Source organism: Chiloscyllium punctatum, unplaced genomic scaffold (assembly GCF_047496795.1).
Source record: "Chiloscyllium punctatum isolate Juve2018m unplaced genomic scaffold, sChiPun1.3 scaffold_90, whole genome shotgun sequence".
Lineage (NCBI taxonomy): Eukaryota > Metazoa > Chordata > Chondrichthyes > Orectolobiformes > Hemiscylliidae > Chiloscyllium > Chiloscyllium punctatum.
Genome location: NW_027309824.1, coordinates 1,051,660 through 1,123,748, shown reverse-complemented (window position 1 = coordinate 1,123,748; position 72,089 = coordinate 1,051,660).

Below are 72,089 nucleotides of genomic sequence, written 5' to 3'. Positions count from 1 at the left end.
TTTTCTATAATACAGGAGGAAGCAGCGACGCTGCTCCAGCTCCTTTATTTTCTATAATATAGGAGGAAGAAGTGACGCTGCTGCAGCTCCTTTATTTTCTATAATACAGGAGGAAGCAGTGACGCTGCTACAGCTCCTTTATTTTCTATAATACAGGAGGAAGCAGTGACGCTGCTCCAGCTCCTTTATTTTCTATAATACAGGAGGAAGCAGTGACGCTGCTCCAGCTCCTTTATTTTCTATTTTATAGGAGGAAGAAGTGACGCTGCTACAGCTCCTTTATTTTCTATAATACAGGAGGAAGCAGTGACGCTGCTACAGCTCCTTTATTTTCTATAATACAGGAGGAAGCAGTGACGCTGCTCCAGCTCCTTTATTTTCTATAATACAGGAGGAAGCAGTGACGCTGCTCCAGCTCCTTTATTTTCTATAATACCGAAGGAAGCAGTGACGCTGCTCCAGCTCCTTTATTTTCCATAATACAGGAGGAAGTAGTGACCCTGCTCCAGCTCCTTTACTTTCTATAATACAGGATGAAGCAGAGACGCTGCTCCAGCTCCTCTATTTTCTATGATTCAGGAGGAAGCAGTGACACTGATCCAGCTCCTTTTTTTTCTATAATACAGGAGGAAGCTGTGACACTGTTCCAGCTCCTTTATTTTCTATAATACAGGAGGAAGCAGTGACGCTGCTCCAGCTCCTTTATTTTCTATAATACAGGAGGAAGCAGTGACGCTGCTCCAGCTCCTTTATTTTCTATAATACAGGAGGAAGCAGTGACGCTGCTCCAGCTCCTTTATTTTCTATAATACAGGAGGAAGCTGTGACACTGTTCCAGCTCCTTTATTTTCTATAATACAGGAGGAAGCAGTGACGCTGCTCCAGCTCCTTTATTTTCTATAATACAGGAGGAAGCAGTGACGCTGCTCCAGCTCCTTTATTTTCTATAATACATGAGGAAGCAGAGACGCTGCTCAAGCTCCTTTATTTTCTATAATACAGGAGGAATCAGAGACGCTACTCCAGCTCGTTTATTTTCTATAATACAGGAAGAAGCGGTGACGCTGCTCCAGCTCCTGTATTTTCTATAATACAGGAGGAAGCAGTGACGCTGCTCCAGCTCCTTTATTTTCTGTAATACAGGAGGAAGCAGTGACGCTGCTCCAGCTCCTTTATTTTCTATAATACAGGAGGAAGCAGTGACGCTGCTCCAGCTCCTTTATTTTCTATAATACAGGAGGAAGCAGTGACGCTGCTCCAGCTCCTTTATTTTCTATAATACAGGAGGAAGCAGTGACGCTGCTCCAGCTCCTTCATTTTCTATAATACCGGAGGAAGCAGTGACGCTGCTCCAGCTCCTTTTTTTTTCTATAATACAGGAGGAAGCAGTGACGCTGCTCCAGCTCCTTTATTTTCTCTGATTCAGGAGAAAGCAGTGACGCTGCTCCAGCTCCTTTATTTTCTATAATACAGGAGGAAGCAGTGACGCTGCTCCAGCTCCTTTATTTTCTATAATACAGGAGGAAGCAGTGACTCTGCTCCAGCTCCTTTATTTTCTATAAAACAGGAGTAAGTAGTGACGCTGCTCCAGCTCCTTTATTTTCTATAATACAGGAGGAAGCAGTGACGCTGCTCCAGCTCCTTTATTTTCTATAATACAGGAGGAAGCAGTGACGGTGCTCCAGCTCCTTTATTTTCTATAATAAAGGGGGAGGTAGTGACGCTGCTCCAGCTCCTTTATTTTCTATAATACAGAAGGAAGCAGAGACGCTGCTCCAGCTCCTTTATTTTCTATAATAAAGGGGGAGGTAGTGACGCTGCTCCAGCTCCTTTATTTTCTATAATACAGAAGGAAGCAGAGACGCTGCTCCAGCTCCTTTATTTTCTATAATAAAGGGGGAGGTAGTGACGCTGTTCCAGCTCCTTTATTTTCTATAATACTGGAGGAAGCAGTGACGTTGCTCCAGCTCCTGTATTTTCTATAATAAAGGGGGAGGTAGTGACGCTGCTCCAGCTCCTTTATTTTCTATAATACAGAAGGAAGCAGAGACGCTGCTCCAGCACCTTTATTTTCTATAATACAGGAGGAAGCAGTGACGCTGCTCCAGTTCCTTTATTTTCTATAATACAGGAGGAAGCAGTGACGCTGCTCCAGCTCCTTTATTTTCTATAATACAGGAGGTAGCAGAGACGCTGCTCCAGCTCCTTTATTTTCTATAATACAGGAGGAAGCAGTGACGCTGCTCCAGCTCCTTTATTTTCTATAATACAGGAGGAAGCAGTGACGCTGCTCCAGCTCCTTTATTTTCTATAATACAGGAGGAAGCAGTGACGCTGCTCCAGCTCCTTTATTTTCTATAATACAGGAGGAAGCAGTGACGCTGCTCCAGCTCCTTTATTTTCTATAATACAGGAGGAAGCAGAGACGCTGCTCCAGCTCCTTTATTTTCCATAATACAGGAGGAAGCAGTGACGCTGCTCCAGCTCCTTTATTTTCTATAATACAGCAGGAAGCAGTGACGCTGCTCCAGCTCCTTTATTTTCTATAATACAGGAGGAAGCAGAGACGCTGCTCCAGCTCCTTTATTTTCTATAATACAGGAGGAAGCAGTGACGCTGCTCCAAATCCTTTATTTTCTATAATACAGAAGGAAGCAGTGACGCTGCTCCAGCTCCTTTATTTTCTATAATACAGAAGGAAGCAGTGACGCTGCTCCAGTTCCTTTATTTTCTATAATACATGAGGAAGCAGAGACGCTGCTCAAGCTCCTTTGTTTTCTATAATACAGGAGGAATCAGAGACGCTACTGCAGCTCGTTTATTTTCTATAATACAGGAGGAAGCGGTGACGCTGCTCCAGCTCCTGTATTTTACATAATACAGGAGGAAGCAGTGACGCTGCTCCAGCTCCTTTATTTTCTGTAATACAGGAGGAAGCAGTGACGCTGCTCCTGCTCCTTTATTTTCTATAATACAGGAGGAAGCAGTGACGCTGCTCCAGCTCCTTTATTTTCTATAATACAGGAGGAAGCAGTGACTTTGCTCTAGCTCCTTTATTTTCTATAATACAGGAGGAAGCAGTGACGCTGCTCCAGCTCCTTCATTTTCTATAATACAGGAGGAAGCAGTGACGCTGCTCCAGCTCCTTTATTTTCTATAATACAGGAGGAAGCAGTGACGCTGCTCCCGTTCGTTTATTTTCTGTAATACAGGAGGAAGCAGTGACGCTGCTCCAGCTCCTTTATTTTCTATAATACAGGAGGAAGCAGTGACGCAGCTCCAGCTCCTTTATTTTCTATGATACAGGAGGAAGCAGTGACGCTGCTCCAGCTCCTTTATTTTCTATAATACAGGAGGAAGCAGTGACGCTGCTCCAGCTCCTTTATTTTCTATGATTCAGGAGAAAGCAGTGACGCTGCTCCAGCTCCTTTATTTTCTATAATACAGGAGGAAGCAGTGACGCTGCTCCAGCTCCTTTATTTTCTATAATGCAGGAGGAAGCAGTGACTCTGCTCCAGCTCCTTTATTTTCTATAACACAGGAAGAAGTAGTGACGCTGCTCCAGCTCCTTTATTTTCTATAATACAGGAGGAAGCAGTGACGCTGCTCCAGCTCCTTTATTTTCTATAATACAGGAGGAAGCAGTGACGCTGCTCCAGCTCCTTTATTTTCTATAATAAACGGGGAGGTAGTGACGCTGCTCCAGCTCCTTTATTTTCTATAATACAGAAGGAAGCAGAGACGCTGCTCCAGCTCCTTTATTTTCTATAATAAAGGGGGAGGTAGTGACGCTGCTCCAGCTCCTTTATTTTCTATAATACAGAAGGAAGCAGAGACGCTGCTCCAGCTCCTTTATTTTCTATAATAAAGGGGGAGGTAGTGACGCTGTTCCAGCTCCTTTATTTTCTATAATACAGGAGGAAGCAGTGACGTTGCTCCAGCTCCTTTATTTTCTATAATAAAGGGGGAGGTAGTGACGCTGCTCCAGCTCCTTTATTTTCTATAATACAGAAGGAAGCAGTGACGCTGCTCCAGCTCCTTTATTTTCTATGATTCAGGAGAAAGCAGTGACGCTGCTCCAGCTCCTGTATTTTCTATAATACAGGAGGAAGCAGTGACGCTGCTCCAGCACCTTTATTTTCTATAATACAGGAGGAAGCAGTGACGCTGCTCCAGCTCCTTTATTTTCTATAATACAGGAGGAAGCAGTGACGCTGCTCCAGCTCCTTTATTTTCTATAATACAGGAGGAAGCAGTGACGCTGCTCCAGCACCTTTATTTTCTATAATACGGGAGGAAGCAGTGACTCTGCTCCAGCTCCTTTATTTTCTATAAAACAGAAGGAACCAGTGACGCTGCTCCAGCTCCTGTATTTAATATAATACAGTAGGAAGCAGTGACCCTGCTCCAGTTCCTTTATTTTCTATAATACAGAAGTAAGCAGTGACGCTGCTCCAGCTCCTTTATTTTCTATAATACAGGGTGAAGCAGAGACGCTGCTCCAGCTCCTTTATTTTCTATAATACAGGAGGAAGCAGTGACGCTGCTCCAGCTCCTGTATTTTCTATAATACAGGAGGAAGCAGTGACGCCGCTCCAGCTCCTTTATTTTCTTTAACACAGGAGGAAGCAGTGACGCTGCTCTAGCTCCTTTATTTTCTATAATACAGGGTGAAGCAGAGACGCTGCTCCAGCTCCTTTATTTTCTATAATACAGGAGGAAGCAGAGACGCTGCTCCAGCTCCTTTATTTTCTATAATACAGGAGGAAGCAGAGACGCTGCTGCAGCTCCTGTATTTTCTATAATACAGGAGGAAGCAGAGACGCTGCTCCAGCTCCTTTATTTTCTATAATACCGGAGGAAGCAGTGACGCTGCACCAGCTCCTTTATTTTCTATAATACAGGGTGAAGCAGAGACGCTGCTCCAGCTCCTTTATTTTCTATAATACAGGAGGAAGCAGAGACGCTGCTCCAGCTCCTTTATTTTCTATAATACAGGAGGAAGCAGAGACGCTGCTGCAGCTCCTGTATTTTCTATAATACAGGAGGAAGCAGAGACGCTGCTCCAGCTCCTTTATTTTCTATAATACAAGACGAAGCAGAGACACTGCTCCAGCTCCTTTATTTTCTATAATAGAGGAGTAAGCAGTGACGCTGCTCCAGCTCCTTTATTTTCAATCATACAGGAGGAAGCAGAGACGCTGCTCCATCTCCTTTATTTTCTATAATACAGGAGGAAGCAGTGACGCTGCTCCAGCTCCTTTATTTTCTATAATACAGGAGGAAGCAGAGACGCTGCTCCAGCTCCTTTATTTTCTATAATACAAGACGAAGCAGAGACACTGCTCCAGCTCCTTTATTTTCTATAATAGAGGAGTAAGCAGTGACGCTGCTCCAGCTCCTTTATTTTCAATCATACAGGAGGAAGCAGAGACGCTGCTCCATCTCCTTTATTTTCTATAATACAGGAGGAAGCAGTGACGCTGCTCCAGCTCCTTTATTTTCTATAATACAGGAGGAAGCAGTGACGCTGCTCCAGCTCCTTTATTTTCTATAATACAGAAGGAAGCAGTGACGCTGCTCCAGCTCCTTTATTTTCTATAATACAGGAGGAAGCAGTGACTCTGCTCCAGCTCCTTTATTTTCTAGAATACAGGAGGAAGCAGAGACGCTGCTCCAGCTCCTTTATTTTCTATAATACAGGAGGAAGCAGTGACGCTGCTCCAGCTCCTTTATTTTCTATAATACAGGAGGAAGCAGTGACGCTGCTCCAGCTCCTTTATTTTCTATAATACAGGAGGAAGCAGTGACGCTGCTCCAGCTCCTTTATTTTCTATAGTACAGGAAGAAGCAGTGACGTTGCTCCAGCTCCTTTATTTTCTATAATACAGGAGGAAGCAGTGACTCTGCTCCAGCTCCTTTATTTTCTATAACACATGAGGAAGTAGTGACGCTGCTCCAGCTCCTTTATTTTCTATAATACAGGAGGAAGCAGTGACGCTGCTCCAGCTCCTTTATTTTCTATAATACAGGAGGAAGCAGTGACGCTGCTCCAGCTCCTTTATTTTCTATAATAAACGGGGAGGTAGTGACGCTGCTCCAGCTCCTTTATTTTCTATAAAACAGAAGGAAGCAGAGACGCTGCTCCAGCTCCTTTATTTTCTATAATAAAGGGGGAGGTAGTGACGCTGCTCCAGCTCCTTTATTTTCTATAATACAGAAGGAAGCAGAGACGCTGCTCCAGCTCCTTTATTTTCTATAATAAAGGGGGAGATAGTGACGCTGTTCCAGCTCCTTTATTTTCTATAATACAGGAGGAAGCAGTGACGTTGCTCCAGCTCGTTTATTTTCTATAATAAAGGGGGAGGTCGTGACGCTGCTCCAGCTCCTTTATTTTCTATAATACAGAAGGAAGCAGTGACGCTGCTCCAGCTCCTTTATTTTCTATAATACCGGGTGAAGCAGAGACGCTGCTCCAGCTCCTTTATTTTCTATAATACAGGAGGAAGCAGTGACGCTGCTCCAGCTCCTGTATTTTCTATAATACAGGAGGAAGCAGTGACGCCGCTCCAGCTCCTTTATTTTCTTTAACACAGGAGGAAGCAGTGACGCTGCTCTAGCTCCTTTATTTTCTATAATACAGGAGGAAACAGTGACGCTGCTCCAGCTCCTTTATTTTCTATAATACAGGGTGAAGCAGAGACGCTGCTCCAGCTCCTTTATTTTCTATAACACAGGAGGAAGCAGAGACGCTGCTCCAGCTCCTTTATTTTCTATAATACAGGAGGAAGCAGAGACGCTGCTGCAGCTCCTGTATTTTCTATAATACAAGACGAAGCAGAGACACTGCTCCAGCTCCTTTATTTTCTATAATACAGGAGGAAGCAGTGACGCTGCTCCAGCTCCTTTATTTTCAATCATACAGGAGGAAGCAGAGACGCTGCTCCATCTCCTTTATTTTCTATAATACAGGAGGAAGCAGTGACGCTGCTCCAGCTCCTTTATTTTCTATAATACAGGAGGAAGCAGAGACGCTGCTCCAGCTCCTTTATTTTCTATAAGAGAGGAGTAAGCAGTGACGCTGCTCCAGCTCCTTTATTTTCAATCATACAGGTGGAAGCAGAGACGCTGCTCCATCTCCTTTATTTTCTATAATACAGGAGGAAGCAGTGACGCTGCTCCAGCTCCTTTATTTTCTATAATAGAGGAGGAAGCAGTGACGCTGCTCCAGCTCCTTTATTTTCTATAATACAGAAGGAAGCAGTGACGCTGCTCCAGCTCCTTTATTTTCTATAATACAGGAGGAAGCAGTGACTCTGCTCCAGCTCCTTTATTTTCTATAGTACAGGAGGAAGCAGAGACGCTGCTCCAGCTCCTTTATTTTCTATAATACAGGAGGAAGCAGTGACGCTGCTCCAGCTCCTTTATTTTCTATAATACAGGAGGAAGCAGTGACGCTGCTCCAGCTCCTTTATTTTCTATAATACAGGAGGAAGCAGTGACGCTGCTCCAGCTCCTTTATTTTCTATAGTACAGGAAGAAGCAGTGACGTTGCTCCAGCTCCTTTATTTTCTATAATACAGGAGGAAGCAGTGACTCTGCTCCAGCTCCTTTATTTTCTATAACACAGGAGGAAGTAGTGACGCTGCTCCAGCTCCTTTATTTTCTATAATGCAGGAGGAAGCAGTGACGCTGCTCCAGCTCCTTTATTTTCTATAATACAGGAGGAAGCAGTGACGCTGCTCCAGCTCCTTTATTTTCGATAATAAACGGGGAGGTAGTGACGCTGCTCCAGCTCCTTTATTTTCTATAATACAGAAGGAAGCAGAGACGCTGCTCCAGATCCTTTATTTTCTATAATAAAGGGGGAGGTAGTGACGCTGCTCCAGCTCCTTTATTTTCTATAATACAGAAGGAAGCAGAGACGCTGCTCCAGCTCCTTTATTTTCTATAATAAAGGGGGAGATAGTGACGCTGTTCCAGCTCCTTTATTTTCTATAATACAGGAGGAAGCAGTGACGTTGCTCCAGCTCGTTTATTTTCTATAATAAAGGGGGAGGTCGTGACGCTGCGCCAGCTCCTTTATTTTCTATAATACAGAAGGAAGCAGAGACGCTGCTCCAGCTCCTTTATTTTCTATAATACAGGAGGAAGCAGTGACGCTGCTCCAGTTCCTTTATTTTCTATAATACAGGAGGAAGCAGTGACGCTGCTCCAGCTCCTTTATTTTCTATAATACAGGAGGTAGCAGAGACGCTGTTCCAGCTCCTTTATTTTCTATAATACAGGAGGAAGCAGTGACGCTGCTCCAGCTCCTTTATTTTCTATAATACAGGAGGAAGCAGTGACGCTGCTCCAGCTCCTTTATTTTCTATAATACAGGAGGAAGCAGTGACGCTGCTCCAGCTCCTTTATTTTCTATAATACAGGAGGAAGCAGTGACGCTGCTCCAGCTCCTTTATTTTCTATAATACCGGAGGAAGCAGAGACGCTGCTCCAGCTCCTTTATTTTCTATAATACAGGAGGAAGCAGTGACGCTGCTCCAGCTCCTTTATTTTCTATAATAGAGGAGGAAGCAGTGACGCTGCTCCAGCTCCTTTATTTTCTATAATACAGAAGGAAGCAGTGACGCTGCTCCAGTTCCTTTATTTTCTATAATACAGGAGGAAGCAGTGACGCTGCTCCAGCTCCTTTATTTTCTATAATACAGAAGGAAGCAGTGACGCTGCTCCAGCTCCTTTATTTTCTATAATACAGGAAGAAGCAGAGACTCTGCTCCACCTCCTTTATTTTCTATAATACAAGAGAAAGCAGTGACTCTGCTCCAGCTCCTTTATTTTCTTTAATACAGGAGGAAGCAGTGACGCTGCTCCAGCTCCTTTATTTTCTATAATACAGGAGGAAGCAGTGACGCTGCTCCAGCTCCTTTATATTCTATAATACAGGAGGAAGCAGTGACGCTGCTCCAGCTCCTTTATTTTCTATAATACATGAGGAAGCAGAGACGCTGCTCCACCTCCTTTATTTTCTATAATACAGGAGGAAGCAGTGACGCTGCTCCAGCTCCTTTATTTTCTATAATACATGAGGAAGCAGAGACGCTGCTCATGCTCCTTTATTTTCTATAATACAGGAGGAAGCAGAGACGCTGCTCCAGCTCCTTTATTTTCTATAATACAGGAGGAAGCAGTGACGCTGCTCCAGCTCCTTTATTTTCTATAATACAGGAGGAAGCAGTGACGCTGCTCCAGCTCCTTTATTTTCTATAATACAGAAGGAAGCAGTGACGCTGCTCCAGTTCCTTTATTTTCTATAATACAGGAGGAAGCAGTGACGCTGCTCCAGCTCCTTTATTTTCTATAATACAGAAGGAAGCAGTGACGCTGCTCCAGCTCCTTTATTTTCTATAATACAGGAAGAAGCAGAGACTCTGCTCCACCTCCTTTATTTTCTATAATACAGGAGGAAGCAGTGACTCTGCTCCAGCTCCTTTATTTTCTTAAATACAGGAGGAAGCAGTGACGCTGCTCCAGCTCCTTTATTTTCTATAATACAGGAGGAAGCAGTGACGCTGCTCCAGCTCCTTTATATTCTATAATACAGGAGGAAGCAGTGACGCTGCTCCAGCTCCTTTATTTTCTATAATACAGGAGGAAGCAGTGACGCTGCTCCAGCTCCTTTATTTTCTATAATACAGGAGGAAGCAGTGACGCTGCTCCAGCTCCTTTATTTTCTATAATACAGGAGGAAGCAGTGACGCTGCTCCAGCTCCTTTATTTTCTATAATACAGGAGGAAGCAGTGACGCTGCTCCAGCTCCTTTATTTTCTATAATAAAGGGGGAGGTAGTGACGCTGCTCCAGCTCCTTTATTTTCTATAATACAGAAGGAAGCAGAGACGCTGCTCCAGCTCCTTTATTTTCTATAATAAAGGGGGAGGTAGTGACGCTGCTCCAGCTCCTTTATTTTCTATAATACAGAAGGAAGCAGAGACGCTGCTCCAGCTCCTTTATTTTCTATAATAAAGGGGGAGGTAGTGACGCTGTTCCAGCTCCTTTATTTTCTATAATACAGGAGGAAGCAGTGACGTTGCTCCAGCTCCTTTATTTTCTATTATAAAGGGGGAGGTAGTGACGCTGCTCCAGCTCCTTTATTTTCTATAATACAGAAGGAAGCAGAGACGCTGCTCCAGCTCCTTTATTTTCTATAATACAGGAGGAAGCAGTGACGCTGCTCCAGTTCCTTTATTTTCTATAATACAGGAGGAAGCAGTGACGCTGCTCCAGCTCCTTTATTTTCTATAATACAGGAGGTAGCAGAGACGCTGCTCCAGCTCCTTTATTTTCTATAATACAGGAGGAAGCAGTGACGCTGCTCCAGCTCCTTTATTTTCTATAATACAGGAGGAAGCAGTGACGCTGCTCCAGCTCCTTTATTTTATATAATACAGGAGGAAGCAGTGACGCTGCTCCAGCTCCTTTATTTACTATAATACAGGAGGAAGCAGTGACGCTGCTCCAGCTCCTTTATTTTCTATAATACAGGAGGAAGCAGAGTCGCTGCTCCAGCTCCTTTATTTTCTATAATACAGGAGGAAGCAGTGACGCTGCTCCAGCTCCTTTATTTTCTATAATAGAGGAGGAAGCAGTGACGCTGCTCCAGCTCCTTTATTTTCTATAATACAGAAGGAAGCAGTGACGCTGTTCCAGTTCCTTTATTTTCTATAATACAGGAGGAAGCAGTGACGCTGCTCCAGCTCCTTTATTTTCTATAATACAGAAGGAAGCAGTGACGCTGCTCCAGCTCCTTTATTTTCTATAATACAGGAAGAAACAGAGACTCTGCTCCTCCTCCTTTATTTTCTATAATACAGGAGGAAGCAGTGACTCTGCTCCAGCTCCTTTATTTTCTTTAATACAGGAGGAAGCAGTGACGCTGCTCCAGCTCCTTTATTTTCTATAATACAGGAGGAAGCAGTGACGCTGCTCCAGCTCCTTTATATTCTATAATACAGGAGGAAGCAGTGACGCTGCTCCAGCTCCTTTATTTTCTATAATACAGGAGGAAGCAGTGACGCTGCTCCAGCTCCTTTATTTTCTATAATACAGGAGGAAGCAGTGACGCTGCTCCAGCTCCTTTATTTTCTATAATACAGGAGGAAGCAGTGACGCTGCTCCAGCTCCTTTATTTTCTATAATAATGGAGGAAGCAGTGACGCTACTCCAGCTCGTTTATTTTCTATAATACAGGAGGAAGCGGTGACGCTGCTCCAGCTCCTGTATTTTCTATAATACTGGAGGAAGCAGAGTCGCTGCTCCAGCTCCTTTATTTTCTATAATACAGGAGGAAGCAGTGACGCTGCTCCAGCTCCTTTATTTTCTATAATACAGGAGGAAGCAGAGTCGCTGCTCCAGCTCCTTTATTTTCTATAATACAGGAGGAAGCAGTGACGCTGCTCCAGCTCCTTTATTTTCTATAATAGAGGAGGAAGCAGTGACGCTGCTCCAGCTCCTTTATTTTCTATAATACAGAAGGAAGCAGTGACGCTGTTCCAGTTCCTTTATTTTCTATAATACAGGAGGAAGCAGTGACGCTGTTCCAGCTCCTTTATTTTCTATAATACAGAAGGAAGCAGTGACGCTGCTCCAGCTCCTTTATTTTCTATAATACAGGAAGAAACAGAGACTCTGCTCCTCCTCCTTTATTTTCTATAATACAGGAGGAAGCAGTGACTCTGCTCCAGCTCCTTTATTTTCTTTAATACAGGAGGAAGCAGTGACGCTGCTCCAGCTCCTTTATTTTCTATAATACAGGAGGAAGCAGTGACGCTGCTCCAGCTCCTTTATATTCTATAATACAGGAGGAAGCAGTGACGCTGCTCCAGCACCTTTATTTTCTATAATACAGGAGGAAGCAGTGACGCTGCTCCAGCTCCTTTATTTTCTATAATACAGGAGGAAGCAGTGACGCTGCTCCAGCTCCTTTATTTTCTATAATACAGGAGGAAGCAGTGACGCTGCTCCAGCTCCTTTATTTTCTATAATAATGGAGGAAGCAGTGACGCTACTCCAGCTCGTTTATTTTCTATAATACAGGAGGAAGCGGTGACGCTGCTCCAGCTCCTGTATTTTCTATAATACTGGAGGAAGCAGCGACGCTGCTCCAGCTCCTTTATTTTCTGTAATACAGGAGGAAGCAGTGACGCTGCTCCTGCTCCTTTATTTTCTATAATACAGGAGGAAGCAGTGACGCTGCTCCAGCTCCTTTATTTTCTATAATACAGGAGGAAGCAGTGACTTTGCTCTAGCTCCTTTATTTTCTATAATACAGGAGGAAGCAGTGACGCTGATCCAGCTCCTTCATTTTCTATAATACAGGAGGAAGCAGTGACGCTGCTCCAGCTCCTTTATTTTCTATAATACAGGAGGAAGCAGTGACGCTGCTCCCGTTCGTTTATTTTCTATAATACAGGAGGAAGCAGGGACACTGCTCCAGCTCCTTTATTTTCTATAATACAGGAGGAAGCAGTGACGCTGCTACAGCTCCTTTATTTTCTATAATACAGGAGGAAGCAGTGACGCAGCTCCAGCTCCTTTATTTTCTATAATACAGGAGGAAGCAGTGACGCTGCTCCAGCTCCTTTATTTTCAATAATACAGGAGGAAGCAGTGACGCTGCTCCAGCTCCTTTATTTTCTATGATACAAGAGGAAGCAGTGACGCTGCTCCAGCTCCTTTATTTTCTATAATACAGGAGGAAGCAGTGACGCTGCTCCAGCTCCTTTATTTTCTATGATACAGGAGGAAGCAGTGACGCTGCTCCAGCTCCTTTATTTTCTATAATACAGGAGGAAGCAGTGACGCAGCTCCAGCTCCTTTATTTTCTATGATACAGGAGGAAGCAGTGACGCTGCTCCAGCTCCTTTATTTTCTATAATACAGGAGGAAGCAGTGATGCAGCTCCAGCTCCTTTATTTTCTATGATACAGGAGGAAGCAGTGACGCTGCTCCAGCTCCTTTATTTTCTATGATTCAGGAGAAAGCAGTGACGCTGCTCCAGCTCCTTTATTTTCTATAATACAGGAGGAAGCAGTGACGCAGCTCCAGCTCCTTTATTTTCTATGATACAGGAGGAAGCAGTGACGCTGCTCCAGCTCCTTTATTTTTTATGATTCAGGAGAAAGCAGTGACGCTGCTCCAGCTCCTTTATTTTCTTTAATACAGGAGGAAGCAGTGACGCTGCTCCAGCTCCTTTATTTTCTATAATGCAGGAGGAAGCAGTGACTCTGCTCCAGCTCCTTTGTTTTCTATAACACAGGAGGAAGTAGTGACGCTGCTCCAGCTCCTTTATTTTCTATAATACAGGAGGAAGCAGTGACGCTGCTCCAGCTCCTTTATTTTCTATAATAAACGGGGAGGTAGTGACGCTGCTCCAGCTCCTTTATTTTCTATAACACAGAAGGAAGCAGAGACGCTGCTCCAGCTCCTTTATTTTCTATAATAAAGGGGGAGGTAGTGACGCTGCTCCAGCTCCTTTATTTTCTATAATACAGAAGGAAGCAGAGACGCTGCTCCAGCTCCTTTATTTTCTATAATAAAGGGGGAGGTAGTGACGCTGTTCCAGCTCCTTTATTTTCTATAATACAGGAGGAAGCAGTGACGTTGCTCCAGCTCCTTTATTTTCTATAATAAAGGGGGAGGTAGTGACGCTGCTCCAGCTCCTTTATTTTCTATAATACAGAAGGAAGCAGTGACGCTGCTCCAGCTCCTTTATTTTCTATGATTCAGGAGAAAGCAGTGACGCTGCTCCAGCTCCTGTATTTTCTATAATACAGGAGGAAGCAGTGACGCTGCTTCAGCTCCTTTATTTTCTATAATACAGGAGGAAGCAGTGACGCTGCTCCAGCTCCTTTATTTTCTATAATACAGGAGGAAGCAGTGACGCTGCTCCAGCTCCTTTATTTTCTATAATACGGGAGGAAGCAGTGACTCTGCTCCAGCTCCTTTATTTTCTATAAAACAGAAGGAACCAGTGACGCTGCTCCAGATCCTTTATTTTCTATAATACAGTAGGAAGCAGTGACCCTGCTCCAGTTCCTTTATTTTCTATAATACAGAAGTAAGCAGTGACGCTGCTCCAGCTCCTTTATTTTCTATAATACAGGGTGAAGCAGAGACGCTGCTCCAGCTCCTTTATTTTCTATAATACAGGAGGAAGCAGTGACGCTGCTCCAGCTCCTGTATTTTCTATAATACAGGAGGAAGCAGTGACGCTGCTCCAGCTCCTGTATTTTCTATAATACAGGAGGAAGCAGTGACGCTGCTCCAGCTCCTTTATTTACTATAATACAGGAGGAAGCAGTGACGCTGCTCCAGCTCCTTTATTTTCTATAATACAGGAGGAAGCAGAGTCGCTGCTCCAGCTCCTTTATTTTCTATAATACAGGAGGAAGCAGTGACGCTGCTCCAGCTCCTTTATTTTCTATAATAGAGGAGGAAGCAGTGACGCTGCTCCAGCTCCTTTATTTTCTTTAATACAGAAGGAAGCAGTGACGCTGTTCCAGTTCCTTTATTTTCTATAATACAGGAGGAAGCAGTGACGCTGCTCCAGCTCCTTTATTTTCTATAATACAGAAGGAAGCAGTGACGCTGCTCCAGCTCCTTTATTTTCTATCATACAGGAAGAAACAGAAGACTCTGCTCCACCTCCTTTATTTTCTATAATACAGGAGGAAGCAGTGACTCTGCTCCAGCTCCTTTATTTTCTTTAATACAGGAGGAAGCAGTGACGCTGCTCCAGCTCCTTTATTTTCTATAATACAGGAGGAAGCAGTGACGCTGCTCCAGCTCCTTTATATTCTATAATACAGGAGGAAGCAGTGACGCTGCTCCAGCTCCTTTATTTTCTATAATACAGGAGGAAGCAGTGACGCTGCTCCAGCTCCTTTATTTTCTATAATACAGGAGGAAGCAGTGACGCTGCTCCAGCTCCTTTATTTTCTATAATAGAGGAGGAAGCAGTGACGCTGCTCCAGCTCCTTTATTTTCTATAATAATGGAGGAAGCAGTGACGCTACTCCAGCTCGTTTATTTTCTATAATACAGGAGGAAGCGGTGACGCTGCTCCAGCTCCTTTATTTTCTATAATACTGGAGGAAGCAGCGACGCTGCTCCAGCTCCTTTATTTTCTGTAATACAGGAGGAAGCAGTGACGCTGCTCCTGCTCCTTTATTTTCTATAATACAGGAGGAAGCAGTGACGCTGCTCCAGCTCCTTTATTTTCTATAATACAGGAGGAAGCAGTGACGCTGCTCCAGCTCCTTTATTTTCTATAATACAGGAGGAAGCAGTGACGCTGCTCCAGCTCCTTTATTTTCTATGATACAGGAGGAAGCAGTGACTTTGCTCTAGCTCCTTTATTTTCTATAATACAGGAGGAAGCAGTGACGCTGATCCAGCTCCTTCATTTTCTATAATACAGGAGGAAGCAGTGACGCTGCTCCAGCTCCTTTATTTTCTATAATACAGGAGGAAGCAGTGACGCTGCTCCCGTTCGTTTATTTTCTGTAATACAGGAGGAAGCAGTGACGCTGCTCCAGCTCCTTTATTTTCTATGATACAGGAGGAAGCAGTGACGCTGCTCCAGCTCCTTTATTTTCTATAATACAGGAGGAAGCAGTGACGCTGCTCCAGCTCCTTTATTTTCTATGATACAAGAGGAAGCAGTGACGCTGCTCCAGCTCCTTTATTTTCTATAATACAGGAGGAAGCAGTGACGCTGCTCCAGCTCCTTTATTTTCTATAATACAGGAGGAAGCTGTGACGCTGCTCCAGCTCCTTTATTTTCTATAATACAGGAGGAAGCAGTGACGCTGCTCCAGCTCCTTTATTTTCTATAATACAGGAGGAAGCAGTGACGCAGCTCCAGCTCCTTTATTTTCTATGATACAGGAGGAAGCAGTGACGCTGCTCCAGCTCCTTTATTTTCTATAATACAGGAGGAAGCAGTGACGCAGCTCCAGCTCCTTTATTTTCTATGATACAGGAGGAAGCAGTGACGCTGCTCCAGCTCCTTTATTTTCTATTATTCAGGAGAAAGCAGTGACGCTGCTCCAGCTCCTTTATTTTCTATAATACAGGAGGAAGCAGTGACGCAGCTCCAGCTCCTTTATTTTCTATGATACAGGAGGAAGCAGTGACGCTGCTCCAGCTCCTTTATTTTTTATGATTCAGGAGAAAGCAGTGACGCTGCTCCAGCTCCTTTATTTTCTATAATACAGGAGGAAGCAGTGACGCTGCTCCAGCTCCTTTATTTTCTATAATGCAGGAGGAAGCAGTGACTCTGCTCCAGCTCCTTTATTTTCTATAACACAGGAGGAAGTAGTGACGCTGCTCCAGCTCCTTTATTTTCTATAATACAGGAGGAAGCAGTGACGCTGCTCCAGCTCCTTTATTTTCTATAATACAGGAGGAAGCAGTGACGCTGCTCCAGCTCCTTTATTTTCTATAATAAACGGGGAGGTAGTGACGCTGCTCCAGCTCCTTTATTTTCTATAACACAGAAGGAAGCAGAGACGCTGCTCCAGCTCCTTTATTTTCTATAATAAAGGGGGAGGTAGTGACGCTGCTCCAGCTCCTTTATTTTCTATAATACAGAAGGAAGCAGAGACGCTGCTCCAGCTCCTTTATTTTCTATAATAAAGGGGGAGGTAGTGACGCTGCTCCAGCTCCTTTATTTTCTATAATACAGGAGGAAGCAGTGACGTTGCTCCAGCTCCTTTATTTTCTATAATAAAGGGGGAGGTAGTGACGCTGCTCCAGCTCCTTTATTTTCTATAATACAGAAGGAAGCAGTGACGTTGCTCCAGCTCCTTTATTTTCTATGATTCAGGAGAAAGCAGTGACGCTGCTCCAGCTCCTGTATTTTCTATAATACAGGAGGAAGCAGTGACGCTGCTTCAGCTCCTTTATTTTCTATAATACAGTAGGAAGCAGTGACGCTGCTCCAGCTCCTTTATTTTCTATAATACAGGAGGAAGCAGTGACGCTGCTCCAGCTCCTTTATTTTCTATAATACGGGAGGAAGCAGTGACTCTGCTCCAGCTCCTTTATTTTCTATAAAACAGAAGGAACCAGTGACGCTGCTCCAGATCCTTTATTTTCTATAATACAGAAGGAAGCAGTGACCCTGCTCCAGTTCCTTTATTTTCTATAATACAGAAGTAAGCAGTGACGCTGCTCCAGCTCCTTTATTTTCTATAATACAGGGTGAAGCAGAGACGCTGCTCCAGCTCCTTTATTTTCTATAATACAGGAGGAAGCAGTGACGCTGCTCCAGCTCCTGTATTTTCTATAATACAGGAGGAAGCAGTGACGCTGCTCCAGCTCCTGTATTTTCTATAATACAGGAGGAAGCAGTGACGCTGCTCCAGCTCCTTTATTTTCTATAATACAGGAGGAAGCAGTGACGCTGCTCGAGCTCCTTTATTTTCTATAATACAGTAGGAAGCAGTGACGCTGCTCCAGCTCCTTTATTTTCTATAATACAGGAGGAAACAGTGACGCTGCTCCAGCTCCTTTATTTTCTATAATACAGGGTGAAGCAGAGACGCTGCTCCAGCTCCTTTATTTTCTATAATTCAGGAGGAATCAGAGACGCTGCTCCAGCTCCTTTATTTTCTATAATACATGAGGAAGCAGAGACGCTGCTGCAGCTCCTGTATTTTCTATAATACAGGAGGAAGCAGAGACGCTGCTCCAGCTCCTTTATTTTCTATAATACAAGACGAAGCAGAGACGCTGCTCCAGCTCCTTTATTTTCTATAATACATGAGGAAGCAGAGACGCTGCTGCAGCTCCTGTATTTTCTATAATACAGGAGGAAGCAGTGACGCTGCTCCAGCTCCTTTATTTTCTATAATACAGAAGGAAGCAGTGACGCTGCTCCAGGTCCTTTATTTTCTATAATACAGGAAGAAACAGAGACTCTGCTCCACCTCCTTTATTTTCTATAATACAGGAGGAAGCAGTGACTCTGCTCCAGCTCCTTTATTTTCTTTAATACAGGAGGAAGCAGTGACGCTGCTCCAGCTCCTTTATTTTCTATAATACACGAGGAAGCAGTGACGCTGCTCCAGCTCCTTTATAATCTATAATACAGGAGGAAGCAGTGACGCTGCTCCAGCTCCTTTATTTTCTATAATACAGGAGGAAGCAGTGACGCTGCTCCAGCTCCTTTATTTTCTATAATACAGGAGGAAGCAGTGACGCTGCTCCAGCTCCATTATTTTCTATAATACAGGAGGAAGCAGTGACGCTGCTCCAGCTCCTTTATTTTCTATAATAATGGAGGAAGCAGTGACGCTACTCCAGCTCGTTTATTTTCTATAATACAGGAGGAAGCGGAGACGCTGCTCCAGCTCCTGTATTTTCTATAATACAGGAGGAAGCAGCGACGCTGCTCCAGCTCCTTTATTTTCTGTAATACAGGAGGAAGCAGAGACGCTGCTCCTGCTCCTTTATTTTCTATAATACAGGAGGAAGCAGTGACGCTGCTCCTGCTCCTTTATTTTCTATAATACAGAAGGAAGCAGTGACGCTGCTCCAGCTCCTTTATTTTCTATAATACAGGAGGAAGCAGTGACTTTGCTCTAGCTCCTTTATTTTCTATAATACAGGAGGAAGCAGTGACGCTGATCCAGCTCCTTCATTTTCTATAATACAGGAGGAAGCAGTGACGCTGCTCCAGCTCCTTTATTTTCTATAATAAAGGAGGAAGCAGTGACGCTGCTCCCGTTCGTTTATTTTCTGTAATACAGGAGGAAGCAGTGACGCTGCTCCAGCTCCTTTATTTTCTATAATACAGGAGGAAGCAGTGACGCAGCTCCAGCTCCTTTATTTTCTATGATACAGGAGGAAGCAGTGACGCAGCTCCAGCTCCTTTATTTTCTATGATACAGGAGATAGCAGTGACGCTGCTCCAGCTCCTTTATTTTCTATAATACAGTAGGAAGCAGTGACGCTGCTCCAGCTCCTTTATTTTCTATGATTCAGGAGAAAGCAGTGACGCTGCTCCAGCTCCTTTATTTTCTTTAATACAGGAGGAAGCAGTGACGCTGGTCCAGCTCCTTTATTTTCTATAATGCAGGAGGAAGCAGTGACTCTGCTCCAGCTCCTTTATTTTCTATAACACAGGAGGAAGTAGTGACGCTGCACCAGCTCCTTTATTTTCTATAATACAGGAGGAAGCAGTGACGCTGCTCCAGCTCCTTTATTTTCTATAATACAGGAGGAAGCAGTGACGCTGCTCCAGCTCCTTTATTTTCTATAATAAACGGGGAGGTAGTGACGCTGCTCCAGCTCCTTTATTTTCTATAACACAGAAGGAAGCAGAGACGCTGCTCCAGCTCCTTTATTTTTTATAATAAAGGGGGAGGTAGTGACGCTGCTCCAGCTCCTTTATTTTCTATAATACAGAAGGAAGCAGAGACGCTGCTCCAGCTCCTTTATTTTCTATAATAAAGGGGGAGGTAGTGACGCTGTCCCAGCTCCTTTATTTTCTATAATACAGGAGGAAGCAGTGACGTTGCTCCAGCTCCTTTATTTTCTATAATAAAGGGGGAGGTAGTGACGCTGCTCCAGCTCCTTTATTTTCTATAATACAGAAGGAAGCAGTGACGCTGCTCCAGCTCCTTTATTTTCTATGATTCAGGAGAAAGCAGTGACGCTGCTCCAGCTCCTGTATTTTCTATAATACAGGAGGAAGCAGTGACGCTGCTCCAGCTCCTTTATTTTCTATAATACAGGAGGAAGCAGTGACGCTGCTCCAGCTCCTTTATTTTCTATGATTCAGGAGGAAGCAGTGACTCTGCACCAGCTCCTTTATTTTCTATAAAACAGAAGGAAACAGTGACGCTGCTCCAGATCCTTTATTTTCTATAATACAGTAGGAAGCAGTGACCCTGCTCCAATTCCTTTATTTTCTATAATACAGAAGTAAGCAGTGACGCTGCTCCAGCTCCTTTATTTTCTATAATACAGGGTGAAGCAGAGACGCTGCTCCAGCTCCTTTATTTTCTATAATACAGGAGGAAGCAGTGACGCTGCTCCAGCTCCTGTATTTTCTATAATACAGGAGGAAGCAGTGACGCTGCTCCAGCTCCTTTATTTTCTATAATACAGTAGGAAGCAGTGACGCTGCTCCAGCTCCTTTATTTTCTATAATACAGGAGGAAACAGTGACGCTGCTCCAGCTCCTTTATTTTCTATAATACAGGGTGAAGCAGAGACGCTGCTCCAGCTCCTTTATTTTCTATAATACAGGAGGAAGCAGTGACGCTGCTCCAGCTCCTGTATTTTCTATAATACAGGAGGAAGCAGTGACGCTGCTCCAGCTCCTTTATTTTCTATAATACAGTAGGAAGCAGTGACGCTGCTCTAGCTCCTTTATTTTCTATAATCCAGGAGGAAGCAGTGACGCTGCTCCAGCTCCTGTATTTTCTATAATACAGGAGGAAGCAGTGACGCTGCTCCAGCTCCTTTATTTTCTATAATACAGTAGGAAGCAGTGACGCTGCTCCAGCTCCTTTATTTTCTATAATACAGGAGGAAACAGTGACGCTGCTCCAGCTCCTTTATTTTCTATAATACAGGGTGAAGCAGAGACGCTGCTCCAGCTCCTTTATTTTCTATAATACAGGAGGAAGCAGAGACGCTGCTCCAGCTCCTTTATTTTCTATAATACATGAGGAAGCAGAGACGCTGCTGCAGAACCTCTATGTTCTATAATACAGGAGGAAGCAGAGACGCTGCTCCAGCTCCTTTATTTTCTATAATACAAGACGAAGCAGAGACACTGCTCCAGCTCCTTTATTTTCTATAATAGAGGAGTAAGCAGTGACGCTGCTCCAGCTCCTTTATTTTCAATCATACAGGAGGAAGCAGTGACGCTGCTCCAGCTCCTTTATTTTCTATAATACAGGTGGAAGCGGTAACGCTGCTCCAGCTCCTTTATTTTCTATAATACAGGAGGAAGCAGTGACGCTGCTACAGCTCCTTTATTTTCTATAATACAGGAGGAAGCAGTGACGCTGCTCCAGCTCCTTTATTTTCTAGAATACAGGAGGAAGCAGAGACGCTGCTCCAGCTCCTTTATTTTCTATAATACAGGAGGAAGCAGTGACGCTGCTCCAGCTCAGTTATTTTCTATAATACAGGAGGAAGCAGTGACGCTGCTCCAGCTCCTTTATTTTCTATAATACAGGAGGAAGCAGTGACGCTGCTCCAGCTCCTTTATTTTCTATAGTACAGGAAGAAGCAGTGACGTTGCTCCAGCTCCTTTATTTTCTATAATACAGGAGGAAGCAGTGAGTCTGCTCCAGCTCCTTTATTTTCTATAACACAGGAGGAAGTAGTGACGCTGCTCCAGCTCCTTTATTTTCTATAATACAGAAGGAAGCAGTGACGCTGCTCCAGCTCCTTTAATTTCTATAATACAGGAGGAAGCAGTGACTCTGCTCCAGCTCCTTTATTTTCTATAATACAGGAGGAAGCAGAGACGCTGCTCCAGCTCCTTTATTTTCTATAATACAGGAGGAAGCAGTGACGCTGCTCCAGCTCCTTTATTTTCTATAATACAGGAGGAAGCAGTGACGCTGCTCCAGCTCCTTTATTTTCTATAATACAGGAGGAAGCAGTGACGCTGCTCCAGTTCCTTTATTTTCTATAATACAGGAGGAAGCAGTGACGCTGGTCCAGCTCCTTTATTTTCTATAATGCAGGAGGAAGCAGTGACGATGCTCCAGCTCCTTTATTTTTTATAATGCAGGAGGAAGCAGTGACGCTGCTCCAGCTCCTTTATTTTCTATAGTACAGGAAGAAGCAGTGACGCTGCTCCAGCTCCTTTATTTTCTATAATACAAGAGGAAGCAGTGCCGCTGCTCCAGCTCCTTTATTTTCTATAAAACAGAAGGAAGCAGTGACGCTGCTCCAGCTCCTTTATTTTCTATAGTACAGGATGAAGCAGTGACGCTGCTCCAGCTCCTTTATTTTCTATAATACAAGAGGAAGCAGTGCCGCTGCACCAGCTCCTTAATTTTCTATAATACAGGAGGAAGCAGTAACGCTGCTCCTGCTCCTTTATTTTCTATAATACAGGAGGAAGCAAAGACGCTGCTACAGCTCCTTTATTTTCTATAACACAGCAGGAAGCAGAGACACTGCTCCAGCTCCTTTATTTTCTATAATACATGAGGAAGCAGTGACGCTGCTCCAGCTCCTTTATTTTCTATAATACAGGAGGAAGCAATGACGCTGCTCCAGCTCCTTTATTTTCTATAACACAGCAGGAAGCAGAGACACTGCTCCAGCTCCTTTATTTTCTATAATACAGGAGGAAGCAGTGACGCTGCTCCAGCTCCTTTATTCTCTATAATACAGGAGGAAGCAGTGACGCTGCTCCAGCTCCTTTATTTTCTATAATACAGGAGGAAGCAGTGACGCTGCTCCTGCTCCTTTATTTTCTATAATACAGAAGGAAGCAGTGACACTGCTCCAGCTCCTTTATTTTCTAAAATACAGGAGGAAGCAGTGACGCTGCTCCAGCTCCTTTATTTTCTATAATACAGGAGGAAGCAGTGACACTGCTCCAGCTCCTTTATTTTCTATAATACAGGAGGAAGCAGTGACGCTGCTCCAGCTGCTTTATTTTCTATAATACAGGAGGAAACAGTGAAACTGCTCCAGCTCCTTTATTTTCTATCATACAGGAGGAGGCAGTGACGCTGCTCCAGCTCCTTTATTTTCCATAATAAAGGAGGAAGCAGTGACGCTGCTCCAGCTCCTTTATTTTACATAATACAGGAGGAAGCAGTGACGCTGCTCCGGCTCCTTTATTTTCTATAATACAGGAGTAAGCAGTGACGCTGCTCCAGCTCCTTTATTTTCTATAATAGAGGAGGAAGCAGAGACGCTGCTCCAGCTCCTTTATTTTCTATAATACAGGAGGAAGCAGTGACGCTGCTCCAGCTCCTTTATTTTCTATAATACAGGAGGAAGCAGTGACGCTGCTCCAGCTCCTTTATTTTCTATAATACAGGAGGAAGCAGTGACGCTGCTCCAGCTCCTTTATTTTCTATAATAAAGGAGGAAGCAGTGACGCTGCTCCAGCTCCTTTATTTTCTATAATAGAGTAGGAAGCAGTGACGCTGCTCCAGCTCCTTTATTTTCTATAATACAGGGTGAAGCAGAGACGCTGCTCCAGCTCCTTTATTTTATATAATACAGGAGGAAGCAGTGACGCTGCTCCAGCTCCTTTATTTTCTATAATACAGGAGGAAGCAGTGACGCTGCTCCAGCTCCTTTATTTTCTGTAATACAGGAGGAGGCAGTGACGCTGCTCCAGCTCCTTTATTTTCTATAATACAGGAGGAAGGAGAGACGCTGCTCCAGCTCCTTTATTTTCTATAATACAGGAGGAAGCAGTGTCTCTGCTCCAGCTCCTTTATTTTCTATAATACAGGAGAAAGCAGTGACGCTGCTCCAGCTCCTTTATTTTCTATAACACAGGTGGAGGCAGTGACGCTGCTCCAGCTCCTTTATTTTCTATAATACAGGAGGAAGCAGTGACGCTGCTCTAGCTCCTTTAGTTTCTACAATACAGGAGGAAGCAGTGACGCTGCTCCAGCTCCTTTATTTTCTACAATTCAGGAGGAAGCAGAGACGCTGCTCCAGCTCCTTTATTTTCTATAATACAGGAGGAAGCAGTGACGCTGCTCCAGCTCCTTTATTTTCTTTAATACAGGAGGAAGCAGTGACGCTGCTCCAGCTCCTTTATTTTCTATAATACAGGAGGAAGGAGAGACGCTGCTCCAGCTCCTTTATTTTCTATAATACAGGAGGAAGCAGTGTCTCTGCTCCAGCTCCTTTATTTTCTATAATACAGGAGAAAGCAGTGACGCTGCTCCAGCTCCTTTATTTTCTATAACACAGGAGGAAGCAGTGACGCTGCTCTAGCTCCTTTATTTTCTACAATACAGGAGGAAGCAGTGACGCTGCTCCAGCTCCTTTATTTTCTACAATACAGGAGGAAGCAGTGACGCTGCTCCAGCTCCTTTATTTTCTATATAACAGGAGGAAGAAGTGACGCTACTCCAGCTCCCTTATTTTCTATAATACAGGAGGAAGCAGGGACGCTGCTCCAGCTCCTTTATTTTCTATAATACAGGAGGAAGCAGTGACGCTGCTCCAGCTCCTTTATTTTCTATAATACAGGAGGAAGCAGTGACGCTGCTCCAGTTCCGTTATTTTCTATAATACAGCAGGAAGCAGTGACGCTGCTCCTGCTACTTTATTTTCTATAATACAGGGAGAAGATGTGACGCTGCTCCAGCTCCTTTATTTTCTATAATACAGGAGGAAGCAGTGACGCTGCTCCAGCTCCTTTATTTTCTATAATAAAGGAGGAAGCAGTGACGCTGCTCCAGCTCCTTTATTTTCTATAATAGAGGAGGAAGCAGTGACACTGCTCCAGCTCCTTTATTTTCTATAATACAGGAGGAAGCAGTGACGCTGCTCCAGCTCCTTTATTTTCTTTAATACAGGAGGAAGCAGTGACGCTGCTCCAGCTCCTTTATTTTCTATAATACAGGAGGAAGCAGTGACGCTGCTCCAGCTCCTTTATTTTCTGTAATACAGGAGGAGGCAGTGACGCTGCTCCAGCTCCTTTATTTTCTATAATACAGGAGGAAGGAGAGACGCTGCTCCAGCTCCTTTATTTTCTATAATACAGGAGGAAGCAGTGTCTCTGCTCCAGCTCCTTTATTATCTATAATACAGGAGAAAGCAGTGACACTGCTCCAGCTCCTTTATTTTCTATAATACAGGTGGAGGCAGTGACGCTGCTCCAGCTCCTTTATTTTCTATAATACAGGAGGAAGCAGTGACGCTGCTCTAGCTCCTTTATTTTCTACAATACAGGAGGAAGCAGTGACGCTGCTCCAGCTCCTTTATTTTCTACAATACTGGAGGAGGCAGAGACACTGCTCCAGCACCTTTATTTTCTATAATACAGGAGGAAGCAGAGACGCTGCTCCTGCTCCTTTATTTTCTATAATCGAGGAGGAAGCAGTGACGCTGCTCCAGCTCCTTTATTTTCTGTAATACAGGAGGAAGCAGTGACGCTGCTCCAGCTCCTTTATTTTCCATATAACAGGAGGAAGAAGTGACGCTACTCCAGCTCCTTTATTTTCTATAATACAGGAGGAAGCAGGGACGCTGCTCCAGCTCCTTTATTTTCTATAATTCAGGAGGAAGCAGTGACGCTGATCTAGCTCCTTTATTTTCTGAAATACAGGAGGAAGCAGTGACTCTGCTCCAGCTCCTTTATTTTCTATAATACAGGAGGAAGCAGGGACGCTGCTCCAGCTCCTTTATTTTCTATAATACAGGAGGAAGCAGTGACGCTGCTCCAGTTCCGTTATTTTCTATAATACAGCAGGAAGCAGTGACGCTGCTCCAGCTCCTTTATTTTCTATAATACAGGGGGAAGCAGTGACGCTGCTCCAGCTCCTTTATTTTCTATAATACAGGAGGAAGCAGTGACGCTTCTCCAGCTCCTGTATTTTCTATAATACAGGAGGAAGCAGTGACGCTGCTCCAGCTCCTTTATTTTCAATAATACATGAGGAAGCAGAGACGCTGCTCCAGCTCCCTTATTTTCTATAATACAGGAGGAAGCAGAGACGCTACTCCAGATCGTTTATTTTCTATAATACAGGAGGAAGCAGTGACTCTGCTCCAGCTCCTTTATTTTCTATAATACAGGAGGAAGCAGTGACGCTGCTCCAGCTCCTTTATTTTCTATAATACAGGAGGAAGCACTGACGCTGCTCCAGCTACTTTATTTTCTATAATACAGGAGGAAGCAGTGACGCTGCTCCAGCTCCTTTATTTTCTATAATACAGGAGGAAGCAGTGACGCTGCTCCAGCCCCTTTATTTTCTATAATACAGGAGGAAGCAGTGACGCTGCTCCAGTTCCTTTATTTTCTATAATACAGCAGGAAGCAGTGACGCTGCTCCAGCTCCTTTATTTTCTATAATACAGGGGGAAGCAGTGACGCTGCTCCAGCTCCTTTATTTTCTATAATACAGGAGGAAGCAGTGACGCTGCTCCAGTTCCTTTATTTTCTATAAGACAGGAGGAAGCAGAGACACTGCTCCAGCTCCTTTATTTTCTATAATACACGAGGAAGCAGTGACGCTGCTCCAGCCCCTTTATTTTCTATAATACAGGAGGAAGCAGTGACGCTGCTCCAGCTCCTTTATTTTCTATAATGCAGGAGGAAGCAGTGACGCTGCTCCAGCTCCTTTATTTTTTATAATGCAGGAGGAAGCAGTGACGCTGCTCCAGCTCCTTTATTTTCTATAGTACAGGAAGAAGCAGTGACGCTGCTCCAGCTCCTTTATTTTCTATAATACAAGAGGAAGCAGTGCCGCTGCTCCAGCTCCTTTATTTTCTATAAAACAGAAGGAAGCAGTGACGCTGCTCCAGCTCCTTTATTTTCTATAGTACAGGAAGAAGCAGTGACGCTGCTCCAGCTCCTTTATTTTCTATAATACAAGAGGAAGCAGTGCCGCTGCTCCAGCTCCTTTATTTTCTATAATACAGGAGGAAGCAGAGACGCTGCCCCAGCTCCTTTATTTTCTATAATACAGGAGGAGGCAGTGACGCTGCTCCAGCTCCTTTATTTTCTATAATACAGGAGGAAGGAGAGACGCTGCTCCAGCTCCTTTATTTTCTATAATACAGGAGGAAGCAGTGTCTCTGCTCCAGCTCCTTTATTATCTATAATACAGGAGAAAGCAGTGACGCTGCTCCAGCTCCTTTATTTTCTATAATACAGGAGGAAGCAGAGACGCTGCCCCAGCTCCTTTATTTTCTATAATACAGGAGGAGGCAGTGACGCTGCTCCAGCTCCTTTATTTTCTATAATACAGGAGGAAGGAGAGACGCTGCTCCAGCTCCTTTATTTTCTATAATACAGGAGGAAGCAGTGTCTCTGCTCCAGCTCCTTTATTATCTATAATACAGGAGAAAGCAGTGACGCTGCTCCAGCTCCTTTATTTTCTATAACACAGGTGGAGGCAGTGACGCTGCTCCAGCTCGTTTATTTTCTATAATACAGGAGGAAGCAGTGACGCTGCTCCAGCTCCTTTATTTTCTGTAATACAGGAGGAAGCAGTGACGCTGCTCTAGCTCCTTTATTTTCTACAATACAGGAGGAAGCAGTGACGCTGCTCCAGCTCCTTTATTTTCTACAATACAGGAGGAGGCAGAGACACTGCTCCAGCACCTTTATTTTCTATAATACACGAGGAAGCAGTGACGCTGCTCCAGCCCCTTTATTTTCTATAATACAGGAGGAAGCAGTGACGCTGCTCCAGCTCCTTTATTTTCTATAATGCAGGAGGAAGCAGTGACGCTGCTCCAGCTCCTTTATTTTTTATAATGCAGGAGGAAGCAGTGACGCTGCTCCAGCTCCTTTATTTTCTATAGTACAGGAAGAAGCAGTGACGCTGCTCCAGCTCCTTTATTTTCTATAATACAAGAGGAAGCAGTGCCGCTGCTCCAGCTCCTTTATTTTCTATAAAACAGAAGGAAGCAGTGACGCTGCTCCAGCTCCTTTATTTTCTATAGTACAGGAAGAAGCAGTGACGCTGCTCCAGCTCCTTTATTTTCTATAATACAAGAGGAAGCAGTGCCGCTGCTCCAGCTCCTTTATTTTCTATAATACAGGAGGAAGCAGAGACGCTGCCCCAGCTCCTTTATTTTCTATAATACAGGAGGAGGCAGTGACGCTGCTCCAGCTCCTTTATTTTCTATAATACAGGAGGAAGGAGAGACGCTGCTCCAGCTCCTTTATTTTCTATAATACAGGAGGAAGCAGTGTCTCTGCTCCAGCTCCTTTATTATCTATAATACAGGAGAAAGCAGTGACGCTGCTCCAGCTCCTTTATTTTCTATAATACAGGAGGAAGCAGAGACGCTGCCCCAGCTCCTTTATTTTCTATAATACAGGAGGAGGCAGTGACGCTGCTCCAGCTCCTTTATTTTCTATAATACAGGAGGAAGGAGAGACGCTGCTCCAGCTCCTTTATTTTCTATAATACAGGAGGAAGCAGTGTCTCTGCTCCAGCTCCTTTATTATCTATAATACAGGAGAAAGCAGTGACGCTGCTCCAGCTCCTTTATTTTCTATAACACAGGTGGAGGCAGTGACGCTGCTCCAGCTCCTTTATTTTCTATAATACAGGAGGAAGCAGTGACGCTGCTCCAGCTCCTTTATTTTCTGTAATACAGGAGGAAGCAGTGACGCTGCTCTAGCTCCTTTATTTTCTACAATACAGGAGGAAGCAGTGACGCTGCTCCAGCTCCTTTATTTTCTACAATACAGGAGGAGGCAGAGACACTGCTCCAGCACCTTTATTTTCTATAATACAGGAGGAAGCAGAGACGCTGCTCCTGCTCCTTTATTTTCTATAATCGAGGAGGAAGCAGTGACGCTGCTCCAGCTCCTTTATTTTCTGTAATACAGGAGGAAGCAGTGACGCTGCTCCAGCTCCTTTATTTTCTATATAACAGGAGGAAGAAGTGACGCTACTCCAGCTCCTTTATTTTCTATAATACAGGAGGAAGCAGGGACGCTGCTCCAGCTCCTTTATTTTCTATAATACAGGAGGAAGCAGTGACGCTGATCTAGCTCCTTTATTTTCTGAAATACAGGAGGAAGCAGTGACTCTGCTCCAGCTCCTTTATTTTCTATAATACAGGAGGAAGCAGGGACGCTGCTCCAGCTCCTTTATTTTCTATAATACAGGAGGAAGCAGTGACGCTGCTCCAGTTCCGTTATTTTCTATAATACAGCAGGAAGCAGTGACGCTGCTCCAGCTCCTTTATTTTCTATAATACAGGGGGAAGCAGTGACGCTGCTCCAGCTCCTTTATTTTCTATAATACAGGAGGAAGCAGTGACGCTTCTCCAGCTCCTGTATTTTCTATAATACAGGAGGAAGCAGTGACGCTGCTCCAGCTCCTTTATTTTCAATAATACATGAGGAAGCAGAGACGCTGCTCCAGCTCCCTTATTTTCTATAATACAGGAGGAAGCAGAGACGCTACTCCAGATCGTTTATTTTCTATAATACAGGAGGAAGCAGTGACTCTGCTCCAGCTCCTTTATTTTCTATAATACAGGAGGAAGCAGTGACGCTGCTCCAGCTCCTTTATTTTCTATAATACAGGAGGAAGCACTGACGCTGCTCCAGCTACTTTATTTTCTATAATACAGGAGGAAGCAGTGACGCTGCTCCAGCTCCTTTATTTTCTATAATACAGGAGGAAGCAGTGACGCTGCTCCAGCTCCTTTATTTTCTATAATACAGGAGGAAGCAGTGACGCTGCTCCAGTTCCTTTATTTTCTATAATACAGCAGGAAGCAGTGACGCTGCTCCAGCTCCTTTATTTTCTATAATACAGGGGGAAGCAGTGACGCTGCTCCAGCTCCTTTATTTTCTATAATACAGGAGGAAGCAGTGACGCTGCTCCAGTTCCTTTATTTTCTATAAGACAGGAGGAAGCAGAGACACTGCTCCAGCTCCTTTATTTTCTATAATACACGAGGAAGCAGTGACGCTGCTCCAGCCCCTTTATTTTCTATAATACAGGAGGAAGCAGTGACGCTGCTCCAGCTCCTTTATTTTCTATAATGCAGGAGGAAGCAGTGACGCTGCTCCAGCTCCTTTATTTTTTATAATGCAGGAGGAAGCAGTGACGCTGCTCCAGCTCCTTTATTTTCTATAGTACAGGAAGAAGCAGTGACGCTGCTCCAGCTCCTTTATTTTCTATAATACAAGAGGAAGCAGTGCCGCTGCTCCAGCTGCTTTATTTTCTATAAAACAGAAGGAAGCAGTGACGCTGCTCCAGCTCCTTTATTTTCTATAGTACAGGAAGAAGCAGTGACGCTGCTCCAGCTCCTTTATTTTCTATAATACAAGAGGAAGCAGTGCCGCTGCTCCAGCTCCTTTATTTTCTATAATACAGGAGGAAGCAGAGACGCTGCCCCAGCTCCTTTATTTTCTATAATACAGGAGGAGGCAGTGACGCTGCTCCAGCTCCTTTATTTTCTATAATACAGGAGGAAGGAGAGACGCTGCTCCAGCTCCTTTATTTTCTATAATACAGGAGGAAGCAGTGTCTCTGCTCCAGCTCCTTTATTATCTATAATACAGGAGAAAGCAGTGACGCTGCTCCAGCTCCTTTATTTTCTATAACACAGGTGGAGGCAGTGACGCTGCTCCAGCTCCTTTATTTTCTATAATACAGGAGGAAGCAGTGACGCTGCTCCAGCTCCTTTATTTTCTGTAATACAGGAGGAAGCAGTGACGCTGCTCCAGCTCCTTTATTTTCTATATAACAGGAGGAAGAAGTGACGCTACTCCAGCTCCTTTATTTTCTATAATACAGGAGGAAGCAGGGACGCTGCTCCAGCTCCTTTATTTTCTATAATACAGGAGGAAGCAGTGACGCTGATCTAGCTCCTTTATTTTCTGAAATACAGGAGGAAGCAGTGACTCTGCTCCAGCTCCTTTATTTTCTATAATACAGGAGGAAGCAGGGACGCTGCTCCAGCTCCTTTATTTTCTATAATACAGGGGGAAGCAGTGACGCTGCTCCAGCTCCTTTATTTTCTATAATACAGGAGGAAGCAGTGACGCTTCTCCAGCTCCTTTATTTTCAATAATACAGGAGGAAGCAGAGACGCTACTCCAGATCGTTTATTTTCTATAATACAGGAGGAAGCAGTGACTCTGCTCCAGCTCCTTTATTTTCTATAATACAGGAGGAAGCAGTGACGCTGCTCCAGCTCATTTATTTTCAATAATACAGGGGGAAGCAGTGACGCTGCTCCAGCTCCTTTATTTTCTATAATACAGGAGGAAGCAGTGACGCTTCTCCAGCTCCTTTATTTTCTATAATACAGGAGGAAGCAGTGACGCTGCTCCAGCTCCTTTATTTTCAATAATACATGAGGAAGCAGAGACGCTGCTCCAGCTCCTTTATTTTCTATAATACAGGAGGAAGCAGAGACGCTACTCCAGATCGTTTATTTTCTATAATACAGGAGGAAGCAGTGACTCTGCTCCAGCTCCTTTATTTTCTATAATACAGGAGGAAGCAGTGACGCTGCTCCAGCTCCTTTATTTTCTATAATACAGGAGGAAGCAGTGACGCTGCTCCAGCTACTTTATTTTCTGTAATACAGGAGGAAGCAGTGACGCTGCTCCAGCTCCTTTATTTTCTATAATACAGGAGGAAGCAGTGACGCTGCTCCAGCTCCTTTATTTTCTATAATACAGGGGGAAGCAGTGACGCTGCTCCAGCTCCTTTATTTTCTATAATACAGGAGGAAGCAGTGACGCTGCTCCAGTTCCTTTATTTTCTATAAGACAGGAGGAAGCAGAGACACTGCTCCAGCTCCTATATTTTCTATAATACAGGAGGAAGCAGAGACGCTGCTCCAGCTCCTTTATTTTCTATAATACAGGAGGAAGCAGTGACGCTGCTACAGCTCCTTTATTTTCTATAATACACGAGGAAGCAGTGACGCTGCTCCAGCCCCTTTATTTTGTATAATACAGGAGGAAGCAGTGACGCTGCTCCAGCTCCTTTATTTTCTATAATGCAGGAGGAAGCAGTGACGCTGCTCCAGTTCCTTTATTTTCTATAAGACAGGAGGAAGCAGAGACACTGCTCCAGCTCCTTTATTTTCTATAATACAGGAGGAAGCAGTGACGCTGCTCCAGCTCTTTTATTTTCTATAATACAGGAGGAAGCAGTTACGCTGCTACAGCTCCTTTATTTTCTATAATACACGAGGAAGCCGTGACGCTGCTCCAGCCCCTTTATTTTCTATAATACAGGAGGAAGCAGTGACGCTGCTCCAGCTCCTTTATTTTCTATAATGCAGGAGGAAGCAGTGACGCTGCTCCAGCTCCTTTATTTTTTATAATGCAGGAGGAAGCAGTGACGCTGCTCCAGCTCCTTTATTTTCTATAGTACAGGAAGAAGCAGTGACGCTGCTCCAGCTCCTTTATTTTCTATAATACAAGAGGAAGCAGTGCCGCTGCTCCAGCTCCTTTATTTTCTATAAAACAGAAGGAAGCAGTGACGCTGCTCCAGCTCCTTTATTTTCTATAGTACAGGAAGAAGCAGTGACGCTGCTCCAGCTCCTTTATTTTCTATAATACAAGAGTAAGCAGTGCCGCTGCTCCAGCTCCTTTATTTTCTATAATACAGGAGGATGCAGTAACGCTGCTCCAGCTCCTTTATTTTCTATAATACAGGAGGAAGCAAAGACGCTGCTACAGCTCCTTTATTTTCTATAACACAGCAGGACGCAGAGACACTGCTCCAGCTCCTTTATTTTCTATAATACATGAGGAAGCAGTGACGCTGCTCCAGCTCCTTTATTTTCTATAATACAGGAGGAAGCAATGACGCTGCTCCGGCTCCTTTATTCTCTATAATACAGGAGGAAGCAGTGACGCTGCTCCAGCTCCTTTATTTTCTATAATACAGGAGGAAGCAGTGACGCTGCTCCTGCTCCTTTATTTTCTATAATACAGAAGGAAGCAGTGACACTGCTCCAGCTCCTTTATTTTCTAAAATACAGGAGGAAGCAGTGACGCTGCTCCAGCTCCTTTATTTTCTATAATACAGGAGGAAGCAGTGACACTGCTCCAGCTCCTTTATTTTCTATAATACAGGAGGAAGCAGTGACGCTGCTCCAGCTGCTTTATTTTCTATAATACAGGAGGAAACAGTGAAACTGCTCCAGCTCCTTTATTTTCTATAATACAGGAGGAAGCAGTGACACTGCTCCAGCTCCTTTATTTTCTATAATACAGGAGGAGGCAGTGACGCTGCTCCAGCTCCTTTATTTTCCATAATAAAGGAGGAAGCAGTGACGCTGCTCTAGCTCCTTTATTTTCCATAATACAGGAGGAAGCAGTGACGCTGCTCCGGCTCCTTTATTTTCTATATTACAGGAGTAAGCAGTGACGCTGCTCCAGCTCCTTTATTTTCTATAATACAGGAGGAAGCAGAGACGCTGCTCCAGCTCCTTTATTTTCTATAATACAGGAGGAAGCAGTGACGCTGCTCCAGCTCCTTTATTTTCTATAATGCAGGAGGAAGCAGTGACGCTGCTCCAGCTCCTTTATTTTCTATAATACAGGAGGAAGCAGTGACGCTGCTCCAGCTCCTTTATTTTCTATAATACAGGAGGAAGCAGTGACGCTGCTCCAGCTCCTTTATTTTCTATAATAGAGGAGGAAGCAGTGACACTGCTCCAGCTCCTTTATTTTCTATAATACAGGAGGAAGCAGTGACGCTGCTCCAGCACCTTTATTTTCTATAATACAGGAGGAAGCAGTGACGCTGCTCCAGCTCCTTTATTTTCTATAAGACAGGAGGAAGCAGAGACACTGCTCCAGCTCCTTTATTTTCTATAATACACGAGGAAGCAGTGACGCTGCTCCAGCCCCTTTATTTTCTATAATACAGGAGGAAGCAGTGACGCTGCTCCAGCTCCTTTATTTTCTATAATGCAGGAGGAAGCAGTGACGCTGCTCCAGCTCCTTTATTTTTTATAATGCAGGAGGAAGCAGTGACGCTGCTCCAGCTCCTTTATTTTCTATAGTACAGGAAGAAGCAGTGACGCTGCTCCAGCTCCTTTATTTTCTATAATACAAGAGGAAGCAGTGCCGCTGCTCCAGCTCCTTTATTTTCTATAAAACAGAAGGAAGCAGTGACGCTGCTCCAGCTCCTTTATTTTCTATAGTACAGGAAGAAGCAGTGACGCTGCTCCAGCTCCTTTATTTTCTATAATACAAGAGGAAGCAGTGCCGCTGCTCCAGCTCCTTTATTTTCTATAATACAGGAGGAAGCAGAGACGCTGCCCCAGCTCCTTTATTTTCTATAATACAGGAGGAGGCAGTGACGCTGCTCCAGCTCCTTTATTTTCTATAATACAGGAGGAAGGAGAGACGCTGCTCCAGCTCCTTTATTTTCTATAATACAGGAGGAAGCAGTGTCTCTGCTCCAGCTCCTTTATTATCTATAATACAGGAGAAAGCAGTGACGCTGCTCCAGCTCCTTTATTTTCTATAATACAGGAGGAAGCAGTGACGCTGCTCCAGCTCCTTTATTTTCTGTAATACAGGAGGAAGCAGTGACGCTGCTCCAGCTCCTTTATTTTCTATATAACAGGAGGAAGAAGTGACGCTACTCCAGCTCCTTTATTTTCTATAATACAGGAGGAAGCAGGGACGCTGCTCCAGCTCCTTTATTTTCTATAATACAGGAGGAAGCAGTGACGCTGATCTAGCTCCTTTATTTTCTGAAATACAGGAGGAAGCAGTGACTCTGCTCCAGCTCCTTTATTTTCTATAATACAGGAGGAAGCAGGGACGCTGCTCCAGCTCCTTTATTTTCTATAATACAGGGGGAAGCAGTGACGCTGCTCCAGCTCCTTTATTTTCTATAATACAGGAGGAAGCAGTGACGCTTCTCCAGCTCCTTTATTTTCTATAATACAGGAGGAAGCAGAGACGCTACTCCAGATCGTTTATTTTCTATAATACAGGAGGAAGCAGTGACTCTGCTCCAGCTCCTTTATTTTCTATAATACAGGAGGAAGCAGTGACGCTGCTCCAGCTCATTTATTTTCAATAATACAGGGGGAAGCAGTGACGCTGCTCCAGCTCCTTTATTTTCTATAATACAGGAGGAAGCAGTGACGCTTCTCCAGCTCCTTTATTTTCTATAATACAGGAGGAAGCAGTGACGCTGCTCCAGCTCCTTTATTTTCTATAATACATGAGGAAGCAGAGACGCTGCTCCAGCTCCTTTATTTTCTATAATACAGGAGGAAGCAGAGACGCTACTCCAGATCGTTTATTTTCTATAATACAGGAGGAAGCAGTGACTCTGCTCCAGCTCCTTTATTTTCTATAATACAGGAGGAAGCAGTGACGCTGCTCCAGCTCCTTTATTTTCGAAAATACAGGAGGAAGCAGTGACGCTGCTCCAGCTACTTTATTTTCTATAATACAGGAGGAAGCAGTGACGCTGCTCCAGCTCCTTTATTTTCTATAATACAGGAGGAAGCAGTGACTTTGCTCTAGCTCCTTTATTTTCTATAATACAGGAGGAAGCAGTGACGCTGCTCCAGTTCCTTTATTTTCTATAATACAGCAGGAAGCAGTGACGCTGCTCCAGCTCCTTTATTTTCTATAATACAGGGGGAAGCAGTGACGCTGCTCCAGCTCCTTTATTTTCTATAATACAGGAGGAAGCAGTGACGCTGCTCCAGTTCCTTTATTTTCTATAAGACAGGAGGAAGCAGAGACACTGCTCCAGCTCCTATATTTTCTATAATACAGGAGGAAGCAGAGACGCTGCTCCAGCTCCTTTATTTTCTATAATACAGGAGGAAGCAGTGACGCTGCTACAGCTCCTTTATTTTCTATAATACACGAGGAAGCAGTGACGCTGCTCCAGCCCCTTTATTTTCTATAATACAGGAGGAAGCAGTGACGCTGCTCCAGCTCCTTTATTTTCTATAATGCAGGAGGAAGCAGTGACGCTGCTCCAGTTCCTTTATTTTCTATAAGACAGGAGGAAGCAGAGACACTGCTCCAGCTCCTTTATTTTCTATAATACAGGAGGAAGCAGTGACGCTGCTCCAGCTCTTTTATTTTCTATAATACAGGAGGAAGCAGTTACGCTGCTACAGCTCCTTTATTTTCTATAATACACGAGGAAGCCGTGACGCTGCTCCAGCCCCTTTATTTTCTATAATACAGGAGGAAGCAGTGACGCTGCTCCAGCTCCTTTATTTTCTATAATGCAGGAGGAAGCAGTGACGCTGCTCCAGCTCCTTTATTTTTTATAATGCAGGAGGAAGCAGTGACGCTGCTCCAGCTCCTTTATTTTCTATAGTACAGGAAGAAGCAGTGACGCTGCTCCAGCTCCTTTATTTTCTATAATACAAGAGGAAGCAGTGCCGCTGCTCCAGCTCCTTTATTTTCTATAAAACAGAAGGAAGCAGTGACGCTGCTCCAGCTCCTTTATTTTCTATAGTACAGGAAGAAGCAGTGACGCTGCTCCAGCTCCTTTATTTTCTATAATACAAGAGTAAGCAGTGCCGCTGCTCCAGCTCCTTTATTTTCTATAATACAGGAGGAAGCAGTAACGCTGCTCCAGCTCCTTTATTTTCTATAATACAGGAGGAAGCAGTGACGCTGCTCCAGCTCCTTTATTTTCTATAACACAGCAGGACGCAGAGACACTGCTCCAGCTCCTTTATTTTCTATAATACAGGAAGAAGCAGTGACGCTGCTCCAGCTCCTTTATTTTCTATAATACAAGAGTAAGCAGTGCCGCTGCTCCAGCTCCTTTATTTTCTATAATACAGGAGGAAGCAGTAACGCTGCTCCAGCTCCTTTATTTTCTATAATACAGGAGGATGCAGTAACGCTGCTCCAGCTCCTTTATTTTCTATAATACAGGAGGAAGCAAAGACGCTGCTACAGCTCCTTTATTTTCTATAACACAGCAGGACGCAGAGACACTGCTCCAGCTCCTTTATTTTCTATAATACATGAGGAAGCAGTGACGCTGCTCCAGCTCCTTTATTTTCTATAATACAGGAGGAAGCAATGACGCTGCTCCGGCTCCTTTATTCTCTATAATACAGGAGGAAGCAGTGACGCTGCTCCAGCTCCTTTATTTTCTATAATACAGGAGGAAGCAGTGACGCTGCTCCTGCTCCTTTATTTTCTATAATACAGAAGGAAGCAGTGACACTGCTCCAGCTCCTTTATTTTCTAAAATACAGGAGGAAGCAGTGACGCTGCTCCAGCTCCTTTATTTTCTATAATACAGGAGGAAGCAGTGACACTGCTCCAGCTCCTTTATTTTCTATAATACAGGAGGAAGCAGTGACGCTGCTCCAGCTGCTTTATTTTCTATAATACAGGAGGAAACAGTGAAACTGCTCCAGCTCCTTTATTTTCTATCATACAGGAGGAGGCAGTGACGCTGCTCCAGCTCCTTTATTTTCCATAATAAAGGAGGAAGCAGTGACGCTGCTCTAGCTCCTTTATTTTCCATAATACAGGAGGAAGCAGTGACGCTGCTCCGGCTCCTTTATTTTCTATATTACAGGAGTAAGCAGTGACGCTGCTCCAGCTCCTTTATTTTCTATAATAGAGGAGGAAGCAGAGACGCTGCTCCAGCTCCTTTATTTTCTATAATACAGGAGGAAGCAGTGACGCTGCTCCAGCTCCTTTATTTTCTATAATACAGGAGGAAGCAGTGACGCTGCTCCAGCTCCTTTATTTTCTATAATACAGGAGGAAGCAGTGACGCTGCTCCAGCTCCTTTATTTTCTATAATACAGGAGGAAGCAGTGACGCTGCTCCAGCTCCTTTATTTTCTATAATAGAGGAGGAAGCAGTGACACTGCTCCAGCTCCTTTATTTTCTATAATACAGGAGGAAGCAGTGACGCTGCTCCAGCACCTTTATTTTCTATAATACAGGAGGAAGCAGTGACGCTGCTCCAGCTCCTTTATTTTCTATAATACAGGAGGGAGCAGTGACGCTGCTCCAGCTCCTTTATTTTCTGTAATACAGGAGGAGGCAGTGACGCTGCTCCAGCTCCTTTATTTTCTATAATACAGGAGGAAGGAGAGACGCTGCTCCAGCTCCTTTATTTTCTATAATACAGGAGGAAGCAGTGTCTCTGCTCCAGCTCCTTTATTTTCTATAATACAGGAGAAAGCAGTGACGCTGCTCCAGCTCCTTTATTTTCTATAACACAGGAGGAAGCAGTGACGCTGCTCCAGCTCCTTTATGTTCTATAATACAGGAGGAAGGAGAGACGCTGCTCCAGCTCCTTTATTTTCTATAATACAGGAGGAAGCAGTGTCTCTGCTCCAGCTCCTTTATTTTCTATAATACAGGAGGAAGCAGAGACGCTGCTCCTGCTCCTTTATTTTCTATAATCGAGGAGGAAGCAGTGACGCTGCTCCAGCTCCTTTAATTTCTGTAATACAGGAGGAAGCAGTGACGCTGCTGAAGCTCCTTTATTTTCTATATAACAGGAGGAAGAAGTGACGCTACTCCAGCTCCTTTATTTTCTATAATACAGGAGGAAGCAGGGACGCTGCTCCAGCTCCTTTATTTTCTATAATACAGGAGGAAGCAGTGACGCTGATCTAGCTCCTTTATTTTCTGAAATACAGGAGGAAGCAGTGACTCTGCTCCAGCTCCTTTATTTTCTATAATACAGGAGGAAGCAGGGACGCTGCTCCAGCTCCTTTATTTTCTATAATACAGGAGGAAGCAGTGACGCTGCTCCAGTTCCTTTATTTTCTATAATACAGCAGGAAGCAGTGACGCTGCTCCAGCTCCTTTATTTTCTATAATTCGGGGGGAAGCAGTGACGCTGCTCCAGCTCCTTTATTTTCTATAATACAGGAGGAAGCAGTGACGCTTCTCCAGCTCCTTTATTTTCTATAATACTGGAGGAAGCAGTGACGCTGCTCCAGCTCCTTTATTTTCAATAATACATGAGGAAGCAGAGACGCTGCTCCAGCTCCTTTATTTTCTATAATACAGGAGGAAGCAGAGACGCTACTCCAGATCGTTTATTTTCTATAATACAGGAGGAAGCAGTGACTCTGCTCCAGCTCCTTTATTTTCTATAATACAGGAGGAAGCAGTGACGCTGCTCCAGCTCCTTTATTTTCTATAATACAGGAGGAAGCAGTGATGCTGCTCCAGCTACTTTATTTTCTATAATACAGGAGGAAGCAGTGACGCTGCTCCAGCTCCTTTATTTTCTATAATACAGGAGGAAGCAGTGACGCTGCTCCAGCTCCTTTATTTTCTATAATACAGGAGGAAGCAGTGACGCTGCTCCAGCTCCTTTATTTTCTATAATACAGCAGGAAGCAGTGACGCTGCTCCAGCTCCTTTATTTTCTATAATACAAGGGGAAGCAGTGACGCTGCTCCAGCTCCTTTATTTTCTATAATACAGGAGGAAGCAGTGACGCTGCTCCAGTTCCTTTATTTTCTATAAGACAGGAGTAAGCAGAGACACTGCTCCAGCTCCTTTATTTTCTATAATACAGGAGGAAGCAGTGACGCTGCTCCAGCTCCTTTATTTTCTATAATACAGGAGGAAGCAGTGACGCTGCTCCAGCTCCTTTATTTTCTATAATACAGGAGGAAGTAGTGACGCTGCTCCAGCTCCTTTATATTCTATAATACAGGAGGAAGCAGTGACGCTGCTCCAGCTCCTTTATTTTCTATAATACAGGAGGAAGCAGTGACGCTGCTCCAGCTCCTTTATTTTCTATAATACAGGAGGAAGCAGTGACGCTGCTCCAGCTCCTTTATTTTCTATAATACAGGAGGAAGCAGTGACGCTGCTCCAGCTCCTTTATTTTCTATAATAATGGAGGAAGCAGTGACGCTACTCCAGCTCGTTTATTTTCTATAATACAGGAGGAAGCGGTGACGCTGCTCCAGCTCCTGTATTTTCTATAATACTGGAGGAAGCAGCGACGCTGCTCCAGCTCCTTTATTTTCTGTAATACAGGAGGAAGCAGTGACGCTGCTCCTGCTCCTTTATTTTCTATAATACAGGAGGAAGCAGTGACGCTGCTCCAGCTCCTTTATTTTCTATAATACAGGAGGAAGCAGTGACGCTGCTCCAGCTCCTTTATTTTCTATAATACAGGAGGAAGCAGTGACTTTGCTCTAGCTCCTTTATTTTCTATAATACAGGAGGAAGCAGTGACGCTGATCCAGCTCCTTCATTTTCTATAATACAGGAGGAAGCAGTGACGCTGCTCCAGCTCCTTTATTTTCTATAATACAGGAGGAAGCAGTGACGCTGCTCCCGTTCGTTTATTTTCTATAATACAGGAGGAAGCAGTGACGCTGCTCCAGCTCCTTTATTTTCTATAATACAGGAGGAAGCAGTGATGCAGCTCCAGCTCCTTTATTTTCTATGATACAGGAGGAAGCAGTGACGCTGCTCCAGCTCCTTTATTTTCTATAATACAGGAGGAAGCAGTGACGCTGCTCCAGCTCCTTTATTTTCTATGATACAAGAGGAAGCAGTGACGCTGCTCCAGCTCCTTTATTTTCTATAATACAGGAGGAAGCAGTGACTCTGCTCCAGCTCCTTTATTTTCTATAACACAGGAGGAAGTAGTGACGCTGCTCCAGCTCCTTTATTTTCTATAATACAGGAGGAAGCAGTGACGCTGCTCCAGCTCCTTTATTTTCTATAATACAGGAGGAAGCAGTGACGCTGCTCCAGCTCCTTTATTTTCTATAATAAACGGGGAGGTAGTGACGCTGCTCCAGCTCCTTTATTTTCTATAACACAGAAGGAAGCAGAGACGCTGCTCCAGCTCCTTTATTTTCTATAATAAAGGGGGAGGTAGTGACGCTGCTCCAGCTCCTTTATTTTCTATAATACAGAAGGAAGCAGAGACGCTGCTCCAGCTCCTTTATTTTCTATAATAAAGGGGGAGGTAGTGACGCTGCTCCAGCTCCTGTATTTTCTATAATACAGGAGGAAGCAGTGACGCTGCTTCAGCTCCTTTTTTTTATATAATACAGGAGGAAGCAGTGACGCTGCTCCAGCTCCTTTATTTTCTATAATACAGGAGGAAGCAGTGACGCTGCTCCAGCTCCTTTATTTTCTATAATACAGGAGGAAGCAGTGACGCTGCTCCAGCTCCTTTATTTTCTATAATACAGGAGGAAGCAGTGACGCTGCTCCCGTTCGTTTATTTTCTGTAATACAGGAGGAAGCAGTGACGCTGCTCCAGCTCCTTTATTTTCTATAATACAGGAGGAAGCAGTGACGCAGCTCCAGCTCCTTTATTTTCTATGATACAGGAGGAAGCAGTGACGCTGCTCCAGCTCCTTTATTTTCTATAATACAGGAGGAAGCAGTGACGCTGCTCCAGCTCCTTTATTTTCTATGATTCAGGAGAAAGCAGTGACGCTGCTCCAGCTCCTTTATTTTCTATAATACAGGAGGAAGCAGTGACGCTGCTCCAGCTCCTTTATTTTCTATAATGCAGGAGGAAGCAGTGACTCTGCTCCAGCTCCGTTATTTTCTATAATGCAGGAGGAAGCAGTGACTCTGCTCCAGCTCCTTTATTTTCTATAATACAGGAGGAAGCAGTGACGCTGCTCCAGCTCCTTTATTTTCTATAATACAGGAGGAAGCAGTGACTCTGCTCCAGCTCCTTTATTTTCTATAACACAGGAGGAAGTAGTGACGCTGCTCCAGCTCCTTTATTTTCTATAATACAGGAGGAAGCAGTGACGCTGCTCCAGCTCCTTTATTTTCTATAATAAACGGGGAGGTAGTGACGCTGCTACAGCTCCTTTATTTTCTATAATACAGAAGGAAGCAGAGACGCTGCTCCAGCTCCTTTATTTTCTATAATAAAGGGGGAGGTAGTGACGCTGCTCCAGCTCCTTTATTTTCTATAATACAGAAGGAAGCAGAGACGCTGCTCCAGCTCCTTTATTTTCTATAATAAAGGGGGAGGTAGTGACGCTGTTCCAGCTCCTTTATTTTCTATAATACAGGAGGAAGCAGTGACGTTGCTCCAGCTCCTTTATTTTCTATAATAAAGGGGGAGGTAGTGACGCTGCTCCAGCTCCTTTATTTTCTACAATACAGAAGGAAGCAGTGACGCTGCTCCAGCTCCTTTATTTTCTATGATTCAGGAGAAAGCAGTGACGCTGCTCCAGCTCCTGTATTTTCTATAATACAGGAGGAAGCAGTGACGCTGCTTCAGCTCCTTTATTTTCTATAATACAGGAGGAAGCAGTGACGCTGCTTCAGCTCCTTTATTTTCTATAATACAGGAGGAAGCAGTGACGCTGCTCCAGCTCCATTATTTTCTATAATACAGGAGGAAGCAGTGACGCTGCTCCAGCACCTTTATTTTCTATAATACGTGAGGAAGCAGTGACCCTGCTCCAGTTCCTTTATTTTCTATAATACAGAAGTAAGCAGTGACGCTGCTCCAGCTCCTTTATTTTCTATAATACAGGGTGAAGCAGAGACGCTGCTCCAGCTCCTTTATTTTCTATAATACAGGAGGAAGCAGTGACGCTGCTCCAGCTCCTTTATTTTCTATAATACAGGAGGAAGCAGTGACGCCGCTCCAGCTCCTTTATTTTCTTTAACACAGGAGGAAGCAGTGACGCTGCTCTAGCTCCTTTATTTTCTATAATACAGTAGGAAGCAGTGACGCTGCTCCAGCTCCTTTATTTTCTATAATACAAGACGAAGCAGTGACTCTGCTCCAGCTCCTTTATTTTCTATAACACAGGAGGAAACAGTGACGCTGCTCCAGCTCCTTTATTTTCTATAATACAGGGTGAAGCAGAGACGCTGCTCCAGCTCCTTTATTTTCTATAATACAGGAGGAAGCAGAGACGCTGCTCCAGCTCCTGTATTTTCTATAATACAGGAGGAAGCAGAGACGCTGCTCCAGCTCCTTTATTTTCTATAATACAAGACGAAGCAGAGACACTGCTCCAGCTCCTTTAAATTCTATAATAGAGGAGTAAGCAGTGACGCTGCTCCAGCTCCTTTATTTTCAATCATACAGGAGGAAGCAGAGACGCTGCTCCATCTCCTTTATTTTCTATAATACAGGAGGAAGCAGTGACGCTGCTCCAGCTCCTTTATTTTCTATAATACAGGAGGAAGCAGAGACGCTGCTCCAGCTCCTTTATTTTCTATAATACAAGACGAAGCAGAGACACTGCTCCAGCTCCTTTATTTTCTATAATAGAGGAGTAAGCAGTGACGCTGCTCCAGCTCCTTTATTTTCAATCATACAGGAGGAAGCAGAGACGCTGCTCCATCTCCTTTATTTTCTATAATACAGGAGGAAGCAGTGACGCTGCTCCAGCTCCTTTATTTTCTATAATACAGGAGGAAGCAGTGACGCTGCTCCAGCTCCTTTATTTTCTATAATACAGAAGGAAGCAGTGACGCTGCTCCAGCTCCTTTATTTTCTATAATACAGGAGGAAGCAGTGACTCTGCTCCAGCTCCTTTATTTTCTAGAATACAGGAGGAAGCAGAGACGCTGCTCCAGCTCCTTTATTTTCTATAATACAGGAGGAAGCAGTGACGCTGCTCCAGCTCCTTTATTTTCTATAATACAGGAGGAAGCAGTAACGCTGCTCCAGCTCCTTTATTTTCTATAATACAGGAGGAAGCAGTGACGCTGCTCCAGCTCCTTTATTTTCTATAGTACAGGAAGAAGCAGTGACGTTGCTCCAGCTCCTTTATTTTCTATAATACAGGAGGAAGCAGTGACTCTGCTCCAGCTCCTTTATTTTCTATAACACAGGAGGAAGTAGTGACGCTGCTCCAGCTCCTTTATTTTCTATAATACAGGAGGAAGCAGTGACGCTGCTCCAGCTCCTTTATTTTCTATAATACAGGAGGAAGCAGTGACGCTGCTCCAGCTCCTTTATTTTCTATAATAAACGGGGAGGTAGTGACGCTGCTCCAGCTCCTTTATTTTCTATAAAACAGAAGGATGCAGAGACGCTGCTCCAGCTCCTTTATTTTCTATAATAAAGGGGGAGGTAGTGACGCTGCTCCAGCTCCTTTATTTTCTATAATACAGAAGGAAGCAGAGACGCTGCTCCAGCTCCTTTATTTTCTATAATAAAGGGGGAGATAGTGACGCTGTTCCAGCTCCTTTATTTTCTATAATACAGGAGGAAGCAGTGACGTTGCTCCAGCTCGTTTATTTTCTATAATAAAGGGGGAGGTCGTGACGCTGCTCCAGCTCCTTTATTTTCTACAATACAGAAGGAAGCAGTGACGCTGCTCCAGCTCCTTTATTTTCTATAATACAGGGTGAAGCAGAGACGCTGCTCCAGCTCCTTTATTTTCTTTAATACAGGAGGAAGCAGTGACGCTGCTCCAGCTCCTGTATTTTCTATAATACAGGAGGAAGCAGTGACGCCGCTCCAGCTCCTTTATTTTCTTTAACACAGGAGGAAGCAGTGACGCTGCTCTAGCTCCTTTATTTTCTATAATACAGGGTGAAGCAGAGACGCTGCTCCAGCTCCTTTATTTTCTATAATACAGGAGGAAACAGTGACGCTGCTCCAGCTCCTTTATTTTCTATAATACAGGGTGAAGCAGAGACGCTGCTCCAGCTCCTTTATTTTCTATAATACAGGAGGAAGCAGAGACGCTGCTCCAGCTCCTTTATTTTCTATAATACAGGAGGAAGCAGAGACGCTGCTGCAGCTCCTGTATTTTCTATAATACAGGAGGAAGCAGAGACGCTGCTCCAGCTCCTTTATTTTCTATAATACAAGACGAAGCAGAGACACTGCTCCAGCTCCTTTATTTTCTATAATAGAGGAGTAAGCAGTGACGCTGCTCCAGCTCCTTTATTTTCAATCATACAGGAGGAAGCAGAGACGCTGCTCCATCTCCTTTATTTTCTATAATACAGGAGGAAGCAGTGACGCTGCTCCAGCTCCTTTATTTTCTATAATACAGGAGGAAGCAGAGACGCTGCTCCAGCTCCTTTATTTTCTATAATACAAGACGAAGCAGAGACACTGCTCCAGCTCCTTTATTTTCTATAAGAGAGGAGTAAGCAGTGACGCTGCTCCAGCTCCTTTATTTTCAATCATACAGGAGGAAGCAGAGACGCTGCTCCATCTCCTTTATTTTCTATAATACAGGAGGAAGCAGTGACGCTGCTCCAGCTCCTTTATTTTCTATAATACAGGAGGAAGCAGTGACGCTGCTCCAGCTCCTTTATTTTCTATAATACAGAAGGAAGCAGTGACGCTGCTCCAGCTCCTTTATTTTCTATAATACAGGAGGAAGCAGTGACTCTGCTCCAGCTCCTTTATTTTCTAGAATACAGGAGGAAGCAGAGACGCTGCTCCAGCTCCTTTATTTTCTATAATACAGGAGGAAGCAGTGACGCTGCTCCAGCTCCTTTATTTTCTATAATACAGGAGGAAGCAGTGACGCTGCTCCAGCTCCTTTATTTTCTATAGTACAGGAAGAAGCAGTGACGTTGCTCCAGCTCCTTTATTTTCTATAATACAGGAGGAAGCAGTGACTCTGCTCCAGCTCCTTTATTTTCTATAACACAGGAGGAAGTAGTGACGCTGCTCCAGCTCCTTTATTTTCTATAATGCAGGAGGAAGCAGTGACGCTGCTCCAGCTCCTTTATTTTCTATAATACAGAAGGAAGCAGAGACGCTGCTCCAGCTCCTTTATTTTCTATAATAAAGGGGGAGGTAGTGACGCTGCTCCAGCTCCTTTATTTTCTATAATACAGAAGGAAGCATAGACGCTGCTCCAGCTCCTTTATTTTCTATAATAAAGGGGGAGATAGTGACGCTGTTCCAGCTCCTTTATTTTCTATAATACAGGAGGAAGCAGTGACGTTGCTCCAGCTCGTTTATTTTCTATAATAAAGGGGGAGGTCGTGACGCTGCTCCAGCTCCTTTATTTTCTATAATACAGAAGGAAGCAGAGACGCTGCTCCAGCTCCTTTATTTTCTATAATACAGGAGGAAGCAGTGACGCTGCTCCAGTTCCTTTATTTTCTATAATACAGGAGGAAGCAGTGACGCTGCTCCAGCTCCTTTATTTTCTATAATACAGGAGGTAGCAGAGACGCTGCTCCAGCTCCTTTATTTTCTATAATACAGGAGGAAGCAGTGACGCTGCTCCAGCTCCTTTATTTTCTATAATACAGGAGGAAGCAGTGACGCTGCTCCAGCTCCTTTATTTTCTATAATACAGGAGGAAGCAGTGACGCTGCTCCAGCTCCTTTATTTTCTATAATACAGGAGGAAGCAGTGACGCTGCTCCAGCTCCTTTATTTTCTATAATACCGGAGGAAGCAGAGACGCTGCTCCAGCTCCTTTATTTTCTATAACACAGGAGGAAGCAGTGACGCTGCTCCAGCTCCTTTATTTTCTATAATAGAGGAGGAAGCAGTGACGCTGCTCCAGCTCCTTTATTTTCTATAATACAGAAGGAAGCAGTGACGCTGCTCCAGTTCCTTTATTTTCTATAATACAGGAGGAAGCAGAGACGCTGCTCCAGCTCCTTTATTTTCTATAATACAGGATGAAGCAGTGACGCTGCTCCAGCTCCTTTATTTTCTATAATACAGGAAGAAGCAGAGACTCTGCTCCACCTCCTTTATTTTCTATAATACAAGAGAAAGCAGTGACTCTGCTCCAGCTCCTTTATTTTCTTTAATACAGGAGGAAGCAGTGACGCTGCTCCAGCTCCTTTATTTTCTATAATACAGGAGGAAGCAGTGACGCTGCTCCAGCTCCTTTATATTCTATAATACAGGAGGAAGCAGTGACGCTGCTCCAGCTCCTTTATTTTCTATAATACATGAGGAAGCAGAGACGCTGCTCCACCTCCTTTATTTTCTATAATACAGGAGGAAGCAGTGACGCTGCTCCAACTCCTTTATTTTCTATAATACATGAGGAAGCAGAGACGCTGCTCAAGCTCCTTTATTTTCTATAATACAGGAGGAAGCAGAGACACTGCTCCAGCTCCTTTATTTTCTATAATACAGGAGGAAGCAGTGACGCTGCTCCAGCTCCTTTATTTTCTATAATACAGGAGGAAGCAGTGACGCTGCTCCAGCTCCTTTATTTTCTATAATACAGAAGGAAGCAGTGACGCTGCTCCAGTTCCTTTATTTTCTATAATACAGGAGGAAGCAGTGACGCTGCTCCAGCTCCGTTATTTTCTATAATACAGAAGGAAGCAGTGACGCTGCTCCAGCTCCTTTATTTTCTATAATACAGGAAGAAGCAGAGACTCTGCTCCACCTCCTTTATTTTCTATAATACAGGAGGAAGCAGTGACTCTGCTCCAGCTCCTTTATTTTCTTAAATACAGGAGGAAGCAGTGACGCTGCTCCAGCTCCTTTATTTTCTATAATACAGGAGGAAGCAGTGACGCTGCTCCAGCTCCTTTATATTCTATAATACAGGAGGAAGCAGTGACGCTGCTCCAGCTCCTTTATTTTCTATAATACAGGAGGAAGCAGTGACGCTGCTCCAGCTCCTTTATTTTCTATAATACAGGAGGAAGCAGTGACGCTGCTCCAGCTCCTTTATTTTCTATAATACAGGAGGAAGCAGTGACGCTGCTCCAGCTCCTTTATTTTCTATAATACAGGGGGAAGCAGTGACGCTGCTCCAGCTCCTTTATTTTCTATAATAAAGGGGGAGGTAGTGACGCTGCTCCAGCTCCTTTATTTTCTATAATACAGAAGGAAGCAGAGACGCTGCTCCAGCTCCTTTATTTTCTATAATAAAGGGGGAGGTAGTGACGCTGCTCCAGCTCCTTTATTTTCTATAATACAGAAGGAAGCAGAGACGCTGCTCCAGCTCCTTTATTTTCTATAATACAGGAGGTAGCAGAGACGCTGCTCCAGCTCCTTTATTTTCTATAATACAGGAGGAAGCAGTGACGTTGCTCCAGCTCCTTTATTTTCTATTATAAAGGGGGAGGTAGTGACGCTGCTCCAGCTCCTTTATTTTCTATAATACAGAAGGAAGCAGAGACGCTGCTCCAGCTCCTTTATTTTCTATAATACAGGAGGAAGCAGTGACGCTGCTCCAGTTCCTTTATTTTCTATAATACAGGAGGAAGCAGTGACGCTGCTCCAGCTCCTTTATTTTCTATAATACAGGAGGTAGCAGAGACGCTGCTCCAGCTCCTTTATTTTCTATAATACAGGAGGAAGCAGTGACGCTGCTCCAGCTCCTTTATTTTCTATAATACAGGAGGAAGCAGTGACGCTGCTCCAGCTCCTTTATTTTATATAATACAGGAGGAAGCAGTGACGCTGCTCCAGCTCCTTTATTTACTATAATACAGGAGGAAGCAGTGACGCTGCTCCAGCTCCTTTATTTTCTATAATACAGGAGGATGCAGAGTCGCTGCTCCAGCTCCTTTATTTTCTATAATACAGGAGGAAGCAGTGACGCTGCTCCAGCTCCTTTATTTTCTATAATAGAGGAGGAAGCAGTGACGCTGCTCCAGCTCCTTTATTTTCTATAATACAGAAGGAAGCAGTGACGCTGTTCCAGTTCCTTTATTTTCTATAATACAGGAGGAAGCAGTGACGCTGCTCCAGCTCCTTTATTTTCTATAATACAGAAGGAAGCAGTGACGCTGCTCCAGCTCCTTTATTTTCTATAATACAGGAAGAAACAGAGACTCTGCTCCTCCTCCTTTATTTTCTATAATACAGGAGGAAGCAGTGACTCTGCTCCAGCTCCTTTATTTTCTTTAATACAGGAGGAAGCAGTGACGCTGCTCCAGCTCCTTTATTTTCTATAATACAGGAGGAAGCAGTGACGCTGCTCCAGCTCCTTTATATTCTATAATACAGGAGGAAGCAGTGACGCTGCTCCAGCTCCTTTATTTTCTATAATACAGGAGGAAGCAGTGACGCTGCTACAGCTCCTTTATTTTCTATAATACAGGAGGAAGCAGTGACGCTGCTCCAGCTCCTTTATTTTCTATAATACAGGAGGAAGCAGTGACGCTGCTCCAGCTCCTTTATTTTCTATAATAATGGAGGAAGCAGTGACGCTACTCCAGCTCGTTTATTTTCTATAATACAGGAGGAAGCGGTGACGCTGCTCCAGCTCCTGTATTTTCTATAATACTGGAGGAAGCAGCGACGCTGCTCCAGCTCCTTTATTTTCTGTAATACAGGAGGAAGCAGTGACGCTGCTCCTGCTCCTTTATTTTCTATAATACAGGAGGAAGCAGTGACGCTGCTCCAGCTCCTTTATTTTCTATAATACAGGAGGAAGCAGTGACGCTGCTCCAGCTCCTTTATTTTCTATAATACAGGAGGAAGCAGTGACTTTGCTCTAGCTCCTTTATTTTCTATAATACAGGATGAAGCAGTGACGCTGATCCAGTTCCTTCATTTTCTATAATACAGGAGGAAGCAGTGACGCTGCTCCAGCTCCTTTATTTTCTATAATACAGGAGGAAGCAGTGACGCTGCTCCCGTTCGTTTATTTTCTATAATACAGGAGGAAGCAGTGACGCTGCTCCAGCTCCTTTATTTTCTATAATACAGGAGGAAGCAGTGACGCAGCTCCAGCTCCTTTATTTTCTATGATACAGGAGGAAGCAGTGACGCTGCTCCAGCTCCTTTATTTTCAATAATACAGGAGGAAGCAGTGACGCTGCTCCAGCTCCTTTATTTTCTATGATACAGGAGGAAGCAGTGACGCTGCTCCAGCTCCTTTATTTTCTATAATACAGGAGGAAGCAGTGACGCTGCTCCAGCTCCTTTATTTTCTATGATACAGGAGGAAGCAGTGACGCTGCTCCAGCTCCTTTATTTTCTATAATACAGGAGGAAGCAGTGACGCAGCTCCAGCTCCTTTATTTTCTATGATACAGGAGGAAGCAGTGACGCTGCTCCAGCTCCTTTATTTTCTATAATACAGGAGGAAGCAGTGACGCAGCTCCAGCTCCTTTATTTTCTATGATACAGGAGGAAGCAGTGACGCTGCTCCAGCTCCTTTATTTTCTATGATTCAGGAGAAAGCAGTGACGCTGCTCCAGCTCCTTTATTTTCTATAATACAGGAGGAAGCAGTGACGCTGCTCCAGCTCCTTTATTTTCTATAATGCAGGAGGAAGCAGTGACTCTGCTCCAGCTCCTTTATTTTCTATAACACAGGAGGAAGTAGTGACGCTGCTCCAGCTCCTTTATTTTCTATAATACAGGAGGAAGCAGTGACGCTGCTCCAGCTCCTTTATTTTCTATAATACAGGAGGAAGCAGTGACGCTGCTCCAGCTCCTTTATTTTCTATAATAAACGGGGAGGTAGTGACGCTGCTCCAGCTCCTTTATTTTCTATAACACAGAAGGAAGCAGAGACGCTGCTCCAGCTCCTTTATTTTCTATAATAAAGGGGGAGGTAGTGACGCTGCTCCAGCTCCTTTATTTTCTATAATACAGAAGGAAGCAGAGACGCTGCTCCAGCTCCTTTATTTTCTATAATAAAGGGGGAGGTAGTGACGCTGTTCCAGCTCCTTTATTTTCTATAATACAGGAGGAAGCAGTGACGTTGCTCCAGCTCCTTTATTTTCTATAATAAAGGGGGAGGTAGTGACGCTGCTCCAGCTCCTTTATTTTCTATAATACAGAAGGAAGCAGTGACGCTGCTCCAGCTCCTTTATTTTCTATGATTCAGGAGAAAGCAGTGACGCTGCTCCAGCTCCTGTATTTTCTATAATACAGGAGGAAGCAGTGACGCTGTTTCAGCTCCTTTATTTTCTATAATACAGGAGGAAGCAGTGACGCTGCTCCAGCTCCTTTATTTTCTATAATACAGGAGGAAGCAGTGACGCTGCTCCAGCTCCTTAATTTCTATAATACGGGAGGAAGCAGTGACTCTGCTCCAGCTCCTTTATTTTCTATAAAACAGAAGGAACCAGTGACGCTGCTCCAGATCCTTTATTTTCTATAATACAGTAGGAAGCAGTGACCCTGCTCCAGTTCCTTTATTTTCTATAATACAGAAGTAAGCAGTGACGCTGCTCCAGCTCCTTTATTTCCTATAATACAGGGTGAAGCAGAGACGCTGCTCCAGCTCCTTTATTTTCTATAATACAGGAGGAAGCAGTGACGCTGCTCCAGCTCCTGTATTTTCTATAATACAGGAGGAAGCAGTGACGCTGCTCCAGCTCCTGTATTTTCTATAATACAGGAGGAAGCAGTGACGCTGCTCCAGCTCCTTTATTTACTATAATACAGGAGGAAGCAGTGACGCTGCTCCAGCTCCTTTATTTTCTATAATACAGGAGGAAGCAGAGTCGCTGCTCCAGCTCCTTTATTTTCTATAATACAGGAGGAAGCAGTGACGCTGCTCCAGCTCCTTTATTTTCTATAATAGAGGAGGAAGCAGTGACGCTGCTCCAGCTCCTTTATTTTCTTTAATACAGAAGGAAGCAGTGACGCTGTTCCAGTTCCTTTATTTTCTATAATACAGGAGGAAGCAGTGACGCTGCTCCAGCTCCTTTATTTTCTATAATACAGAAGGAAGCAGTGACGCTGCTCCAGCTCCTTTATTTTCTATAATACAGGAAGAAACAGAGACTCTGCTCCACCTCCTTTATTTTCTATAATACAGGAGGAAGCAGTGACTCTGCTCCAGCTCCTTTATTTTCTTTAATACAGGAGGAAGCAGTGACGCTGCTCCAGCTCCTTTATTTTCTATAATACAGGAGGAAGCAGTGACGCTGCTCCAGCTCCTTTATATTCTATAATACAGGAGGAAGCAGTGACGCTGCTCCAGCTCCTTTATTTTCTATAATACAGGAGGAAGCAGTGACGCTGCTCCAGCTCCTTTATTTTCTATAATACAGGAGGAAGCAGTGACGCTGCTCCAGCTCCTTTATTTTCTATAATACAGGAGGAAGCAGTGACGCTGCTCCAGCTCCTTTATTTTCTATAATAATGGAGGAAGCAGTGACGCTACTCCAGCTCCTTTATTTTCTATAATACAGGAGGAAGCGGTGACGCTGCTCCAGCTCCTGTATTTTCTATAATACTGGAGGAAGCAGCGACGCTGCTCCAGCTCCTTTATTTTCTGTAATACAGGAGGAAGCAGTGACGCTGCTCCTGCTCCTTTATTTTCTATAATACAGGAGGAAGCAGTGACGCTGCTCCAGCTCCTTTATTTTCTATAATACAGGAGGAAGCAGTGACGCTGCTCCCGTTCGTTTATTTTCTGTAATACAGGAGGAAGCAGTGACGCTGCTCCAGCTCCTTTATTTTCTATAATACAGGAGGAAGCAGTGACGCAGCTCCAGCTCCTTTATTTTCTATGATACAGGAGGAAGCAGTGACGCTGCTCCAGCTCCTTTATTTTCTATAATACAGGAGGAAGCAGTGACGCTGCTCCAGCTCCTTTATTTTCTATGATACAAGAGGAAGCAGTGACGCTGGTCCAGCTCCTTTATTTTCTATAATACAGGAGGAAGCAGTGACGCTGCTCCAGCTCCTTTATTTTCTATGATACAGGAGGAAGCAGTGACGCTGCTCCAGCTCCTTTATTTTCTATAATACAGGAGGAAGCAGTGACGCAGCTCCAGCTCCTTTATTTTCTATGATACAGGAGGAAGCAGTGACGCTGCTCCAGCTCCTTTATTTTCTATAATACAGGAGGAAGCAGTGACGCAGCTCCAGCTCCTTTATTTTCTATGATACAGGAGGAAGCAGTGACGCTGCTCCAGCTCCTTTATTTTCTATGATTCAGGAGAAAGCAGTGACGCTGCTCCAGCTCCTTTATTTTCTATAATACAGGAGGAAGCAGTGACGCAGCTCCAGCTCCTTTATTTTCTATGATACAGGAGGAAGCAGTGACGCTGCTCCAGCTCCTTTATTTTTTATGATTCAGGAGAAAGCAGTGACTCTGCTCCAGCTCCTTTATTTTCTATAATACAGGAGGAAGCAGTGACGCTGCTCCAGCTCCTTTATTTTCTATAATGCAGGAGGAAGCAGTGACTCTGCTCCAGCTCCTTTATTTTCTATAACACAGGAGGAAGTAGTGACGCTGCTCCAGCTCCTTTATTTTCTATAATACAGGAGGAAGCAGTGACGCTGCTCCAGCTCCTTTATTTTCTATAATACAGGAGGAAGCAGTGACGCTGCTCCAGCTCCTTTATTTTCTATAATAAACGGGGAGGTAGTGACGCTGCTCCAGCTCCTTTATTTTCTATAACACAGAAGGAAGCAGAGACGCTGCTCCAGCTCCTTTATTTTCTATAATAAAGGGGGAGGTAGTGACGCTGCTCCAGCTCCTTTATTTTCTATAATACAGAAGGAAGCAGTGACGTTGCTCCAGCTCCTTTATTTTCTATGATTCAGGAGAAAGCAGTGACGCTGCTCCAGCTCCTGTATTTTCTATAATACAGGAGGAAGCAGTGACGCTGCTTCAGCTCCTTTATTTTCTATAATACAGGAGGAAGCAGTGACGCTGCTCCAGCTCCTTTATTTTCTATAATACAGGAGGAAGCAGTGACGCTGCTCCAGCTCCTTTATTTTCTATAATACGGGAGGAAGCAGTGACTCTGCTCCAGCTCCTTTATTTTCTATAAAACAGAAGGAACCAGTGACGCTGCTCCTGATCCTTTATTTTCTATAATACAGAAGGAAGCAGTGACCCTGCTCCAGTTCCTTTATTTTCTATAATACAGAAGTAAGCAGTGACGCTGCTCCAGCTCCTTTATTTTCTATATTACAGGGTGAAGCAGAGACGCTGCTCCAGCTCCTTTATTTTCTATAATACAGGAGGAAGCAGTGACGCTGCTCCAGCTCCTGTATTTTCTATAATACAGGAGGAAGCAGTGACGCTGCTCCAGCTCCTGTATTTTCTATAATACAGGAGGAAGCAGTGACGCTGCTCCAGCTCCTTTATTTTCTATAATACAGGAGGAAGCAGTGACGCTGCTCTAGCTCCTTTATTTTCTATAATACAGTAGGAAGCAGTGACGCTGCTCCAGCTCCTTTATTTTCTATAATACAGGAGGAAACAGTGACGCTGCTCCAGCTCCTTTATTTTCTATAATACAGGGTGAAGCAGAGACGCTGCTCCAGCTCCTTTATTTTCTATAATTCAGGAGGAATCAGAGACGCTGCTCCAGCTCCTTTATTTTCTATAATACAAGACGAAGCAGAGACGCTGCTCCAGCTCCTTTATTTTCTATAATACATGAGGAAGCAGAGACGCTGCTGCAGCTCCTGTATTTTCTATAATACAGGAGGAAGCAGTGACGCTGCTCCAGCTCCTTTATTTTCTATAATACAGAAGGAAGCAGTGACGCTGCTCCAGGTCCTTTATTTTCTATAATACAGGAAGAAACTGAGACTCTGCTCCACCTCCTTTATTTTCTATAATACAGGAGGAAGCAGTGACTCTGCTCCAGCTCCTTTATTTTCTTTAATACAGGAGGAAGCAGTGACGCTGCTCCAGCTCCTTTATTTTCTATAATACAGGAGGAAGCAGTGACGCTGCTCCAGCTCCTTTATATTCTATAATACAGGAGGAAGCAGTGACGCTGCTCCAGCTCCTTTATTTTCTATAATACAGGAGGAAGCAGTGACGCTGCTCCAGCTCCTTTATTTTCTATAATACAGGAGGAAGCAGTGACGCTGCTCCAGCTCCATTATTTTCTATAATACAGGAGGAAGCAGTGACGCTGCTCCAGCTCCTTTATTTTCTATAATAATGGAGGAAGCAGTGACGCTACTCCAGCTCGTTTATTTTCTATAATACAGGAGGAAGCGGAGACGCTGCTCCAGCTCCTGTATTTTCTATAATACAGGAGGAAGCAGCGACGCTGCTCCAGCTCCTTTATTTTCTGTAATACAGGAGGAAGCAGAGACGCTGCTCCTGCTCCTTTATTTTCTATAATACAGGAGGAAGCAGTGACGCTGCTCTAGCTCCTTTATTTTCTATAATACAGGAGGAAGCAGTGACGCTGCTCCAGCTCCTTTATTTTCTATAATACAGGAGGAAGCAGTGACTTTGCTCTAGCTCCTTTATTTTCTATAATACAGGAGGAAGCAGTGACGCTGATCCAGCTCCTTCATTTTCTATAATACAGGAGGAAGCAGTGACGCTGCTCCAGCTCCTTTATTTTCTATAATAAAGGAGGAAGCAGTGACGCTGCTCCCGTTCGTTTATTTTCTGTAATACAGGAGGAAGCAGTGACGCTGCTCCAGCTCCTTTATTTTCTATAATACAGGAGGAAGCAGTGACGCAGCTCCAGCTCCTTTATTTTCTATGATACAGGAGGAAGCAGTGACGCAGCTCCAGCTCCTTTATTTTCTATGATACAGGAGGAAGCAGTGACGCTGCTCCAGCTCCTTTATTTTCTATAATACAGGAGGAAGCAGTGACGCTGCTCCAGCTCCTTTATTTTCTATGATTCAGGAGAAAGCAGTGACGCTGCTCCAGCTCCTTTATTTTCTTTAATACAGGAGGAAGCAGTGACGCTGCTACAGCTCCTTTATTTTCTATAATGCAGGAGGAAGCAGTGACTCTGCTCCAGCTCCTTTATTTTCTATAACACAGGAGGAAGTAGTGACGCTGCTCCAGCTCCTTTATTTTCTATAATACAGGAGGAAGCAGTGACGCTGCTCCAGCTCCTTTATTTTCTATAATACAGGAGGAAGCAGTGACGCTGCTCCAGCTCCTTTATTTTCTATAATAAACGGGGAGGTAGTGACGCTGCTCCAGCTCCTTTATTTTCTATAACACAGAAGGAAGCAGAGACGCTGCTCCAGCTCCTTTATTTTCTATAATAAAGGGGGAGGTAGTGACGCTGCTCCAGCTCCTTTATTTTCTATAATACAGAAGGAAGCAGTGACGCTGCTCCAGCTCCTTTATTTTCTATGATTCAGGAGAAAGCAGTGACGCTGCTCCAGCTCCTTTATTTTCTATAATACAGGAGGAAGCAGTGACTCTGCACCAGCTCCTTTATTTTCTATAAAACAGAAGGAAACAGTGACGCTGCTCCAGCTCCTTTATTTTCTATAATACAGTAGGAAGCATTGACCCTGCTCCAATTCCTTTATTTTCTATAATACAGAAGTAAGCAGTGACGCTGCTCCAGCTCCTTTATTTTCTATAATACAGGGTGAAGCAGAGACGCTGCTCCAGCTCCTTTATTTTCTATAATACAGGAGGAAGCAGTGACGCTGCTCCAGCTCCTGTATTTTCTATAATACAGGAGGAAGCAGTGACGCTGCTCCAGCTCCTGTATTTTCTATAATACAGGAGGAAGCAGTGACGCTGCTCCAGCTCCTTTATTTTCTATAATACAGGAGGAAGCAGTGACGCTGCTCCAGCTCCTTTATTTTCTATAATACAGGAGGAAACAGTGACGCTGCTCCAGCTCCTTTATTTTCTATAATACAGGGTGAAGCAGAGACGCTGCTCCAGCTCCTTTATTTTCTATAATACAGGAGGAAGCAGAGACGCTGCTCCAGCTCCTTTATTTTCTATAATACATGAGGAAGCAGAGACGCTGCTGCAGCTCCTGTATTTTCTATAATACAGGAGGAAGCAGAGACGCTGCTCCAGCTCCTTTATTTTCTATAATACAAGACGAAGCAGAGACACTGCTCCAGCTCCTTTATTTTCTATAATAGAGGAGTAAGCAGTGACGCTGCTCCAGCTCCTTTATTTTCAATCATACAGGAGGAAGCAGTGACGCTGCTCCAGCTCCTTTATTTTCTATAATACAGGTGGAAGCGGTAACGCTGCTCCAGCTCCTTTATTTTCTATAATACAGGAGGAAGCAGTGACGCTGCTACAGCTCCTTTATTTTCTATAATACAGGAGGAAGCAGTGACGCTGCTCCAGCTCCTTTATTTTCTAGAATACAGGAGGAAGCAGAGACGCTGCTCCAGCTCCTTTATTTTCTATAATACAGGAGGAAGCAGTGACGCTGCTCCAGCTCAGTTATTTTCTATAATACAGGAGGAAGCAGTGACGCTGCTCCAGCTCCTTTATATTCTATAATACAGGAGGAAGCAGTGACGCTGCTCCAGCTCCTTTATTTTCTATAGTACAGGAAGAAGCAGTGACGTTGCTCCAGCTCCTTTATTTTCTATAACACAGGAGGAAGTAGTGACGCTGCTCCAGCTCCTTTATTTTCTATAATACAGAAGGAAGCAGTGACGCTGCTCCAGCTCCTTTAATTTCTATAATACAGGAGGAAGCAGTGACTCTGCTCCAACTCCTTTATTTTCTATAATACAGGAGGAAGCAGAGACGCTGCTCCAGCTCCTTTATTTTCTATAATACAGGAGGAAGCAGTGACGCTGCTCCAGCTCCTTTATTTTCTATAATACAGGAGGAAGCAGTGACGCTGCTCCAGCTCCTTTATTTTCTATAATACAGGAGGAAGCAGTGACGCTGCTCCAGTTCCTTTATTTTCTATAATACAGGAGGAAGCAGTGACGCTGCTCCAGCTCCTTTATTTTCTATAATGCAGGAGGAAGCAGTGACGATGCTCCAGCTCCTTTATTTTTTATAATGCAGGAGGAAGCAGTGACGCTGCTCCAGCTCCTTTATTTTCTATAGTACAGGAAGAAGCAGTGACGCTGCTCCAGCTCCTTTATTTTCTATAATACAAGAGGAAGCAGTGCCGCTGCTCCAGCTCCTTTATTTTCTATAAAACAGAAGGAAGCAGTGACGCTGCTCCAGCTCCTTTATTTTCTATAGTACAGGATGAAGCAGTGACGCTGCTCCAGCTCCTTTATTTTCTATAATACAAGAGGAAGCAGTGCCGCTGCTCCAGCTCCTTTATTTTCTATAATACAGGAGGATGCAGTAACGCTGCTCCAGCTCCTTTATTTTCTATAATACAGGAGGAAGCAAAGACGCTGCTACAGCTCCTTTATTTTCTATAACACAGCAGGAAGCAGAGACACTGCTCCAGCTCCTTTATTTTCTATAATACATGAGGAAGCAGTGACGCTGCTCCAGCTCCTTTATTTTCTATAATACAGGAGGAAGCAATGACGCTGCTCCGGCTCCTTTATTCTCTATAATACAGGAGGAAGCAGTGACGCTGCTCCAGCTCCTTTATTTTCTATAATACAGGAGGAAGCAGTGACGCTGCTCCTGCTCCATTATTTTCTATAATACAGAAGGAAGCAGTGACACTGCTCCAGCTCCTTTATTTTCTATAATACAGGAGGAAGCAGTGACGCTGCTCCAGCTCCTTTATTTTCTATAATACAGGAGGAAGCAGTGACACTGCTCCAGCTCCTTTATTTTCTATAATACAGGAGGAAGCAGTGACGCTGCTCCAGCTGCTTTATTTTCTATAATACAGGAGGAAACAGTGAAACTGCTCCAGCTCCTTTATTTTCTATCATACAGGAGGAGGCAGTGACGCTGCTCCAGCTCCTTTATTTTCCATAATAAAGGAGGAAGCAGTGACGCTGTTCCAGCTCCTTTATTTTACATAATACAGGAGGAAGCAGTGACGCTGCTCCGGCTCCTTTATTTTCTATAATACAGGAGTAAGCAGTGACGCTGCTCCAGCTCCTTTATTTTCTATAATAGAGGAGGAAGCAGAGACGCTGCTCCAGCTCCTTTATTTTCTATAATACAGGAGGAAGCAGTGACGCTGCTCCAGCTCCTTTATTTTCTATAATACAGGAGGAAGCAGTGACGCTGCTCCAGCTCCTTTATTTTCTATAATACAGGAGGAAGCAGTGACGCTGCTCCAGCTCCTTTATTTTCTATAATAAAGGAGGAAGCAGTGACGCTGCTCCAGTTCCTTTATTTTCTATAATACAGGAGGAAGCAGTGACGCTGCTCCAGCTCCTTTATTTTCTATAATACAGGGTGAAGCAGAGACGCTGCTCCAGCTCCTTTATTTTCTATAATACAGGAGGAAGCAGTGACGCTGCTCCAGCTCCTTTATTTTCTATAATACAGGAGGAAGCAGTGACGCTGCTCCAGCTCCTTTATTTTCTGTAATACAGGAGGAGGCAGTGACGCTGCTCCAGCTCCTTTATTTTCTATAATACAGGAGGAAGGAGAGACGCTGCTCCAGCTCCTTTATTTTCTATAATACAGGAGGAAGCAGTGTCTCTGCTCCAGCTCCTTTATTTTCTATAATACAGGAGAAAGCAGTGACGCTGCTCCAGCTCCTTTATTTTCTATAATACAGGTGGAGGCAGTGACGCTGCTGCAGCTCCTTTATTTTCTATAATACAGGAGGAAGCAGTGACGCTGCTCTAGCTCCTTTATTTTCTACAATACAGGAGGAAGCAGTGACGCTGCTCCAGTTCCGTTATTTTCTATAATACAGCAGGAAGCAGTGACGCTGCTCCAGCTACTTTATTTTCTATAATACAGGGAGAAGATGTGACGCTGCTCCAGCTCCTTTATTTTCTATAATACAGGAGGAAGCAGTGACGCTGCTCCAGCTCCTTTATTTTCTATAATAAAGGAGGAAGCAGTGACGCTGCTCCAGCTCCTTTATTTTCTATAATAGAGGAGGAAGCAGTGACACTGCTCCAGCTCCTTTATTTTCTATAATACAGGAGGAAGCAGTGACGCTGCTCCAGCTCCTTTATTTTCTTTAATACAGGAGGAAGCAGTGACGCTGCTCCAGCTCCTTTATTTTCTATAATACAGGAGGAAGCAGTGACGCTGCTCCAGCTCCTTTATTTTCTGTAATACAGGAGGAGGCAGTGACGCTGCTCCAGCTCCTTTATTTTCTATAATACAGGAGGAAGGAGAGACGCTGCTCCAGCTCCTTTATTTTCTATAATACAGGAGGAAGCAGTGTCTCTGCTCCAGCTCCTTTATTATCTATAATACAGGAGAAAGCAGTGACACTGCTCCAGCTCCTTTATTTTCTATAATACAGGTGGAGGCAGTGACGCTGCTCCAGCTCCTTTATTTTCTATAATACAGGAGGAAGCAGTGACGCTGCTCTAGCTCCTTTATTTTCTACAATACAGGAGGAAGCAGTGACGCTGCTCCAGCTCCTTTATTTTCTACAATACAGGAGGAGGCAGAGACACTGCTCCAGCACCTTTATTTTCTATAATACAGGAGGAAGCAGAGACGCTGCTCCTGCTCCTTTATTTTCTATAATCGAGGAGGAAGCAGTGACGCTGCTCCAGCTCCTTTATTTTCTGTAATACAGGAGGAAGCAGTGACGCTGCTCCAGCTCCTTTATTTTCTATAATAAAGGAGGAAGCAGTGACGCTGCTCCAGCTCCTTTATTTTCTATAATCGAGGAGGAAGCAGTGACGCTGCTCCAGCTCCTTTATTTTCTATAATACAGGAGGAAGCAGTGACGCAGCTCCAGCTCCTTTATTTTCTATGATACAGGAGGAAGCAGTGACGCAGCTCCAGCTCCTTTATTTTCTATGATACAGGAGGAAGCAGTGACGCTGCTCCAGCTCCTTTATTTTCTATAATACAGGAGGAAGCAGTGACGCTGCTCCAGCTCCTTTATTTTCTATGATTCAGGAGAAAGCAGTGACGCTGCTCCAGCTCCTTTATTTTCTTTAATACAGGAGGAAGCAGTGACGCTGCTACAGCTCCTTTATTTTCTATAATGCAGGAGGAAGCAGTGACTCTGCTCCAGCTCCTTTATTTTCTATAACACAGGAGGAAGTAGTGACGCTGCTCCAGCTCCTTTATTTTCTATAATACAGGAGGAAGCAGTGACGCTGCTCCAGCTCCTTTATTTTCTATAATACAGGAGGAAGCAGTGACGCTGCTCCAGCTCCTTTATTTTCTATAATAAACGGGGAGGTAGTGACGCTGCTCCAGCTCCTTTATTTTCTATAACACAGAAGGAAGCAGAGACGCTGCTCCAGCTCCTTTATTTTTTATAATAAAGGGGGAGGTAGTGACGCTGCTCCAGCTCCTTTATTTTCTATAATACAGAAGGAAGCAGAGACGCTGCTCCAGCTCCTTTATTTTCTATAATAAAGGGGGAGGTAGTGACGCTGTTCCAGCTCCTTTATTTTCTATAATACAGGAGGAAGCAGTGACGTTGCTCCAGCTCCTTTATTTTCTATAATAAAGGGGGAGGTAGTGACGCTGCTCCAGCTCCTTTATTTTCTATAATACAGAAGGAAGCAGTGACGCTGCTCCAGCTCCTTTATTTTCTATGATTCAGGAGAAAGCAGTGACGCTGCTCCAGCTCCTGTATTTTCTATAATACAGGAGGAAGCAGTGACGCTGCTCCAGCTCCTTTATTTTCTATAATACAGGAGGAAGCAGTGACGCTGCTCCAGCTCCTTTATTTTCTATAATACGGGAGGAAGCAGTGACTCTGCACCAGCTCCTTTATTTTCTATAAAACAGAAGGAGACAGTGACGCTGCTCCAATTCCTTTATTTTCTATAATACAGAAGTAAGCAGTGACGCTGCTCCAGCTCCTTTATTTTCTATAATACAGAAGTAAGCAGTGACGCTGCTCCAGCTCCTTTATTTTCTATAATACAGGGTGAAGCAGAGACGCTGCTCCAGCTCCTTTATTTTCTATAATACAGGAGGAAGCAGTGACGCTGCTCCAGCTCCTGTATTTTCTATAATACAGGAGGAAGCAGTGACGCTGCTCCAGCTCCTGTATTTTCTATAATACAGGAGGAAGCAGTGACGCTGCTCCAGCTCCTTTATTTTCTATAATACAGGAGGAAGCAGTGACGCTGCTCCAGCTCCTTTATTTTCTATAATACAGGAGGAAACAGTGACGCTGCTCCAGCTCCTTTATTTTCTATAATACAGGGTGAAGCAGAGACGCTGCTCCAGCTCCTTTATTTTCTATAATACAGGAGGAAGCAGAGACGCTGCTCCAGCTCCTTTATTTTCTATAATACATGAGGAAGCAGAGACGCTGCTGCAGCTCCTGTATTTTCTATAATACAGGAGGACGCAGAGACGCTGCTCCAGCTCCTTTATTTTCTATAATACAAGACGAAGCAGAGACACTGCTCCAGCTCCTTTATTTTCTATAATAGAGGAGTAAGCAGTGACGCTGCTCCAGCTCCTTTATTTTCAATCATACAGGAGGAAGCAGTGACGCTGCTCCAGCTCCTTTATTTTCTATAATACAGGTGGAAGCGGTAACGCTGCTCCAGCTCCTTTATTTTCTATAATACAGGAGGAAGCAGTGACGCTGCTACAGCTCCTTTATTTTCTATAATACAGGAGGAAGCAGTGACGCTGCTCCAGCTCCTTTATTTTCTAGAATACATGAGGAAGCAGAGACGCTGCTCCAGCTCCTTTATTTTCTATAATACAGGAGGAAGCAGTGACGCTGCTCCAGCTGAGTTATTTTCTATAATACAGGAGGAAGCAGTGACGCTGCTCCAGCTCCTTTATATTCTATAATACAGGAGGAAGCAGTGACGCTGCTCCAGCTCCTTTATTTTCCATAGTACAGGAAGAAGCAGTGACGTTGCTCCAGCTCCTTTATTTTCTATAACACAGGAGGAAGTAGTGACGCTGCTCCAGCTCCTTTATTTTCTATAATACAGAAGGAAGCAGTGACGCTGCTCCAGCTCCTTTAATTTCTATAATACAGGAGGAAGCAGTGACTCTGCTCCAGCTCCTTTATTTTCTATAATACAGGAGGAAGCAGAGACGCTGCTCCAGCTCCTTTATTTTCTATAATACAGGAGGAAGCAGTGACGCTGCTCCAGCTCCTTTATTTTCTATAATACAGGAGGAAGCAGTGACGCTGCTCCAGTTCCTTTATTTTCTATAATACAGGAGGAAGCAGTGACGCTGCTCCAGCTCCTTTATTTTCTATAATGCAGGAGGAAGCAGTGACGATGCTCCAGCTCCTTTATTTTTTATAATGCAGGAGGAAGCAGTGACGCTGCTCCAGCTCCTTTATTTTCTATAGTACAGGAAGAAGCAGTGACGCTGCTCCAGCTCCTTTATTTTCTATAATACAAGAGGAAGCAGTGCCGCTGCTCCAGCTCCTTTATTTTCTATAAAACAGAAGGAAGCAGTGACGCTGCTCCAGCTCCTTTATTTTCTATAGTACAGGATGAAGCAGTGACGCTGCTCCAGCTCCTTTATTTTCTATAATACAAGAGGAAGCAGTGCCGCTGCTCCAGCTCCTTTATTTTCTATAATACAGGAGGATGCAGTAACGCTGCTCCAGCTCCTTTATTTTCTATAATACAGGAGGAAGCAAAGACGCTGCTACAGCTCCTTTATTTTCTATAACACAGCAGGAAGCAGAGACACTGCTCCAGCTCCTTTATTTTCTATAATACATGAGGAAGCAGTGACGCTGCTCCAGCTCCTTTATTTTCTATAATACAGGAGGAAGCAATGACGCTGCTCCGGCTCCTTTATTCTCTATAATACAGGAGGAAGCAGTGACGCTGCTCCAGCTCCTTTATTTTCTATAATACAGGAGGAAGCAGTGACGCTGCTCCTGCTCCTTTATTTTCTATAATACAGAAGGAAGCAGTGACACTGCTCCAGCTCCTTTATTTTCTAAAATACAGGAGGAAGCAGTGACGCTGCTCCAGCTCCTTTATTTTCTATAATACAGGAGGAAGCAGTGACACTGCTCCAGCTCCTTTATTTTCTATAATACAGGAGGAAGCAGTGACGCTGCTCCAGCTGCTTTATTTTCTATAATACAGGAGGAAACAGTGAAACTGCTCCAGCTCCTTTATTTTCTATCATACAGGAGGAGGCAGTGACGCTGCTCCAGCTCCTTTATTTTCCATAATAAAGGAGGAAGCAGTGACGCTGCTCCAGCTCCTTTATTTTACATAATACAGGAGGAAGCAGTGACGCTGCTCCGGCTCCTTTATTTTCTATAATACAGGAGTAAGCAGTGACGCTGCTCCAGCTCCTTTATTTTCTATAATAGAGGAGGAAGCAGAGACGCTGCTCCAGCTCCTTTATTTTCTATAATACAGGAGGAAGCAGTGACGCTGCTCCAGCTCCTTTATTTTCTATAATACAGGAGGAAGCAGTGACGCTGCTCCAGCTCCTTTATTTTCTATAATACAGGAGGAAGCAGTGACGCTGCTCCAGCTCCTTTATTTTCTATAATAAAGGAGGAAGCAGTGACGCTGCTCCAGCTCCTTTATTTTCTATAATAGAGTAGGAAGCAGTGACGCTGCTCCAGCTCCTTTATTTTCTATAATACAGGGTGAAGCAGAGACGCTGCTCCAGCTCCTTTATTTTATATAATACAGGAGGAAGCAGTGACGCTGCTCCAGCTCCTTTATTTTCTATAATACAGGAGGAAGCAGTGACGCTGCTCCAGCTCCTTTATTTTCTGTAATACAGGAGGAGGCAGTGACGCTGCTCCAGCTCCTTTATTTTCTATAATACAGGAGGAAGCAGTGACGCTGCTCCAGCTCCTTTATTTTCTATAATACAGGAGGAAACAGTGACGCTGCTCCAGCTCCTTTATTTTCTATAATACAGGGTGAAGCAGAGACGCTGCTCCAGCTCCTTTATTTTCTATAATACAGGAGGAAGCAGAGACGCTGCTCCAGCTCCTTTATTTTCTATAATACATGAGGAAGCAGAGACGCTGCTGCAGCTCCTGTATTTTCTATAATACAGGAGGAAGCAGAGACGCTGCTCCAGCTCCTTTATTTTCTATAATACAAGACGAAGCAGAGACACTGCTCCAGCTCCTTTATTTTCTATAATAGAGGAGTAAGCAGTGACGCTGCTCCAGCTCCTTTATTTTCAATCATACAGGAGGAAGCAGTGACGCTGCTCCAGCTCCTTTATTTTCTATAGTACAGGAAGAAGCAGTGACGCTGCTCCAGCTCCATTATTTTCTATAATACAAGATGAAGCAGTGCCGCTGCTCCAGCTCCTTTATTTTCTATAAAACAGAAGGAAGCAGTGACGCTGCTCCAGTTCCTTTATTTTCTATAATACAGGAGGAAGCAGTGACGCTGCTCCAGCTCCTTTATTTTCTATAATACAGGGTGAAGCAGAGACGCTGCTCCAGCTCCTTTATTTTCTATAATACAGGAGGAAGCAGTGACGCTGCTCCAGCTCCTTTATTTTCTATAATACAGGAGGAAGCAGTGACGCTGCTCCAGCTCCTTTATTTTCTGTAATACAGGAGGAGGCAGTGACGCTGCTCCAGCTCCTTTATTTTCTATAATACAGGAGGAAGGAGAGACGCTGCTCCAGCTCCTTTATTTTCTATAATACAGGAGGAAGCAGTGTCTCTGCTCCAGCTCCTTTATTTTCTATAATACAGGAGAAAGCAGTGACGCTGCTCCAGCTCCTTTATTTTCTATAATCCAGGTGGAGGCAGTGACGCTGCTCCAGCTCCTTTATTTTCTATAATACAGGAGGAAGCAGTGACGCTGCTCTAGCTCCTTTATTTTCTACAATACAGGAGGAAGCAGTGACGCTGCTCCAGTTCCGTTATTTTCTATAATACAGCAGGAAGCAGTGACGCTGCTCCAGCTACTTTATTTTCTATAATACAGGGAGAAGATGTGACGCTGCTCCAGCTCCTTTATTTTCTATAATACAGGAGGAAGCAGTGACGCTGCTCCAGCTCCTTTATTTTCTATAATAAAGGAGGAAGCAGTGACGCTGCTCCAGCTCCTTTATTTTCTATAATAGAGGAGGAAGCAGTGACACTGCTCCAGCTCCTTTATTTTCTATAATACAGGAGGAAGCAGTGACGCTGCTCCAGCTCCTTTATTTTCTTTAATACAGGAGGAAGCAGTGACGCTGCTCCAGCTCCTTTATTTTCTATAATACAGGAGGAAGCAGTGACGCTGCTCCAGCTCCTTTATTTTCTGTAATACAGGAGGAGGCAGTGACGCTGCTCCAGCTCCTTTATTTTCTATAATACAGGAGGAAGGAGAGACGCTGCTCCAGCTCCTTTATTTTCTATAATACAGGAGGAAGCAGTGTCTCTGCTCCAGCTCCTTTATTATCTATAATACAGGAGAAAGCAGTGACACTGCTCCAGCTCCTTTATTTTCTATAATACAGGTGGAGGCAGTGACGCTGCTCCAGCTCCTTTATTTTCTATAATACAGGAGGAAGCAGTGACGCTGCTCTAGCTCCTTTATTTTCTACAATACAGGAGGAAGCAGTGACGCTGCTCCAGCTCCTTTATTTTCTACAATACAGGAGGAGGCAGAGACACTGCTCCAGCACCTTTATTTTCTATAATACAGGAGGAAGCAGAGACGCTGCTCCTGCTCCTTTATTTTCTATAATCGAGGAGGAAGCAGTGACGCTGCTCCAGCTCCTTTATTTTCTGTAATACAGGAGGAAGCAGTGACGCTGCTCCAGCTCCTTTATTTTCTATATAACAGGAGGAAGAAGTGACGCTACTCCAGCTCCTTTATTTTCTATAATACAGGAGGAAGCAGGGACGCTGCTCCAGCTCCTTTATTTTCTATAATACAGGAGGAAGCAGTGACGCTGATCTAGGTCCTTTATTTTCTGAAATACAGGAGGAAGCAGTGACTCTGCTCCAGCTCCTTTATTTTCTATAATACAGGAGGAAGCAGGGACGCTGCTCCAGCTCCTTTATTTTCTATAATACAGGAGGAAGCAGTAACGCTGCTCCAGTTCCGTTATTTTCTATAATACAGCAGGAAGCAGTGACGCTGCTCCAGCTCCTTTATTTTCTATAATACAGGGGGAAGCAGTGACGCTGCTCCAGCTCCTTTATTTTCTATAATACAGGAGGAAGCAGTGACGCTTCTCCAGCTCCTTTATTTTCTATAATACAGGAGGAAGCAGTGACGCTGCTCCAGCTCCTTTATTTTCAATAATACATGAGGAAGCAGAGACGCTGCTCCAGCTCCTTTATTTTCTATAATACAGGAGGAAGCAGAGACGCTACTCCAGATCGTTTATTTTCTATAATACAGGAGGAAGCAGTGACTCTGCTCCAGCTCCTTTATTTTCTATAATACAGGAGGAAGCAGTGACGCTGCTCCAGCTCCTTTATTTTCTATAATACAGGAGGAAGCAGTGACGCTGCTCCAGCTACTTTATTTTCTATAATACAGGAGGAAGCAGTGACGCTGCTCCAGCTCCTTTATTTTCTATAATACAGGAGGAAGCAGTGACGCTGCTCCAGCTCCTTTATTTTCTATAATACAGGAGGAAGCAGTGACGCTGCTCCAGTTCCGTTATTTTCTATAATACAGCAGGAAGCAGTGACGCTGCTCCAGCTCCTTTATTTTCTATAATACAGGGGGAAGCAGTGACGCTGCTCCAGCTCCTTTATTTTCTATAATACAGGAGGAAGCAGTGACGCTGCTCCAGTTCCTTTATTTTCTATAAGACAGGAGGAAGCAGAGACACTGCTCCAGCTCCTTTATTTTCTATAATACACGAGGAAGCAGTGACGCTGCTCCAGCCCCTTTATTTTCTATAATACAGGAGGAAGCAGTGACGCTGCTCCAGCTCCTTTATTTTCTATAATGCAGGAGGAAGCAGTGACGCTGCTCCAGCTCCTTTATTTTTTATAATGCAGGAGGAAGCAGTGACGCTGCTCCAGCTCCTTTATTTTCTATAGTACAGGAAGAAGCAGTGACGCTGCTCCAGCTCCTTTATTTTCTATAATACAAGAGGAAGCAGTGCCGCTGCTCCAGCTCCTTTATTTTCTATAAAACAGAAGGAAGCAGTGACGCTGCTCCAGCTCCTTTATTTTCTATAGTACAGGAAGAAGCAGTGACGCTGCTCCAGCTCCTTTATTTTCTATAATACAAGAGGAAGCAGTGCCGCTGCTCCAGCTCCTTTATTTTCTATAATACAGGAGGATGCAGTGACGATGCTCCAGCTCCTTTATTTTTTATAATGCAGGAGGAAGCAGTGACGCTGCTCCAGCTCCTTTATTTTCTATAGTACAGGAAGAAGCAGTGACGCTGCTCCAGCTCCTTTATTTTCTATTATACAAGAGGAAGCAGTGCCGCTGCTCCAGCTCCTTTATTTTCTATAAAACAGAAGGAAGCAGTGACGCTGCTCCAGCTCCTTTATTTTCTATAGTACAGGAAGAAGCAGTTACGCTGCTCCAGCTCCTTTATTTTCTATAATACAAGAGGAAGCAGTGCCGCTGCTCCAGCTCCTTTATTTTCTATAATACAGGAGGATGCAGTAACGCTGCTCCAGCTCCTTTATTTTCTATAATACAGGAGGAAGCAAAGACGCTGCTACAGCTCCTTTATTTTCTATAACACAGCAGGAAGCAGAGACACTGCTCCAGCTCCTTTATTTTCTATAATACATGAGGAAGCAGTGACGCTGCTCCAGCTCCTTTATTTTCTATAATACAGGAGGAAGCAATGACGCTGCTCCGGCTCCTTTATTCTCTATAATACAGGAGGAAGCAGTGACGCTGCTCCAGCTCATTTATTTTCTCTAATACAGGAGGAAGCAGTGACGCTGCTCCTGCTCCTTTATTTTCTATAATACAGAAGGAAGCAGTGACACTGCTCCAGCTCCTTTATTTTCTAAAATACAGGAGGAAGCAGTGACGCTGCTCCAGCTCCTTTATTTTCTATAATACAGGAGGAAGCAGTGACACTGCTCCAGCTCCTTTATTTTCTATAATACAGGAGGAAGCAGTGACGCTGCTCCAGCTGCTTTATTTTCTATAATACAGGAGGAAACAGTGAAACTGCTCCAGCTCCTTTATTTTCTATCATACAGGAGGAGGCAGTGACGCTGCTCCAGCTCCTTTATTTTCCATAATAAAGGAGGAAGCAGTGACGCTGCTCCAGCTCCTTTATTTTACATAATACAGGAGGAAGCAGTGACGCTGCTCCGGCTCCTTTGTTTTCTATAATACAGGAGTAAGCAGTGACGCTGCTCCAGCTCCTTTATTTTCTATAATAGAGGAGGAAGCAGAGACGCTGCTCCAGCTCCTTTATTTTCTATAATACAGGAGGAAGCAGTGACGCTGCTCCAGCTCCTTTATTTTCTATAATACAGGAGGAAGCAGTGACGCTGCTCCAGCTCCTTTATTTTCTATAATACAGGAGGAAGCAGTGACGCTGCTCCAGCTCCTTTATTTTCTATAATAAAGGAGGAAGCAGTGACGCTGCTCCAGCTCCTTTATTTTCTATAATAGAGGAGGAAGCAGTGACGCTGCTCCAGCTCCTTTATTTTCTATAATACAGGGTGAAGCAGAGACGCTGCTCCAGCTCCTTTATTTTCTATAATACAGGAGGAAGCAGTGACGCTGCTCCAGCTACTTTATTTTCTATAATACAGGAGGAAGCAGTGACGCTGCTCCAGCTCCTTTATTTTCTATAATACAGGAGGAAGCAGTGACGCTGCTCCAGCTCCTTTATTTTCTATAATACAGGAGGAAGCAGTGACGCTGCTCCAGTTCCTTTATTTTCTATAATACAGCAGGAAGCAGTGACGCTGCTCCAGCTCCTTTATTTTCTATAATACAGGGGGAAGCAGTGACGCTGCTCCAGCTCCTTTATTTTCTATAATACAGGAGGAAGCAGTGACGCTGCTCCAGTTCCTTTATTTTCTATAAGACAGGAGGAAGCAGAGACACTGCTCCAGCTCCTTTATTTTCTATAATACAGGAGGAAGCAGAGACGCTGCTCCAGCTCCTTTATTTTCTATAATACAGGAGGAAGCAGTGACGCTGCTCCAGCTCCTTTATTTTCTATAATACAGGAGGAAGCAGTGACGCTGCTCCAGCTCCTTTATTTTCTATAATACACGAGGAAGCAGTGACGCTGCTCCAGCCCATTTATTTTCTATAATACAGGAGGAAGCAGTGACGCTGCTCCAGCTCCTTTATTTTCGATAATGCAGGAGGAAGCAGTGACGCTGCTCCAGCTCCTTTATTTTTTATAATGCAGGAGGAAGCAGTGACGCTGCTCCAGCTCCTTTATTTTCTATAGTACAGGAAGAAGCAGTGACGCTGCTCCAGCTCCTTTATTTTCTATAATACAAGAGGAAGCAGTGCCGCTGCTCCAGCTCCTTTATTTTCTATAAAACAGAAGGAAGCAGTGACGCTGCTCCAGCTCCTTTATTTTCTATAGTACAGGAAGAAGCAGTGACGCTGCTCCAGCTCCTTTATTTTCTATAATACAAGAGGAAGCAGTGCCGCTGCTCCAGCTCCTTTATTTTCTATAATACAGGAGGATGCAGTGACGATGCTCCAGCTCCTTTATTTTTTATAATGCAGGAGGAAGCAGTGACGCTGCTCCAGCTCCTTTATTTTCTATAGTACAGGAAGAAGCAGTGACGCTGCTCCAGCTCCTTTATTTTCTATAATACAAGAGGAAGCAGTGACGCTGCTCCAGCTCCTTTATTTTCTATAGTACAGGAGGAAGCAGTGACGCTGCTCCAGCTCCTTTATTTTCTATAATACAGGAGGATGCAGTAACGCTGCTCCAGCTCCTTTATTTTCTATAATACAGGAGGAAGCAAAGACGCTGCTACAGCTCCTTTATTTTCTATAACACAGCAGGAAGCAGAGACACTGCTCCAGCTCCTTTATTTTCTATAATACATGAGGAAGCAGTGACGCTGCTCCAGCTCCTTTATTTTCTAAAATACAGGAGGAAGCAATGACGCTGCTCCGGCTCCTTTATTCTCTATAATACAGGAGGAAGCAGTGACGCTGCTCCAGCTCCTTTATTTTCTATAATACAGGAGGAAGCAGTGACGCTGCTCCTGCTCCTTTATTTTCTATAATACAGAAGGAAGCAGTGACACTGCTCCAACTCCTTTATTTTCTAAAATACAGGAGGAAGCAGTGACGCTGCTCCAGCTCCTTTATTTTCTATAATACAGGAGGAAGCAGTGACACTGCTCCAGCTCCTTTATTTTCTATAATACAGGAGGAAGCAGTGACGCTGCTCCAGCTGCTTTATTTTCTATAATACAGGAGGAAACAGTGAAACTGCTCCAGCTCCTTTATTTTCTATCATACAGGAGGAGGCAGTGACGCTGCTCCAGCTCCTTTATTTTCCATAATAAAGGAGGAAGCAGTGACGCTGCTCCAGCTCCTTTATTTTACATCATACAGGAGGAAGCAGTGACGCTGCTCCGGCTCCTTTGTTTTCTATAATACAGGAGTAAGCAGTGACGCTGCTCCAGCTCCTTTATTTTCTATAATAGAGGAGGAAGCAGAGACGCTGCTCCAGCTCCTTTATTTTCTATAATACAGGAGGAAGCAGTGACGCTGCTCCAGCTCCTTTATTTTCTATAATACAGGAGGAAGCAGTGACGCTGCTCCAGCTCCTTTATTTTCTATAATACAGGAGGAAGCAGTGACGCTGCTCCAGCTCCTTTATTTTCTATAATAGAGGAGGAAGCAGTGACGCTGCTCCAGCTCCTTTATTTTCTATAATAGAGGAGGAAGCAGTGACGCTGCTCCAGCTCCTTTATTTTCTATAATACAGGGTGAAGCAGAGACGCTGCTCCAGCTCCTTTATTTTCTATAATACAGGAGGAAGCAGTGACGCTGCTCCAGCTCCTTTATTTTCTATAATACAGGAGGAAGCAGTGACGCTGCTCCAGCTCCTTTATTTTCTGTAATACAGGAGGAGGCAGTGACGCTGCTCCAGCTCCTTTATTTTCTATAATACAGGAGGAAGGAGAGACGCTGCTCCAGCTCCTTTATTTTCTATAATGCAGGAGGAAGCAGTGTCTCTGCTCCAGCTCCTTTATTTTCTATAATACAGGAGAAAGCAGTGACGCTGCTCCAGCTCCTTTATTTTCTATAACACAGGTGGAGGCAGTGACGCTGCTCTAGCTCCTTTATTTTCTACAATACAGGAGGAAGCAGAGACGCTGCTCCTGCTCCTTTTTTTTCTATAATCGAGGAGGAAGCAGTGACGCTGCTCCAGCTCCTTTATTTTCTATAATACAGGAGGAAGCAGGGACGCTGCTCCAGCTCCTTTATTTTCTATAATACAGGAGGAAGCAGTGACGCTGATCTAGCTCCTTTATTTTCTGAAATACAGGAGGAAGCAGTGACGCTGATCTAGCTCCTTTATTTTCTATAATACAGGAGGAAGCAGGGACGCTGCTCCAGCTCCTTTATTTTCTATAATACAGGAGGAAGCAGTGACGCTGCTCCAGTTCCGTTATTTTCTATAATACAGCAGGAAGCAGTGACGCTGCTCCAGCTACTTTATTTTCTATAATACAGGGGGAAGATGTGACGCTGCTCCAGCTCCTTTATTTTCTATAATACAGGAGGAAGCAGTGACGCTGCTCCAGCTCCTTTATTTTCTATAATAAAGGAGGTAGCAGTGACGCTGCTCCAGCTCCTTTATTTTCTATAATAGAGGAGGAAGCACTGACACTGCTCC